The sequence below is a fragment of the Vicugna pacos genome, chromosome 12, assembly GCF_048564905.1.
Source record: "Vicugna pacos chromosome 12, VicPac4, whole genome shotgun sequence".
NCBI classification, from domain to species: Eukaryota; Metazoa; Chordata; class Mammalia; order Artiodactyla; family Camelidae; genus Vicugna; species Vicugna pacos.
In genome coordinates, this window is record NC_132998.1 from 24,185,618 (window position 1) to 24,257,706 (window position 72,089).

The 72,089-nt window shown below is 41.5% G+C and overlaps 1 protein-coding gene and 1 long non-coding RNA gene across 7 annotated transcripts in view; both read left to right on the forward strand.

The window, feature by feature from the left end:
- Positions 1-13,214: 13,214 nt before the first annotated feature.
- On the forward strand, positions 13,215-47,487 carry DYRK2 (dual specificity tyrosine phosphorylation regulated kinase 2). Of its 5 annotated transcripts, XM_072973036.1 has the most exons (6): positions 13,215-13,349; positions 15,004-15,056; positions 32,144-32,241; positions 34,083-34,283; positions 34,843-34,991; positions 41,913-47,487. In XM_072973036.1, the coding sequence occupies exons 4-6, from the start codon at positions 34,235-34,237 to the stop codon at positions 43,518-43,520; spliced, it is 1,806 nt and encodes a 601-aa protein (XP_072829137.1). In that variant the 5' UTR covers positions 13,215-13,349; positions 15,004-15,056; positions 32,144-32,241; positions 34,083-34,234; the 3' UTR covers positions 43,521-47,487. The 5 variants fall into 5 exon arrangements, with proteins under 5 accessions (XP_072829137.1, XP_072829139.1, XP_072829138.1 ...); XM_072973038.1 differs by lacking the exons at positions 34,083-34,283; positions 34,843-34,991; XM_072973037.1 differs by lacking the exons at positions 32,144-32,241; positions 34,083-34,283; positions 34,843-34,991.
- A 13,733-nt stretch (positions 47,488-61,220) lies between these two features.
- Positions 61,221-72,089, forward strand: part of LOC140700162 (uncharacterized) — a 14,981-nt gene continuing 4,112 nt past the window's right edge. Inside the window, exons 1-4 of one of the 2 annotated variants that reach the window (XR_012078435.1) lie at positions 61,221-61,307; positions 61,516-61,566; positions 62,365-62,450; positions 64,723-64,834. This is a non-coding gene — a long non-coding RNA (uncharacterized lncRNA). Of the gene's footprint in view, positions 61,308-61,515; positions 61,567-62,364; positions 63,229-64,722; positions 64,835-72,089 lie in introns of those variants that run through there. The other variant, XR_012078434.1, reaches the window with a different exon arrangement.

Genomic DNA, 72,089 nt, shown 5'->3' on the forward strand with positions numbered 1-72,089 from the left:
TCTGTCATTTAAGCCACCCAGTCTACCGTATTTTGCAGCCTGAGCAGGCTAATACATCCAGCACAGGGAAGATATATACTATTGCCAGGAAAGAATGCTCATAAATCCTTGAACCTTAATGTAGTGGGATGTTCCCCCTTATAAAACTTATAAAAACGTAACTTATGCTTGTATTTTTTGTTTGTTTGTTGTTATGATTTGTTTTTCACTCCTTAGTCACCCTTGAAAAGTAGGTCACCATTGGCAGGAGCATGGCTTTATTCTCACAAAGAGGGTGAAGAATACAGACCCTCTGGGAGCAGTCAAGATCTAATGTCAAGGACAGGAAGGAGACCTTTACTACTAGGGGTGGCTGGGATGCAGAGAGTCAACAAAGCCTACGTGTGGATGAAGGTTTGAAAACGAGTAGCTTCCCAGGCTCACTCTTGATATTCAAAACCCAAAGAAGATAAATGGGATGCTAGTTGGGGGTCTTCAAATGCTGGGCTATTAGGCCTCTTGTGACAGCCCTCTTGGAGCAGGTGGTACCCTGGAGACTAGTTTAAAATAAAACTGTGAACCTGGAGGCTCAAGTGAGGAGACTCCTTGCCTAAGGTTGGCCCGCTGAAGGGACTTAGCCTCATTAAACAATCCAATGTGGTAGAACCAGCTTCCTCAAAGGCATGAATCCCCATTCCTATCCACCACCAGGGACCTGGGCCAGAAATATTCCTTCTTGGCCTTTAGATTTTATGGGACAACTTTTCTTTAGCAACACCAGGTGTTGGAGAGAATGACAGCTGTGAATGACCAAGCTCTGCTTGGGTATGGAAATCAGACTGAACTGGTCTATTAGACTGTATGCCCTCACAGTTCTTAGATATTGAAAGGGAAGGAGTAGCCTCAAAGTAAAAGACCAAACTTCCTGCTTCTCTGGCATGGAAATAAGCTCAAGTTTATTTTAAAATTTAATTTAGAACATAAAATAAATGTATTACCCCTGAAGTGGACAAGTCTGACGGACTCCCAGGCATGCCTCTCATAGTGTTTGCATATTAGTTGGAAGGAGATGCTCTTGGAGAGACTGGAGGCCAAGTAGATGGTGATTCAGAAAGGAATTCACTGTCTGTGGGTTACTCTTCATGGGAATTGATGAAGAATTTCCTTCCCAAATTGTTAACATGCTGTTGAATTATAAAACTAAATGAGACTGAAAATTACAAACTCGTTTCTATATTTCATCTTTTTGGCAATGCTCTCTTAATTCCTCCCTCAAACTACCTTCCCAGGTAAAATAAATGGGAGAACTATGTAAGATCTGATGCTGCAAAAGCATAGAGTTATAATTTTGGTCTCCATTTGTGAATATCTGTGAAGATGAAATAGCTAATGAGAGCAAATGAAGTCAGGTTGATGCCCCGGTGAGTAGGCAGGTATAAGCTCTGGACATCAATGGACTATATTAACGTACCTAATTAAGTTTTAAAAAATGAAAATCAACTATGTTTTCTGGTATTAAATGATTTGAACTAGAATTAACTTTTTTTTTCACTTTCATGAGCACAGTATTACTTCCAGATTTGACAACATTTTCAAATGAAAAAGGAGTGGGTTTTAATCACAACGTCTATTAAGCTCTTTATCTCGGCATCTCTTCACTTTTCCTTCATTCCACATATAAACCCCACCTCCACTCTCAACCATGTATAATAAAAAGTTTTTAAATTAAACTCATTAGCACTCTGGTACTGCTCTTAAAGATCCTTTTTTAAAAAAGGGTATACAGACTTGAATTATTATATTATGAAGAATCATATAAGACCCCAAAATACACATTTCTTATGCTTTCAAAGTTAATCTTCTTCCTCCAGGTTTTAAACCTATGCACGTACTATGTAAAAAAAAAATGAAACAAAGCTAACCCTAATTATATTAAAATAGTTAGGAAAACAAAATAGTGAGTACTTGGTTGACTTTATTATTACTTTTGATTTTCCACACTTTGAATAAGATGTGTAAGAAAAATATCCTTAGACTTGCACTCTGAATATTTTGGTGCAATCCATCCTGTTCCACAAATATGAAGAGTATGTATAATTTGTCTTGCCGTGGCACTAATATAAAAAAAATTGTGTCAAAACTATTGTGGGCTTGACTATTCACAGACATTTAAGGTAGCTGCAAATCAGCAGGTTCATCAACCTCAATCTGCTGTTTCTATTCAAAAACAAACTCTAGCTCTTGTCTAGGATTTATAAATTGGCCATTTTGGCTTTTCTTGTGAAATGGCTCACATTCGCACATTGAAATCTCAGTTCGTATCTGTTGTTGGCAAGGAAAATGGCAACACTGGGCTTTGCTGTGAAAAGGTAGATGATCAATTAAAATTAGGAGTAAGCAAAGGAATCCCCAAAAGGCAAAACTTTCTGTCCCTTCTGAAATCCATATTTTCCAGTATGATTCAGCCTTGTTTTTGTGGCTGGCGAAGTGTTTTGCAGTTATAGATTTGGGCTCAGTAACCATGTTTTAGTTCAGAAAGGCCAACTGCATGTAGTTAATTGTTGGACTGTTTACATCAGTCTCATTTCTAACTGGAAAAGGGCCCTGGAAAATGTTTTCAGCATCCAATGGAGACAAATTTTTAATGTGGAACATTTAGAATGAAATGTTGTTTTCCAGTATGTCTGTTGTTTTAAAATATTTTCTATGCTGAAACGTACTTAGTCTATCACCATGAATGACAAAGCATCCTAATCCTCCTCTTAGATATTGGAAATTCCTGGTGGACTTTGATGTATCAGTATGTGTGTTTGATAATTAGGCTGCAGTTTACTCCAGGTACTACATTTTGCATACATCTTCCTCAGTAATGATCCCTGATCAATCACATTGTTACTCTGTCTTTCCCACTGGGTGGCAAGCTCCTTGAGATCAGGTGCTGTGGTGTTTTTTATTTTAATTTTTTGATTGAAGTGCAGTTGATTTACAATGTTAGCTTCAGGTGTACAGCAAAGTGATTCAGTTATACATACACATACATATATATTCTTTTCAGATTCTTTTCTATTATATTATTACAAGAAACTGAATACAGTTCCCTGTGCTATACAGTAGGTCCCTGTCGTCCACCTATTATAGATATATAGTAATGTGTGTCTGTTAATCCCCAATGCCTAATTTATCCCTCCTTGCCCTTTCCCCTTTGGTAACCATAATTTTTCTATGTCCATGAGTCTGTTTTTAATTTGTAAATAGAATCTGTATTTTTTTTAGATTCCACATATAAGTGATATCATATGATATTTGTCTTTCTCTGCCTGACTTACTTCACTCAATATGATGATCTCCAGGTCCATACATGTTGCTACAAATGACATTATTTTATTCTTTTTATGGCTGAGTAATATTCCATTGTATATATGTACCACATCTTCTATCCCATATACCTCTTAAGACAACCCTATTATTGTAGGCTCACATTTGCTTCTCTTTAAACATTCATTGCATACTTGCTAGGTGTAAGGCACAGGGCCAATGCTTTTAATTTGGCTCCTTCATATCTATAGAACAACCTAGTGGCATAGGTATATTACTGTCCTCACTTTTAGGTGAGGAAATGAAGGCATAGAGAAGAAAGATGATGATGGAAAAGTGGGAGAGCCAGGCTTCAAGCCCAGGCAGCCCGACTTCTGGAACTCTGCTCCCACTTTTGCCAATCTTGCTTTACAGAGATCCCACATCAACCTTTCATACCTGTAGATAAACCACATTACCTCTCTATTTATAAGCTTCATTTTGTTCCATTCAGTGTAAAATTTTAAGCTATGTCTGTAAACTTGGTCTTACTTTCTGGCTTAAATTAGGTTGGATCAGGAGTTTTCAAAGTCTTTAGAAAACTTAAGTTTACTTGGTAAACTTAAGCATTGTATGACTAAGTTATTTGATCCAACATACATTTACCAAATGCCTGCTAAATCCCACACACTCTGCCACACAAAGGTAAATTAAATGTGCCCCTGACCTTTAAGAGAACACCATTGTTGGGCACTAGGAAAAAGGTTAAAGCTGAAGTTAAGTGAATCCCACCAGAGAAAAGGAATGACAACAATTTGGCCAAAGAAATGCCAACCCCAAGGTTTTCTATGTACCACTGTGCTCATGGTGCTAATTTTTTTTTCTCTTTCTACTTGACTGAGAGGAGAAGGAAGACTAAAGGTGTAGAGGTAAGTGATTGAGAGCAGAGAATTTAGGGCAAGGAGAGTCTTTCCTTGGGTCCTTAATAGGACCCAGGTTAGAACACTGTTCTAAAGATAATAAAAGAAACTAGTGTCAACACGCCTTCAAAAATGTGCCACTGTTGGTGTCTTTGATTCACAGGGAAACAAAAACTAGAAAACAGCATTCCTAGTCTTGTGTTCCAATCATGTTTGCATGAAAAAAAAGGTGACTTTTTACACCTGAGTTTTCCAATATTGTAGCCACTAGCCATATGGCCATTTAATTTCAAGTTTTAAGTTATATAAAATTAACAACTCAGTGTCTCCATCACATTATCAACACTTCAAGTGCTCAATGGCCACCATATTGGAGAGCACAGATTATACTGCATTCCCACTATCACAACAAGAGTTCTGTTGGACGACCCTGCTTTACATCAATCACTTCCTAGATTTCTTGATTTGAAGAACAAGATGGCTCTGACTTCTTCACTGCCCATTTGTGTGTGTGAGTCTTGTAAATGAGTTACTGGGATTAATGTTTCCTTTGACTGTGAGTTCTGGTGTTATCTTACGGAAAAGTGAGCAGAACATCTCTGGAAGCACTAATGCTGCCATTATCTCCCCCATGCTGTAGTTACCAAGGAGAAGACAATATTATATCACAATGGCCCTAATAATGACCCTCCTATCCAAGTCCCCAGCCAACAGAAATCCTAGATCTTATGTCCACCCTCGCTGTGTTAAGGTGGTTTGCAGGTCCAGCCTGACAGTCACTAAAGGTACCACTCTTGACGCTGCTTCCATTTTACTTGTTTCAACAGCCCCAGACATTGAATGAACCATTGATAATTCCTCTTTGATGTCAGAGATAGGGAAATTATTCAATTATTAGAACCACTGGGAGAATGAATGAAGATGTCCATAAACCTGGGTGACTGAAATATATTCTGAAGAAGATTTGTGGCATCTTCTGTTCTCATTAAAGTTCACCTTTAGTTTCAACTCACAAGTGATTCTGTCTGGCACTCACAAGCAATACTATTCCTTGGCAGACACACATATCAGCATTTCCTCAGCAAAATCTGTAAATATTCACACCAAGTATGACAGATAAAGATTACAAGTAACCATCTTCAGATCAGGACTTTCCACCAAATGTATCAAGAAAAAGTCAGGTTTTATTACCAAATAACTTTCCAAAAAACCTTGGTTTTCAGATCTGGTTGGATTTTGGAATTGCAGAGAAGGGACTGCATACCAGTAGCTCATTCTTATTTCTCCTTAAATCATCCTCTAAGAAGCCTTCTCTGACTACCTATAGTAGGTGAGGACTACGGTTAAAAAGTTCCCCAGGAAAACCTACACTTTTCTTTCATAGATGATCACAGTGCAAAGTCTCTGAAGCAGAAAATCTGTCTCCTTTGTTTCCTGCTGTACCGTATCCTGAGTTACCAAGTTCAATGCTGGCAGACAGTGGGCAATCAATAAACACTTGGTGAATGGATGAGGTAGTGAGTGGGTGACAGATGATTCCTGTTGAGCTCTTAAAGTGGCCTCTTCCCTCCGGTATCTATCTACACAAAATTATCTGTGGCGAGGTCTACTGTGTATTTATTGGTGTCCATTTCCTCCAGCTCATTGACACACAGCCAGTCTACATTTTCCAGCCTCTCTTGCAGTTAGCTTTGACTCTGTGACTTTCTTGCTGAGGAAATGCGAACAGAAGGTATAAATGTTCCCTCCATATCCGCCTCCTAGAATTCCATTGTGACCAACCACGTGGTCCCCTCCTTCTTCCCCTGGCCAAACACAGAGGCTCCAGTAAAGAACAAGGAGGCTCTAGAGGATGGCAGAGCCACACGCTGGAAATGACCCTATAGGACCATGTATCCATTTGCTAGAGCTGCCATAGCAGAGTGCCACAAACTGGGTGGCTTCAACAGCAGAAATTTGTCTTAGTTTGAGATGCTGCAAGCCTGTGATCAAGGTGTTGGCAGAGTGAACACCTTCTGGGGGCAGTGAGGGAAGGCTCTGTTCTATAACTCTCTTTTGGCTTGTAGATGGCCTTCTCCCTGTATGTGCGTCTGTCTGATTTTATAAAGACACTGGTCCAATTGGATTAGAGGCCCACCCTACTCATCTTAACTAATTACATTTGCAACAGCTCTATTTCCGAATAAGATCATGTTTGGAGGCTTTAGGACCTCAACATAGGATTTTTCTTCAACCTGTAATAGGCCACATGGAAGGCCACCTACCAAAGAGGGACATCATTCAGTTGATGTTGTATAAGATACTTTTGTGTCAGTTTTAGGGTTTGCTGTTACAGTAGCTAGTGTCTCTTACCATAGCTAAGACACAAACCCATCATACTAAACTTGGTCTTGAGAGTAACAAAGATAATAATCTACCTATATATAATACTTCTTGGAAATGTAAAAAAAAAGAAAAAAAAGAAAAAAGCAAACTTCAAATTGTCCCTCAGTCTTTAGACTTGTTTCTGTCTGGATTTCCCAACATCTAAGTGCACCATCGGACTGGTCATTTTCTGGAAAGGGTCACTCTCAGTCATGTGATGGCAAGAGAATTAGTCTTGACCTGGGAGGACCCAGGCTTCAGTTCTGCCTCTGCCCCTAAAAAAACAGCATGTTTTCCTTTAAGCCACTGTTTAGTCATTTTCAGAAAGAAAATAATACTTCCCTTCAGAGATTGCTGGATTAATCAAATTAAATTAATCTTCACAATTAGCACAGAGCCTGGCATGGAAGAATTGTGTCACATGGCTTAAAAAAAACCCAAACAAAGAGGCAGATTTCTTATCTGGGAACTGTGCTTTCCCCCTTTGACAGTGGCATTCAATGGCTGAGGTTCACAGGGCTCGGCAACTGTACTAGTAAAATAAACCCGGGGCAGACATCTGAAGGGGTGGCCTGTAGAAGAAGGCATATAAGAATTCTAACTCGGTGAGAAGAACTTCCTACCACTCAGGCCTTTCCAAAGCTAGGCTACATTTTAAGGTAGTGAGCTTTCCGTTTCTGAATGTGTTCCAGACGACAGGACCACTTGGCAGAGGGATTGTGGAGGTCTTTGGAAGGAGTAGCTGGAATAGATTTATAACATGCATATTTCATGACTGTAAGATTGGCAGGGCCTATTAATAGAGGATTAGATATAAAACAGGTACATTCTCATGGAGCACAGAGAGACAAAATTTTGCATGAAAATACACTCAGGGGAAAAACCCTAGTCGGGTGAGGTGTGGCGGGGGAGGGCAGGGCAGCGTGGATGATGGAATCATGGGAGAGAGGAGGAAGCAATGAAGTGGAAGAAAGAGGAGAGGGGAGTTTGTAAACTAAGAGTATACTTCCCTTGTGACATTTTTTTCAGAGAACTTGCCGTACACCATCCTCGGAAAGGGCAGAATACTTCTCAAAACCCATTTTCCTGGTCATTGCCCTGTTCACGTGCTTTGTGATCTCCAATGATCTCTCCATCAAAATCAAGCTCACAGCTCAATATTCTAGGGGAGATCCTACCTGGGCATCTACCCAGGCCACACTCAGCACGAGAGCACCACTCACCAGAACCTGGCGGAACCCCTCTGCACGCAGGGGCCAGACTAACGGGGGCGAGACTGTCCCCAGCAGCGCAGTTCTGAGCAACCGGAGAGCAGGTTTCTGGCGGCAGACTTGCCGGACACAGCGTGGGGATTGCCACCTCCAACACTGACAGGTGGCTTCAAAGGGGGATGCTTTGGAAAACTTCGTGGTCAGTTCCACATATCATAGCTTACGTTCTTCCTCCCTCTCCTACTAGCTAAGAGATAAGCCTCTCCGGCTTCCGTGCTCATCCCCGCCATGCTTAGGGCTTCCTTTCCCCCGCGCATCCTCCCGCTGCTCTCTTTTCCCTCATCAGTTTTCTCTCTGTACCATATGGAACCTCTCTACCACGGCAAATACACTGCCTACCTCCAGCTCCATAGTCCGATGGAAACCCAGCCATCTCCGTGGACCCAACACGTCTCTTGGAATTGTTCATTCTCACCCCAGGGGAGGTGGTCGGGGCTCCAAGTACTCCCTCAGGGCCATTCTAAGATCGTTGCTCCTCTGCAGTAGCATAAGAAACCTTGCTCCTGGGAAGCCTTCTGCCATCTGGATCTGCTTTCAGCTACATGCTTAATTGCTCCAAATGGCAGAAAGGACTAATTTTAGCATTTCTGTCATTTACCAAGTCATACATTTTGCAGCATGAGTTAATCCCACTTAATCTAGGTTGGTATCCTTGCTCGGCCTCTTACTTGCTATTGGACCTTTGGAAAGTTATTTAATCTTTCAGAGCCTCAATATATTTATTTAGGAAATGGGGATAAAAATGCCTATCAAAGGGTGCTATGAATTGAATGACATGATATATAGGAAATCATCATAATAGGCCTTAAAATATGGATTGAATCTGAATAGGAACATCTTCAATCGTGTAAATATAATTCACCCTATGGTAATTCAGAGTTACTTCTAGCTATTTTCTTGATATTAAAACCTATTTGGTAAAACTAATGTGTATGAAACAGTAATGATAGGTACTTGTCATTATAAATTTGTTAAAACCATAGGATGTACAAAGAGTGGCTCCTAAAGTGAACTGTAGACTTGAATTCATAGTAATGTATCAATATTGGCTCATCAATTGTAACAAACGTATCACACCATGCAAAATGTTAATAATACAGGAGACCAGGAGAGGAGGGAAGGGAATATACGGGAATGCTGCATGTTCCACTTAATTTGTCTGTAAACCTAAAATTGCTCAAAATGCAAGTCTATTAATTAAAAAAAAAGACTTGTGTGGAGGTTTGGTTATGTGTTGAGAATTGCTAGCTGGTGATGGGGACATGGGGTTCATTATACATCTTTATCTCTAAGTTTTCCACAATAGTAGTTTTTAAAAACATATTTGTTCAAACAGTTTCTTAACATGTCCAACTATCAGGTATTCCCCTTAATTCATCTAAATTTTACTAATGGTCTATTGATCATCAAACTCAGTGTTAGACATAGTGGGAGGTTCAAGAACAGTTGAAGACATGATGGACTCCTCCTTCAGGAAGTTTAAATCTTGTTGCAGAGGCAAGAGGACTACTTGTGAAATGAGTGAGTCACACCAGAAAACATAGTAGAGATCTTAAACCCATGGCACAGAATGTAAGTTCTATGAGAAATCTGAAGAAAATGGAATAAAAGTTCATTCAATAAATCTGAAAGTTTCTAATCCCACTCCTGGGCATATATACAGATAGAACTCTAATTTGAAAAGATACCATTCACCCCAGTGTTCATAGCAGCACACTTTACAGTAGCTAAGACATGGAAGCAACCTAAATGTCCATCGACAGATTACTGGATAAAGAAGATGTGTGTGTGTGTGTGTGTGTGTGTGTGTGTGTGTGTGTGTGTGTGTGTGTGTTGGAATACTACTCAGTCATAAAAAAGAATGAAATAATGCCATTTGCCACAACTTGAATGGACCTAGAGATTATATAACTCATATAAGTGAAGTTAGAGAAAGTTAGACTATATAATTTATATAAGTGAAGTCACAGAATTTAGATTATATAACTTACAGAAGTGAGTTAGATAGAGAAAGACAAACATCACAGGATATCGTTTGTATGTGAAACCTAAAAAAAATGACACAAATGAACTTATTTACAAAACAGAACAGCCTCACAGACATAGAAAACAAACTTATGGTTACCAAAGAGGAAGGGGCAGGGAGGGATAAATTAGGATTTTGGGATTAGCAAATATAAACTACTGTATGTAAAACAGATAAACAACAAGGACCTACTGTATAGCACAGGGAACTATATTCAATATCTTGTAATAGCTTATGATGAAAGAGAATATGAAAAAAATATATGTATGACTGAATCACTATACTGTACACCAGAAACTAACCGAACATTGTGAATCAACTACAATAAAAAAAAATCTGAAAGTTTCTAAACATCTGAATGTCAGGAGTTCTGCCAGGAGAGATTTATAGGCTTTTCTGACTGACTTTGTGGCACAGGAAGTCACATTCTGTTCAACCTGGTTTGTTGTTGCTGCTGTATTAATCCCTAAGTAAAGGGCTGGAGGCTGTTTTCTGAGCACAGCACAGGGCCAAGCACTGGGTTATCGACGAAATGGTCATTCAGGCGGTTGCTGGCCTTAGACTATTAGTGTGCGCTCTGTGAAGAGTTCAGATAAGGAGAGCAGTTTTGTTTTAGACCAGCTTAAAATAAAAAATATGCCTATGTGTATATGTTTTTTAGATTTATTTTGGCCTTGGTAAAAATCGTTGAGCCCTTGCAGAGTACTTCTAGTGAATTTTGCCTTATTAGAGAATGAAATGATGGTTCTGCATAAGATTTTAATGTCAAGTCTCACCAAATTTATATATGAAGTGATTTATCAAAAAAAAAAAGAAATAGAAGATTGTATATTTAGATTTTCATAGAGAAGCTCGGAAATTATAACTCCTTGGGAACCAGGAACATTTGAGACTCTCTGCGGAAGACTATTTGTTATTCTAAAATTAGATCTCAAAATCAAATTTCCTGAAACACAAAGTCAAGGGAGTTATAAATTTCAAGTTTTGGCGGCTTGGGCAACACACAGGTATCTGCAATGGCTTTTAATCTAGATCCTGGAAAGGAGAGTGGGGGTTTAGATCTAAGTAATCTTTCTTTTTTTAGCTGGCGTAGTCTTTCAAATAGTAAATAAACTTTTGAGGAGGCAGAAGAATCTCTCTGCTCTGGAATTGCTTTTTCTGACTTCTTAGGGGAGCTTGTAAGTCACTCCCTGTGTTCCCAACTGCTGCTGATTCCTAGAAATTTCCCAGGTTTTAAGAAACAAACCCAAGGAACTACAGCTTTTATCTGGAGAAGAGAAAGAAAGGTCTTTGTGAGCACACTTCACTCACTGCCACATAGATGGAATAGCAGTCATGTGACAGAACACGAGGTGCCTCCACCCATTCCTTTATCCCTGCAACCACTCTGTCAAGGAGCTACCAGTGTCTTCAGAGGAAGAAAGTGAGGGTCAGTTTGTGATGTGCCTAAGGACACACAGCTAGTATGTGGCTAAGGGTTTGAATCTAGATCTGCCTGGCTTCCATAGCCTTCGCTTCCTATCATGATGCTTTTATAGTTTTAGTTGGTTGACTCTGGGGTGACACACCAAGCCAAGGAGAAAAGGTTCTTATTCTCTGAAGCTGTTCAAATTATTATGGGAAAGACCATCAGTATATAAAACAAAGGAGTCACCTCTTCTTAGGAGAATTTGAGGGCCAGCCTCTCCTGGACTAAAATATCCCCCTTTCTTCCAATCTACAAAACTGCTATTTATGTATATTATTGGAGATTCCACCATTATCTATTCAATCCTTTGTTAGATATTTCTTTCTCTTGGTTCTTCTTTTTAAAAGGAAAACACACCCAAGAAAGAGATGGCATATTCATGCTTAACACCACGGTCTTAATAGTCAGTTAGTTATATTTCTTTTCCCTTTTCAGACAAGATCAGAGTCTCCAAAGCTACTAGACAAGGAAGGATACAGTCCCAGGGTGAGACCCCATAGAGCATAAGGCAGCTGGGAAATTCGTAACAGAAGAGGTTAGTAAACTAGTTCTGATGTTTAAACAGAAGTTATTTGTCCATTGACAAAGGTTTTCACACTTTGAGAAAAAATGCTTCATTTTTGCTCAGGCTTCCATTGAAATAACAGTGCAATGAAATTTTGTCCTAGAGTCCCAGCGGGTGATCGCTGGTTATCAGCTCATGCAGGTAAGCTCAGAAGGGAAAGGACTGCATGTGCAGTGAGCCCGACTGCATGTGAGCCCAACTGCACAGACCCCGTGCTAGGGGCTGACGGACCTCGTCACATTTAGCCTTCACAGTTACTCTGAAAGACAGGTTATTAGACCCATTTTGCAGGTATTATTCATAGGAGCCACAATTTTAAAAAGATGCAAAAGCCAATTATTCCTCAATTACAGATCATTTTATAGTCAAAGACAAAACCAATAAACCTGTTTTCAAGTCCTGTGTTTGCCATTAACAAGTTGTGTACCTTTAGCTAGGCAGCTTACTTTAACTCTCAGTTTTCTAATCCACTATAAAAAAGAGGCTATTAATGACTTAACCTAACACCCAGAGCTTTCAGATGAAGTAGCTAGTCCAGTTTTTTTGGGGTAAGGACTCATCACAGGTCCCTAGAGGAGGAGGCCAGGAAGAAGGAGGTGGATTGTCAATCCTTAGAAGAAACCCTGGGTCTATCTCACAATTTTGCTCAAGGCCAGCTCTTCCCTCTAAATATCTTCTGTACTCATACTCAGCATTGTGGCTCTTTATTCAGCTTTGAACTGTCAGATTTTCTATAAAATGGCCATAAATGACAAGATTAAAAAAAATCTAAAGGCTTACAGTCATTTTTATATTATTTATATATAAGGGACACACATAGTTTAGAGATCATAATACTGAGAATGCATCTCCAGATCAGCCGGAGGGAACATCACCTCGATACAAGCAGAACATCTGTGAACAGGAGTCAAAGCCATTCATGTCAGTAGACTGAGTAACTTGATTCCACTGAGTTTCTTGACTCCTTACCAAGTAAAAAGTGGACAGAAACAGAGGAGATAACCAAAAGAGATCTGTTGCAAGATGAACATCTGAACAGTAGACAGAGGACACGCAATAGTAGATGAGATTTAGCAGTAATATTGAGACTAGCTCCTCCAATCCTAAAAGTTTAAGGTTTAAAGCTCCAGTCTTCTCCTCCACATCTTTCCTGTGCCTAAATGGAGAAGTACATTTTTCTGGAATACTTCCATAATAGTTTCTGTTGGCAAGCTGCTCTCCAGAGGAGATCAAGGTGGCCACACTGACAGGAAGTTGCCCCCTTGAATCCAGGCCTAGGAATTCTAAAAGGCAGTTAAGAATGTGAGCAGGTAACTAGGCAGCCGCGGTCCCCGTGTCAGCCGGGGCTGCGGTCCTGATGCCGCCCTGGGGCTCAAGGATCGGCTTTCAGACTTACCCACGGGGCAGCTGGCTCCTATTCCACTAAGTCTATTGTGGCCTGACTCAAGAGAAATCTAGGAAAGTAAGTGATTTCCAGGCTAAGTAAGGAATTTAGCAGAAAGACGATTCTCCCACTTCCCGTCTTCCCCCTACTTTTGGGTGTTATACTGGTGAGATCCCAGAGTCTTTCCACGACTTAGGAGTGCCCTGAAATGTACAGGGTCTTGCAGGAGCTGGTGTGGGGTTCCTACCATAGTCTTCATTGCTTGAATGAAGGAGTCTGTCTCTGTGACCATTTGGTAGGAAAACCTAATGTCCCACCCAACTAAACTGAAGACTGGAAGAAACAACAAATTTGTACCAAGGGTTCCAACTCCTGGGAGACGGCGTGCCAACGAAATATTTAAAAGCACCAAAAGGGTGAAGAATGGTGAGAACCCATCTCTGGGGGAAGGAACTGCTCACCCAGGTGACCTTGGTGAGCACTTTAGGAAATTGCCTTTCCCGGGAACTGGGCATAAGTCTCAGAAGTGTTAGTGTGGCTTTGTTTCAAGAGAACATTCAGAATCCCCACCATTATAGTCACCAGGCTTTGAAGCTGGAGGGAAAACACCCTTTGTCTGAATAGTGATTTGAATACCCATATGCTTAACTTGTCTCTGAGGGAGGCCTGGGGCAACTGGGGCCACCAAGGTGTAGAAAACTAAGCCAGTTGTGCAGTGGGAACTCCCGAAAGAAGGAAGAACTGCCTCACAATGGAATGGCGCTCTAAAAATGCTGATTTTCCAAAGTTTCAAGAGCAAACACATAATTGGGGGGGGGGGAGCTTGTGTTCTTAAAAGAATCAATACCTGTTTTTACTAGTAACAAAATTAAATGGCTTGCCTTTGAAAAACTAACAAGCCTCCTTCACCACAAAAAGGGGCTGTGATTCCTTTATTTCTATCAAGCCTGACATTAAGGGAGGAGATGGTTGAACAAAATTAGCAGATGTGGAAAACCAAGCTGGAAGATGATGTCCTTTTACCTGTGACATCTAGGTAGAAGATTTTAAACAAGTTCATCATGAGCTGCATATTTGCATTTGTTTTCTTCCATGTTTCCTAGTACAAGGACATTTTTAGGTATATAAAGTTTAGATTCTTACACAAACACTCCTTTTCCTTGCTTTTATATGAAATTATTCACGTGAAATATTTATCCCGTGTGTCTCTGGCAGTTCTTTCTAAGGTTTGGCCTATTTTAAGAATCTCTATAAAGCTAGTTTCATTAATAATTTGGTAAATATTAAAATACCCTACAGTTAGCTCTAAACAGACTATCACTAACTCATTTTACTCAGATTGATAGCAAGCTAATAGTTTGACATCTAGAAAATTTATAATAGTCTTCAGTTAAGGTGTTCTGGTCTACCCTATATGCTTGTATTCATTTTATACCATTGACTAGGTAAGATTTTACTTTTCTTTTTATTTCTTAGCTATACCCTGAATATTTTTATTTGATTTAAAAATAAGCTTGAAAGTTTATATGCAAAAATATTAAATAGATTTATATTAAAATATATAATTTTAGTAGAACAGAAAAGCTTTAGCAGTATTATACATGGTTATTATAAATACTGTGTACAAAAAAAATAAGAAAAATAACCCCCATGACATCACCATTTAAAGATAACCACTATTAACAGTTCCACGTTTATCCACTGAGTTTTTATTTCTATCATATAATCGTAGGTGCTGAGACCATGTGTCTGAACCTTGTTTCATTCTGTATCAAACTTACCATTGTAAGTATTTTCCTATATCAATTTTTCATAAAATATTTAAAGTTGCATAACATTTCTTAATATGGGTTTAAATATTTTATTTAACCCTCCTTTCATTGTGATATATATAATATCTCTCTAATATTGCAATTAAAAATTTTTTGCATTATTTCCTAAACAAACTTTCCCAGGAGTAAGAGGATAAGGCCAAAAGATTTGATCTTTTTTCAGATTTATAATCCACACTATCACATGACTTTCTGTTCACCAGCAGTGTGAGAATGTCTGTGTTCTCATTCCCAACCCGTTTGAGAGTGTGTTTCACTAAATTCCTATATCCTCACCCAAATATTCTAATATTCTCTTTTTCTTTTCTCCTTGAAATTCATTTTTAGTACTTCATTTAAGTACCAAATTGCTTTGCATTTCTTTGGTTGCTGATGCAGTTAAACGTTTTTTTTGGTCAGATTTATTATTCATTTATAGCCATCTTCAGTAAATTTTCCCGAACTCACTTTTGAAACACCCTTTTATGTAGCTTTTCCTTTTGGCTGATGTCAAAGTATTTCTAGGACCAGCTCCAATAAATGTATACGTTCTCTTTTGATGTGGTAAAAACTGACAAGCCCCCAGAAGTGACGGTTTCTCTAATGTTGGTGTTGTTCCAAAGGTCCACACAGAGCGCTCGATTCAATGATGCTGTAACATCCTGCAGGACGATGACCTAGCTGTAATTACAGATTCTTCTTCTGCACCAATAATCTTGTGCCCCCTTGTTATGAGAACTCTTACCACTGCTTATTTTGAAATAATATTTTAAAATCAGAATTAAAATTGCATGTTTCTGTATTCCATCTTAAGAGAAGGTCCTAAAAATCAACTTAGCCATGAAGTTGGGAAAAATCCAAGCCACAGGTCATAATGTTCCTGTTGCCCAAGATAACTTGGCTGAGAGATGCTGGAGGAGACAGATATATAGGAGGAGACTTTCCTTTGGCACAGAATTGGTGGCACAAGAAAATGAAAGAGGAAACTATCAATTTAAAAAGGCCATTTTCTTATTTACTGAAATAGAGCTCATCTCCCAAACAGGGCTTCTACATACAAAACGGAAACCAAAGTATGTCACTCCTCCACCCAGGATCACCCTGGCTCTCCATTTCACTGGAATAGAATGTAGGTCCCACCCACCCCGAGCCCACCTCTGCCATCTCCCCTTTCCTCTCTGTCCCTCTCATTCACTCTGCTCCAATGCTCCTGGCCTCTGGGCTGTTCCCGGAACAAGCTGAGCAAACTCCTCCTTCGAATCCACCTTCACATCAGCTCTGCCTGCGTGTTCTTCCCCTCGAGGTTTTCGGGACAAATGCTTGCTTACTCTTTCTAATATTTGCTCAAATGTCACCCTCTCCATGAGAGCTATCCAACCTCCTTACTTAACATTGCAACCTGGATCCTGTCCTCCCATATCTGAACCCCCTTGCCCTGCTCTACCTTTTCCCCCATAATAATGATCACCTAACATCATATCTAATTACTTGTCATGTGTATTGTCTAACCTCCTGTTAGAATGTAAGTTCCAGCAGGGATCCTCATTTTGTTCACCAACATATATCCAAAGGACTGAGAACAGTACTGGCAAATTGACATTCAAGTGTATTTGTGGAATGAATTTAAAACTTTAAAAAGGAAAATACAGATGGAGAGTGTGCCATGGATGGCATCTGACTGGGTGGCTAGAAGAAGTATATGATCTGAGTCATATGTCAACTCTTTGATAATGTAGATCAGTACTGTTGATTCACTGTTAGACAAACATTTATCAGTCACAGGTGATGTGTCAGCACTGTGCTAGACCCAGGGATACAAGGGGGAGAAAATGTCACCTCCATCCTCACTGAATGTGAAGACTAGCAGCACATAGGAGGCATCCAACCCAGTCTTACAAGGCGAGTGGGGGGTGGTTAGGAAAGACAGAGTGGCACGCTGAGATCTGGGGCAGGAGGAGGCTGGAGGAAGGGCATGAAGAAAGTGTGCAGAAGGCTTTTCAGATGAAGGAAGTAGCACGTTCAAAGGTCTGGCACGACGTGGCCTTGCTTACCCTCAACTCCATGTGCCGGAATTTGGACTTTACTCTGAGAGCAGTGCGGAGTCATGGAAACACTGAAACAGTGTCTAATATGACCAGATTCACATCTTAGAAAGCACACTGTCCTCTGATTCTCAAGGTGTGTTACACAAACATTTTAATGAATGCTTACTATAATCAAAATGCTCTTTCTTTGTGCTTTGGGGGAAATTAGAATAGTATGTCTAGGAAAAGAAATTAAAATTATATTGGTAAACTACGTCTTAAGACTAAGAACGAGAGGTATTAAAAAACGTGGAGTTTTCCAAAGTTCACCACAATATGTTTGTGTTGGAAAAAATAGAAAAATCTTTTGAAATTTAATGAATTACTTACTTTTCTTTTAATTAGTTTTTTCTAAATTATTAAATAAATTCAGTTTTCTTTCTTTCTTAAAATTATAAACTAAAAACAAGTTAAAAAAACTGAGAAGGAACATATTTACAACTTACGATGCTAGAAAACTTTGTTGTGGCTTCAGAAATGGGCAGCAGAAGCAGGCTGATATGCATTCTCGAAAGCACGTTTGATACATGAGACTAGAATTTACAAAGAGGCAGTGATATTCTTTGTAAGCTGCTGGCCCTTTCTGCCTGGGGAGGACAACCATGCTGTCATTGGTCATAAGGTGTAAAGAGCCACCCTGTGCTACACTGTCATGTATCCAATGGTGACCTAGGAGACCCTACAGTGACCTCAATTAAAAAAAAAAAATCTCTGGGCAGAATATCCTTCCATGACCTTATTCCACCTTTCTGACGCTAAATGATCTGTAGTCATTTCTGGGATTTCATCAGGGAGTTGGGATTGTGGGGAGGTGAAAAGCGTTTCCAGAAGAGTTTATGTTGCTTAAAGTTAGAATGTTACATTCTTGATTGGGTGTATCTGTTCAACGTTTGTCAAATTCAAAACAGTGCTATGGATTCTGCAAGAGGGAGATTGTATCGTGTACCTCCCTCAGAACATTCTTATGAATAAGAAATTTTCTGGGTAAGACTTTATAGATAATTATTTGAGCTCTGTTTTTGTATTTTTGGCATGTTTTCCAGCACCACCAAGTAATTCTCTGGTTCTAGGCAGACACTTACTGGGTGTCCTACAAGTTTAACTCAGTTCTGACACCGTCTACCTGGAGATAGTGTTCGATCCCACAGGTTAAGAGTTTACTCTTCAGTCCTTCTCCCCCCCCCCGACCCCCACCTTCTCAGAGGTCAGTGGGTGGGGCTAAAAGTTCCAACCCTCTCAGTCACTTGGTCTTTCTGGTGACTAGTCCCTTTCTGAGACTAGAAGACCAAATTTAAGCCACTTAGCATAAACTCAGGTGCACTCCAAAGGGAATCCTTATAAATAGCAAAAGACACTCCTCTCTCTCAGGAATTCTGAAGATTTTAGGAGATCTGCCAAAAACCAGGGACAAAGACCAAATATACTTTTTATTATACCACTGTATTATTCCCCTTTTATATAGCAATAGATAAAAGTGCGGGTTCCAGAGCCAGACCACCTGGGTCCAAACCAGGTGCTGCAACTAACTAGGTTTGTGATCTTAGACCAAGGTACTGAACCTCTTTTTGCCTTAGTCTCCCATCTATAAAACGGAGATAAGAGTGATGGAGTTCAGGACATGCTCCACAAAATATGTCACCTTGGCAAATTAGATACCTTTAACTTGAAGAAATTTTAAAAACAACAGAAGCAGGAAGGTCACTCTGATCTCCCCACCCTCAGCCCTTCTTCCCTGAAACAGGTTGTAAAACTCCCATGTGAGAGATGCCCTCCCTGGACCAGGAGGAAGGAAGGCATTCTTATCACCAGAGACACGGGATCTGGGACCAAAAAAAATCTGTACAAACAAACCTTGTTAAACTTAGACCTGTGCTTCCCAGTTACTTCTTCACCACATATGACCCCAAGCCCCAGCCCCTTTGTCTTGTCAATTCTTCACAGATTTATTGTTTCTTTGTCTAAAAAGTATAAAAGCTTCCTGCTTTGGTCACGTCTTCAGATCTTCATTTTCTTGTGAAGGCTTCCAGGTACAATGTAAAAATATGACCAAATATATATGCTTTTCTCCTATTAATCTGTCTTTGTCAGTTAAACTTTAAACCAAGGCAGGGACCCGAAGGGGACAACTTCTTCCTTCTGTACAACAGTCCTCACCTCACAGCATTGCAGTTAGTTGATACACACAAGCCCTGGGAATAGCGCCTGTACAGGGTGAGAGCTTCGCAAAGATCAGCTATTACATCTACCAAGTCTTACGTGTGCTTTGAAGAAAAGTCAGCATTAAAGAATTCCCTGAAATAGGTGACTATCAATTCCAGAATTAATGATCACATTGGAAATCGTTCACATCCCATTTTAACTTATTTAATGGCATTGTTCATTGTCTAATGAACAATGATCACAACCATGTCTTAAGTTACCCCTAGCGAATCAACAGTTAACAGAAACTTTAAGGTGGCCAAACTGTGTTCATTTCATGTTGTAGTCATTTCGACTTTCCTGTTGAGTTTTGTTTTTGTCTTTTCCCAGCAGTTACATTTTTTCGAGTTCAGAAGCAGCGTGCTGCATTACATAATCTAGGCCTAAGAGTTGTAACATCTTCACCCACATTAAGGTATTAGAACTGCTAAAAGGTAAACTGAAGCCTATGACAAAATTTTAAGAGTTGATGTGAGCAGAAATCAGTTTGAATTAGGCAGTGCCAAAGTGGAAGTGGCTAGGAGCCCTCCACTGACAGGAGCTAGGGAAAGACTTTTTATAGAGAAGATGCAGACATTTTGCTGGACAGCAAGGACATTATTTGATTGGCTACAGCTTAAGCCTTTGCCTTATTTAAATTAAAAAAAAAAACAAAAACAAACTAGTTGCCTGTCATGGTTAGTCGTCCTTGGGTTTCGAGATTTTAACCCTGATGGATGGACCAGTTAAGGTTTTGGTTTCCTTACATATGGATGCTACCAGGGCATTAGAGTCACCACAGTGTAATGGCCTCCTTGTTTAATTAATTTAACAAAAAAATGCAGTAGTCAACAATGTCACTGAATTAACAGAGTGGAACTGAGACCCAGAAACGTGCCCCACAGCTACCACAGCCTAAGCATGCCTCCCCAAAGGGCCTTATTTAAGAAGCACTGGAATCCTCAGTGCAGCTGTCAAGAGCCAGGAGAGTCACCATAATATCAAAACTGCATCTTTTATTCCTAAGTATGACTTAACTCAAAAGGATAAATTTTCCTTTCTTCAGAAGTTAAGTTTCCACCTATTTGGAATTCAGCAGGAGGGATTAACTTTGATAAACCAGGAACTGCTGGTCATGTCCAGAAAATGTAAGAAATAAATCTTTATTTTGGCTTCTATTCTTTTAAGGATCACACAAATATACTCATGATTGGAAACCTGCATTCTTCTTTGCAGACTTTAGTGCCAAAAATAGAAAAATTTAACTTGATGGCATTTCTACCTAATTCATTCATCAAATATTTAGTAAGGAAGTATTATGTCGCAGGCACTATCCTCAATAGTGAAAAACAGCAATGGAAAAGTCCCTGCCCTCATAAAGCATTTGCTGTGGAGTGGACACATTGTAGAGTGTATATATTGCACAGTGTATACATAATGGAGTGTATACATCGTGGAAGGAGACTAAGAGAAAACAAGTGAGTGAGATATATTATGTGATAAAGAGAAAACTCTTTAGAAAGGTCAGGGAAGGCCTCACTATGAAGGCAACACTTAGCAAAGACCTAAAGGAGATGAGGGCTTTCTAGGGGAAAAACATTCTAGGCAAAGGACCTAAGAGACACAAAAGTTCTGAGGTGTGGGATGCATCGTGTTTGAGGAACAGCAATAGGGCCAGTCTGGTTGGAGCAAAGTGAGCAAGGCAAATAGATGAAATGTTAAGTGTAAAAGTGAGAGAGAAATCAAGAATGACTCCAAGGTTTTCAGCCTGAGCCACTGAAAGCCTGGAGTAGCCATGGGCTAAACAGGTTTGGAGAGATGGAATTAGACATGCAATATTAGACACGCTAAGTTCGAGAAACCTGTTTATTAACTATCTAAGCACCAATGTGGGATAAGCAGTTGGCTTTACCATCCTTCTGTGTCCTGAATGTAGTCCTTACAGCTAAGTGCTTCTATAGTACTGAGATATAGTTGAATTGCTACTTGATATAAACATGTTTATGAACTTCTATAGAAAATTCAGCACCTCAACACTGCTTTCAGAGGAAGTAAAATACTAACAGGAAGAATATAATTTGAATACTTTTAATGAATAGAAAGAGTCCCAAATAGAGCTGACTCTGCCTGCAGCAGCTACAACACGCGCTGAAAGGCAAAACATAGCAGGCTTAACTGCAGTTTGATCTCCAGTAGGCAGTGGTTTTTAGGGTCTCCACACTCTTTAGTACTAAGTATAAAATGGTTTTTACTTTCAAGCACACAGAAAAACACTGTTTCCTGTGCCAGATATGTATTTTTGCACAGAACTAGTTTAAAAGGTCTCAGCATGAATGCCCAAATCGTAATTGACCTCTGTCAGGGCTGTCGGTAGCTTCAAGAGATGGAGAGGAAGAAATGAAAAGGAAATGTAGAGAGAAATCTGGGGCAACAGGGAATGGCAGTGAGGAAATTTCGGGAAACACAAAACTTAGAGTAGAATTTGGAAACGCAGATGCCCCCTGGAGAGAGGCAGGTAGTGCACCCGGGTAGAGCCACCCTCGTGCACCCAGGCGCATGCGCACCATGCACAATAACAGGAAGTGGTGGGGACTGCGGTGATCCATCAGCTGGGCACAGGTTTCCTCCGAGAGGGAGAGGGGCGTTGGGGGGGTTCTTCGTTGCCATAGAAGGCTGGGAGCACAGCAGTCAGAGCTTGCGTGATTTCCAGAAAACCCAGATATCTAGATATTTATGTGAACTCTCTAGATTTTTAAATGTTAGCGTTTAGTTCACATTTCCAAGCAGTAGGATGTAAGCCCAACAAAACGTGTCTGCAAGCTGTTTCTGGTCTTTAGCCCCCCGCACTCCACAACTTCTGACATTGCCATTTACATACACATAGTTTTAATTATTGAGTAAACTGAGCCCTTAAAGTCCAACATAGTTTCTCCTACACAGGAGAAACCGTTCTTTTTTGTGTATGACTTGGAGTTTCTGTTTCCATGTGAAGTTTTAATATTCGAATGCAAAAGAGTAAAAATAAGGTAATGATAAAGAATTCCCTTCCTTTTCGGGATTTTTAAGAATGAAAGTTATTGGCTTTTATTATTATCCCTGCATAAATCTTCTCAAAGTCTACATTAAATTAAGTATGATGCAGAGGAAGGCTGTCATGCCCTGCTGCACACCAAACAGGTTGAAATTTCTTCAAGGTTCTCCTGGAATATTTTTTTAAGGATGTTCAGCGTCAGAAATCATATAGACTGATGGCAATGGACTGATTCTGACTAGAACAAACAAGGGGAAGGAGAGATTCTCATTATGATTAAGGCCAGGCTTCATAGTCTCTCCTATAACTCATTTTATCCATCATTCTATATAGAAATGTCCATTAAAAAGCAAGCTTACTGGATAAGCAAATAGCTTTGGGGAAATGTGTCAATTCCATTTGTGTTCAGATCCTCATGGCCTCTAAGCTAGGGTAACCTAAGGAGACAATTGGAACATTGTTGGGGGGCTGTGATTTGAGAAAGACCTGGGAAGAGTTCTATCTTCCAGGAAACTTTCCTAAGAGACTCTTGCTATGGTGGTTTCATCTCTACTCATATAAACAGACTGGGGATGGGGGTGGGGGTGTCTTCATTTTTTCCCCCTAAAATAATTGAGAAAGCATATATCCCCAGAGTGGGATAATGTCTTAAAACTCCTACCAGATAACTCCTTATGTGAGAGAGTGACTTAAAAAAATTAACCAACAAGGACAGGGAGCTGAGACAGCAAGAGCATGGAATAAGGACAGAGGCTCCAGAAGTCTGGAAAGGAGATGGACTGGTGGTGTAAAGGTGTCACTTAATTCTGCCTAGTGCTAGCTCCAACTCCCAGGAGAGGGAGGATGCAAATGGAGACTTCCAATCACTTCTCATAGGGTCCCACCAGTGACAAGTCAAAATGTTCTCAGGGTTTTGGGGAGTTTTTTTTTAAAGTAGCTATGGCTTCACAAGAAAATAGGAACAACTTAGAATTTAGAGAGGAAAGACCATTTTAGTTAACTTCACCCCACCCCCATTTTGTAGATAATGCCAGATCCCTTCAGGAAAATGTTTAATGACTAGAGAAAAGATGTGTGGAGAGCAATGGAGGGAAAAGCGAGGTTGGAAGAGCTTGGTTCAAGAGGAAATGTCGACTGTGTCTTGGTCACTTACCTATAAATTGAGTAGGTGTTACTTTGCAAACTTTGGAGAGATTTGCTGGCATAGGGTAGGAAGGGGTAAGCTTGAGGTCAGTGGCTGCTGGTGAAAATGTGACCTGTCTCACAAATAAGGAAGTTCTCTGCTGTGGGCTCTGGTGCAGATGCCAGCTAGCCATGTGTCTGCTCAGTGATTTCTTTGGCACTTTGTAAAACCCTGTAGGATTTCAGGATATTAGTGCTTCCCCCTGACTTACTCTTCATAAATGGTCCTTTTAGACACCCTTTGCTACCAGTTAGCTGCATGTGAAACTCCTTTTATTAAAAGAGGGAAGGGGAGGTGCCTTTCTTTTTCATTGCCTTATCAGGTTAGAGATTTTTCTTTTCTTTTTTTTATTTGGACCATTGTATTCTTTTATTCTTGTTAAATAACTGTCGGTTAGGGATGTTTAGTCATCTAATGGGATCTAACTGTGTTCTCAACCCACAACAGCTTTAGATACAGGGGTGCTTACAGCCAAAGATTATGTTGACTTTTTATTTCTCAAGGAGGAAGACCTCACCAAATAACGCATGGTAAATGCTTTTTTGTTTCAAAGATCTGAAATAGACAGGAGTTTCTTGGTGTTGGATAATCTTTCTCTACTCGGTTAGATTATTAAATCAACGTTTCCATTTACAAATAGGATACTCCTTGAGTGAATTACATCAGAAATGGGTAATTCTACACCAGTTCACCTAATTGATACAGAATTTCTTTGCATAAATCCCTTGGGTCTGCCTTCATCTTTTCCCAGATGTTGTCGTAATAGCTCAGTAGTTAGAGGAAGCAATTCTGTTCAAACGAGATAGACACACAAGGCAAGGCAAAATATGGGCTGAGCTGGGAAACAGCATCATGGAAACAGACCTACAGCAAAAGAGGAAGAAGCCCTCCTGGGTTCTGCTTGGGTTGAGCTTGCTGATGGCAGGACTTCTATGGAGGGGATTTCTGTGCTTTCCCACTGCGTAGCCACCAAGGGGCGTGCAGAAGGACCAGCATGGAAGTGAAGGTGTCACTGTTAGGTTAGATGGAGCTGCGTGGGCATCCTCCATGCCCCAAAGCAGGATGCAATCTGTGAAATTTATGCCTTCTCCCTCTGAATCCGTTCTGGGTGGGTAAGAGTGAACTTTGGCATCGGATTTCCCTGAATCTAAATCTGCTCACTGCCTGTTACTAACAAGTCCCTGAACCACTTGAAGCCTCCATTTCTTTGTCTCTAAAAACACAGGATAATAAGATACCTGCTTCATGGGGTTGTGTGAGGATTTAAGGAGACGGTTCAGGCAAAACAACCCAGAGCTTGACACACAGCACCAGGATAAAGCAATCGAGGAATTCTTGTCTCTAAAGTACATACTATGTGAAATGTTTGGTGGCTTCCTTGCTCACTGTGGATTAGGCAAAGAGGAAAGATAACAGGGCGTTGGTAGAAGAGGAGAGAGAAGGGGAATCAGAGGACTGGACTGGAACAACCCCAGTGAGAGGGGGAACGCAGATAGTTCTAAATGGTAAGAGGCAGACAAGCAGAAAGAAGCTTTCGATTAAGATAAGCCCCAAGCATAGCTGTGTGTATTGTAAGAAAATCATTCAATTCCGGCATTCTGGTTCCACCATTGCGTTTTGCTTTCTCACATTTAGCTCCAGCTCAGCCTTACGCCATACATGTCATCATGTCCATCTTCCTTAGAAACGTTTCTATAAAGGTTCGCCCCACTTCTAACTCTTGCGCTCTTCCCAAACCCACTTGTTTACTCTTCGTTCTTACTGGACCTCCGTTACGACTTACTTCTCTTTTGCTGTTCTTTGAAAGCATCGCTCTCTCTAGCCTGCCAGCCACCTTATTTTTTGTCCCTTCCAGATCATGAGAAAACTTTTCTGTCTCCAAAAGGCAATCCTCTTTTGGCTGACCACTTAAAAAAACCCCTCTTACTCTCTTCTTTATATCTTTTATTATCTGCACTCCAGTAGTTCATTATTTCTTGGCTAATTTTTATTATTGACGCCAGCTGGAGATGCTGAGCGAAGGCCACTCAACTGCACATGTGCTACATGCTTACCCGCCTTTAGCTTTTCTGTAGTTCAGAAGCTTCATTAGAGAACACTGCTGGGTGAATGGTGGGCCTGTCCCTTTTCATCTGGTGAGAGACCACTAACACGCACAACGTGTTGTTTGGAATGATACTTAAAGTGGCTTTTCTTCACACAAACATATTTTGGAAGTGTTAAAAATTGTCCAGGACTATTTAACAACAATTACCCAAGTTATCCAATCACTAAAAATGATTTCTTTCTCTTGCTTTTGCCAAGCTAGCTGAAGACAAAAGTGGGTTCTCGGCTTAGACGATCCACTGACTGTTTATCCTTTCTTCATGAGACAGGGCATTGTCAGCTCAGACTCTAACCTAAGTAGGAGTGTAGATATGTGTAAATGTTTGATTTAATGGAAAGCAGTTCCCCATGGGATGAGGTTGGCGGAGTGGAGCCACTTCTACTGCTGTAGGCTCCCCCCTTTTTCCCATTAGCTTGAGGCAAAAGGGCTGACCTGCCACACAATAGGATAAAAGGGAAATAACTTACTTGTCTTTGGACATTTTGTGACTCTGACAAAGTTAATGCTTTGATTCTGGTCTTTAATATAGACCAGACTCAAATTGTTCTCAGGGAAGCCATGATTAGAATTTGTCCCCTAAAGTCCTAACACATCAAAACTTACCCATATGTGGCATGTGCTTTTAGGAGTAGCTATCCCTTCATCTCTGAAACAGTGGAGATTTTATAATTCAGTTTGAGGGAAAAAGGAAAATTTGTTAGCAATCTACAGACCTGGGTTCCGACCCTAATCCTTCCTCCCACATGGTTCCTAGTCCTGTGGCTTGGGGCAGGCCACTTTGCTCTTGTCATCTCACTGTTCTTATCTATTACAGAGGCTTGTTTGGGTTATAGGTTACTGAGGATAACTAGAGAGCTGACTGACCATATGAACATGAGCGGCTTCTCCAAAGATTTCATTTTGTGCATGAAATGTTATTGACAGTAATAATGAGATCGAGGTCACCATGACAGTGATCCAGTCAAATCTCTACCTGGTGCTGAAAGCAGCAACCACACAGACTCGAGAGCCAGGGTACTTGGCCTTGTCACGTCTTAGCTGTGTGACCTTAGGCAAGTTAGTTAACCACGCTGTTGCTAAACCAGGTTTGTTTTGCCTGATGTACAGCAAACCAACAGCCAAAACACTGAAACGCCAAGGTCTGCAGCCAAGCAAGGAGAGCCCCAGACTGCCTTCCTTCCCACCTTCCCCTTTCCACCCCATCTTCCCGCTTGCTTTCCTGCCTGCCATCACCCAGGCAAGGGGCTGGGGTATTTATAGGATGAGGAATGACGCAGCAGGGCGGTCTGAGGCGTGGGGAGCATGGGGAGCATGGGGAGTGTGGGGAGCGTGGGGAAAGGTGATTGGAAAAAGGTGCAGTAATCATGGTTCTGCGCAGGTGCAACTAAGCTCCAGGCCTCTGCACGTTCAAACACGGAGGTGCTCAGCACCATCTGGGGGTGGAGTTCTCAGCCCTGTGATGCCAAAAGTCACCGAGGGGACCCTCGCACATGCCCAGTTGGAGGGTTGATAGTCCTAGCCAGTTCTAACCAGCTCAGCTCCAACTAGACAAAGCTGACTCCAAGTTCCTGGAAAACAACTTGGGCAAACATCTTACTATTCAGGCTACATGCTGCTTAAAATGACCTTGATTAGTGAAGGCAGGCGAAATAGATTTGACTAATAATTAACTACCCACAATTTCATTTCTATGTTTAAGTTTTTCATCTCTAAAATGGGACTAAAAACGTTACCTACCATGCAAGGTGGTTGTGAGAATTACATTAGTTCACGTGGCTAAGTTCTTAGAACACTACCTGGACATAGTGTTTGTATATAAGTATTAGCTATTATTTTGAGGGTAGCTAAGGAATTAGCATTAATTTCTCTTTGAGAGGGTCCCTCAGCCTTAGACACGTGGCTGCATTCTTTCCATCTAACCCAGATCCAGAAAGCCCTCAGAACCAGAGTCAGTCTAGCATCTTGGGGTTTCCCTGATGAGCAGGGCTATAATGACCCAGACTCTCCTGAACTTCCCCTATTTCAGACCTATATCCAAGGGAGACCAAAAGTAGTATCCCAGGACTTGGTTTAGGGAGACCTGGAGTTAGAGGGTCCAAAGATGCGGGAACAGGCCATACTTCCTTGACATATGGGACCTTAACGCCCAGGGCTACCGAGTAAACTGGGGCACGGATCATTCCATATTTCTTGTTGGTGTGCCTGAGTGTCCTTCTCCTCCAGCGCTCTCTATCTCTTTAAAAGCAAGATAATAAAAGGAAAGGGTGGGGGAGAGGGCTTGGCTTCAGTTTTTTAATGCCATGTACTCCTTAGTTGGAATTTAAACATTCTGTACCCAGCAACAGCCAAAAGCCAGTCTATCAATCCTCTTCATGGATGAGACATCAGTTTATAAAACTAGACTCTAAAAAATAAACAAAACAAAACAAAACAAAACAACAAAAAACTGGACTCCAGAGCACACTATTTATTCCTGACTTATCAGACTTCATTTTCTCCTTGAGTGATTGATAAATCCTATCTACATATCACTGAGAAAGAATGTGATGATGAGAGAATCTTTTTGGGTTCCAAGCTCTCCTGACCAGTTATTTCTTAGTTATGCCTCACTTTTAGCAGGTCATTTTAATGAGCTTTATTGCAAAATGCTTAGATAAGCAGCTTTAGGAACTGTGTGTGCTTCTGAAACCCAAAGGTGGGTTTCTGACATGTGATATACGTATCGCTGTTACTTGTTATTCTCCTTGCACTGGAATACAAGATCCATGGGGCAAGGACTTTGCTTTGTTCCACATGGCAAGCTTCTACTATGTGCCTGACGTATATTCTAGGCATTTGATAATTAATTACATACACGCATATATAGTTATCCTGCACTATTCAAAAACACAAGATTCCTATGAAACCTTTCATAAGCCAAAAAGGCTTAAAGTGAAGAAGAAATTACCTTAGGACACGTCTCGCTAACGAATGCACAAAATAAATTGAGATAAAGCAGAGATGCTCACTGACAAGTTCAAAGCTATGGGGGCTTGATGCTAAGATGCAGTTCCCGGGGAAAGAGCTTGGTGGTGCCACTCTCGCTGCTCCAAGTGTGTGCTGACTCTCTAAGGATTCGCTGCAAAACAAAGGCTGAATACTATTTTTGCTTTTTGCCTTTTTTCGGAAAAAGTGAAAATCCTCTTTGGATTTCTTGCAGTTAGCGAAAACAGGTATTTGTGTAGGTCTTCTGTAAAAACGAAGTGGAGCTGAGTCCCTTTTTATTGTTTATAAGTCTGAATGTGGATGTTTGCCTTTAGACCATTCTTGGCTAAAATTAATTCTGTTCCATTTAGTATGTTTTTATTGAGTCTGTGCTAAGGCAAACCAGGAGCAGTGCCCAGTGCCGTCCTCACAACTCATGGAACAGACCTCTCCTTCCCACTGGCTCCTTCCTAGCTCCTCGATGGCACTCCTTTTGGTTAGTGTCACCAAAGATGCCAAGACCTGGAACACCATATAGCATTTCCCTCCTCTTCCCTGATTTGCAGAATTGCACTATTGTTTCTCCTACAGCAAACATCCTAGTAAGAGCTGCTCTGGGAGTTGCTGTACTACTTTTACTCATTCATTCCTCACCAGGTGCGGGGCCCAGCATGATTCCTGGTGCCCTGGAATTAGCCTGTTTCTGGCTGGTTGCTCCCAGTACAATTTGGTGGGCCTGTCTCCTGGCAGCTGACTCCACTAGCAAGCATTCTGAGTTGAGTCGGTGGCATGGGAGACCTTGGCCTGGAGGCCCTACCTGTGATGGCACTCCTACCCCTTTGAAGCTCGCAGACACACTGGGCCCGACTCTGCTGGCATTTGTGCTGGTGGTATCAAAGGTAGGGATTGTAGAGGTCCCACTGGGCTCTTTATCACAGCACTCCCCACATCCAGGATACAGCTTTCTCTTTTCTCTGCTTATTGCTTTTTACAATTAACTCTATCCTTAGCGTGCAGTTGGAAAAAGCAGATGAACTATCCCCAAGAAATGCTGGACAACATCCTCAGCCTTTCCAGAGACCTAGCTCACCTTAGGAGACAAATGCCCTCTCACCATCCAGGATTCAGGAAACGGGCTCTGGAAGTACCCTGACCAAAACACCACCAACCTGTCCAGACACTTCAGATCACCAGCTCTCTAGTGCTATCGAAATTTCTTCTTGATTTCCACACCAGCAGTGGCCACAGAGGCAAATGCAGATACCCAGTGGCCATTTGGTTATGATGTCCATGCTCCTTACAACTGAGGAGTTTACAGTCCTGGACTTCAGACTATATAGTTTTGTTCCTTTTATTCCCACTTTATCCCTCCACCCCGCTCTCTCCCTCCTTGGTAACCATAAATTTGTTTTCTATGTCTGTAAGTCTGTTTCTGTTTTGTAAATAGGGTCACGTCATTTTTTAAGATTCCACATATAAGTGATATCATATGGTATTTTCTTTCTCTTTCTGGCTTACTTCACTTAAAATGACAATCTCCAGTTCCATCCACGTTGCTGCAAATGGCATTATTTTATTCTTTTTTATGGCTGAGTAGTATTCCATTGTATAAATATATCATAACTTCTTTATCCAATCATCTGTTGATCCTTCTAAGGGGAGTTAGACTCAACTTACCCACAGGTCTGTGTTACCCCAAGTGAGATAATTCCTTAGTAATTTCTCTAGTGGCCTTAAAAGACCTTGGACCTTGGTTTCACATTTCCACAGTTGGTGAAGTTACAGATATTTCTTACTCTGACTTTATCATCCATATTCCCTGCCTGCCACTTCAAGCTTCCTTTATTCTGAGTCGCTTACAGTTCTGCCAGAGTACACTAAGCTTTCTTGTACCTTGGTTTCTCTGCACGTCCTATTCTTCTGCCTAGAATGTCCCAGCCTGGCTGGTCTTAACTGGCAAATGCCCAAGCATCTTTAACATTACTGCACCTTTGGGGCCAGTCACCACTTAGGTAGAGCTCATCGCTCTCTCCTGTGTACCACCCACATGCCTTGATCTCGGCCCCATCACATCAGTAAATGTCTTGTCTCCCCTACTAGATTGTGATTTTTAATAACATGACCAGAGCCAGGGATTATTTATTTAAATGTGGAGCTCCAGTACAAATAATGTCAAAAATATGTTAAGTGCTTATTGTCTACTGCTTAAATGAATAAAAGAGTGAGGTCCTAATGGGTTGCCAGACTGAAGCCTCGCCCATGACATCTGATAACTCATCATATCCCATAGGCCCAGCACATACTAGATTCTTTGTAAATGTTTCTGGGATAAAGAGATTAAATGAGTGAATGCATCTTGAAACCAAACATTTTCTTGTTCATTTCCAATTTTCACTGTGATCAGTACTTTCTCCAAATGAAAAATCAACTTCCTTCCACAAGACTCCATTTTGAGTTCCCCAAAGTTCCTTTCTAAGTCTGCCACATCCTGCCTACCTACTTGTTGTTTGAATCTGGACTTTATAAACACTCAGAACAGACGAAGTTTTCACAACAGGCAAGAACCAAAGAGCAGACTCTCACTGAACGGAGCTCCTGATGAGGTTACTATTAACATCAACACAACTCTGGTTCGGTTATGAGTTGTGATGATTAAACATGAGAATACTTGTAAAAGGGTTTTGTATAGAGAGATTAATGTAGTATAATTAATAATGTTGCAATAGAATAATAAAATTTGAGGGTAGTAACTCCTAGAATTTACCCAGTTCATTCTCCTTAAAAGCTCAGGGAGTGCATTTGTAAATCTTTCTATTTGACATTAATACAGATTGAGGTCATCAATATTTAACAGAATGAGAGAAATCCAAGCAACTGTAAATACCAATTTAGAGGTTAGCAAGAATATAATTTTGAAAGGCACACCATTTATAATTAAAATAGCTAAGACTATTAGGCTAATTGCAAATTTTCCTTAAGATAAGAAACAAAAAAATATAAAATGAAATTCTACTTGTCATGTCATAAAACAATATACTAGGAAAAGTTCTCTAAACATGTATTTTTTTCTTTAATTAAAGTGAATGATTCTTTGTGTCCCTTTGTAAAAAAAAAGCCAGTGCTCCTTTTCCTCATGTTTAATGTGGAAATTAATATTACTCATTTGGATTTCACAATCTCTGCTTTCCACTAGTTAGCATTTTCCTCATTCATGAAGGAGTAGTATATTTAGCTTCTATTGAAGTATTGAAAGAATAAGTGAAAAGCAGTGTCAAGTTATCTTAAAATTGCATTTTTTCGCTTTGCGTTTTTCCTTTGAACATCAGTTGTATGGAAAGTTCATTAAGAAGAGGAAAAGAGTAAGAAAATAATTTTTTGAAAGGAAGGAAGGAAAAGAGTAATGAGGTTTCTTAAAAAGCCGAGGTGGTATAACGGAGAGCACAGGAAGATTAGACTGAGTCAGAAAATGAGTTCTAGGTTCAGCTCTGCTACTTTGTAATCCCTCTTCTTTTAGTTAATTCTGAACACTGACTACGCTTCCCCAAGTGAATTGGAATGTGACAGTCTCTGAGGACACGCAAAGAGGAATATCTCCTGCTGGAACCAGATCAGGTCACCACTCTTCTTTATGAAGGCTTATTATTGGATTGATTATTTCACTGTGGTTCTACTTTATTAGGAAAAAGCTCCAAGAGGATTTTTTAGAGGGATTTTCACTGGGCACAGTTCTACTCTTTGCCACCTGTTCCCTCTGCCATTGCCTCTATCTTGATGCCCTTGTAAGAGCCCTGGAGACTGAGAGGGTCCCACTGTAATTGGAAACACTCATTTTGGGATACATGTGCAAAGCTGAAGGTGATCTTGCTGGGAGGTTGCTATGACAATTTGCAAACAGTAGAGGCCATGGGACTCCCCGCAGGAGGTTGGCCTGTTAGGATATGAATCTGCACTAGCTCAGGCCTCACACTTAGTCCTGCCAGGGGCTCGCAGCTACACAGCACAGATCATAATGGACCCAGGTCCCCAAGAGAATTTCAGAACCTGGGCACAACTCAAGAAGAAAGTGCATGGCAAGCTTTCAGTTCCATCATCTGGGATTATCTGGCTTTCCCGAAATCCTCTCCTATTGAAGTGACAAAACCTGTGACCTCTGGACACAGGCATGTGCCACATAAGGCAGGACACGGGTGTGAGATGGGCAAGCAGTCTTTCAGTCTGCAAGGAAAACAGAGCCCATATATGGCAAATTAAAAGGACAGGGAAACTCTCCACGTGTCTTGGATGGGAAGGGAAAAGAGACTTATGTCTGGAAACCAGACGAATTAAAGGTGTTGCTCAGGAAGGTGTGTCTCACCCAGTGGCCGCACAGGCGAAAGGCTCGGTGTTGTAAGGAAATGGGAGGTGTCTCTGATGTTTATTTTTGCCTAGCAACCCACAGCCAACTGCTTCCCCGGGAAGCCGTCCACAAGCGCCTCTCTGCCTCCCCTTGTCCTAGAGCCTGGAAAGCGGTCACTTCGTGTCAGTAAATAGGGGAGGGAGTGTGTGTGTGGTGGAGGTGCAGGTAGGAAGGGCAGCCCCCTCCTTGGCCCGCACTTGGGATAACCAGTCTAAGGCGTGGCCCTCCATCCGGCTTGATTTACCTTACTGAGGTGACCCTCGCACAACTAAGTTATTTACACGAACAGTTGGGAAGAGGGGGGTGCTTAAACCCCTGGGACCGGGAAGGTGGGGCAGTATTGTTTGTGAGCAGCCATTAGGTTTGAAAAGCTGAAAATGCATTTGTGTCTGGGGACGCCCTTGGAAGGGGAGGGAGGGGTCTCTGCAGCGATTTCGGTGGAGGTGGGAGGTAAGAGGGAAGCAGTGGTAGGTAGGCTAGGGGTCCTGCAGGGGCTGGCGAGGCCGGGGAGGGGAGAAGGTCGTGGGCTGGGGAGCTGAGGGGAGCGGTGCAGATGGCTGGAGGGGGAGGCGGAGCGCGAGCTGCAGAGTTTTCCGGGGAGTGGAGGGGTGGCTCTGCAGATGACTAGGGGGCGGGGGAGGGACTCCGGTGGGTGGCTGGGTGGCTGGGTGGGGGAGGGGTGTGTGCCAGAGTGTGCGGCGCGGCTGGGGGAGCCCGGGGGCGGGGCCTGCCCAGGGGCGGAGGGAGTGGGGGCGGGGCTGTCCTCCCCGGGCGCGCGGGCGCCAGGCGAGTGAGCGCGGGGGCGCGCGTGCGCGGGTCGGGGAGGAGGCTCCCGAGCTAGTCGGCAGTGGCGGTGCAGCCAGCTCCCCCGCGCCCTATGTGAGGGAATCGGGGAGGCCCGCGGCGCGCCAGGGAGGGCGAGGCATGTGCACGGGCCGGGGGGTGCTGCAGCCGCCCGAGGAAGAGGAGGACGGCGGCGGCGGCGAGGAGAGCGGGGGGCTCGCGGCGGCGGGCCCGGGCCGAAGGGATGCAGCGGACTGTGTGTGTCTGGCTGTAGCTGACGCGAGGCGGCGAGGAGGCGCCGGAGATCCGCGAGAGGGGCGACCGGGAGGTGGCGGCGGTGGCGGCCGCGAGAAGTAGCAGCAGGACAGGCGGCGGCGGCGGCGGCGAAGACGGCAGCCCTGAGATGCCTTTTCCTCTCCAGCGGCCATGTTAACCAGGAAACCTTCGGCCGCCGCTCCCGCCGCCTACCCGACCGGTAAGGAGGCTCGGGCCCCGCACCGCCCCGGGCGCCCGCCCCCGCCAGCGTCCCGGTCCAGCCCTCGTGGCGCGGGCGCCCGCTGCCAGTGGGACCTCGAACAAAGTCTGCGCCAAGACTGGGCGCCGCGGGGTCCTCGGGCTGACGGCGCGCCCTGGCCTCGGCTCTGCTCATTGTTGCACGCGGGCCCGGAGCTCCTCCGAGCGCAGCCAGCGGGGCGGGGACTGTCCCGGGCCTCCCCCACCCGGCGCTCAGCAAGGCGGCGGCGCCTGGGTCGGCAGTCCAGCCCTTCTCCCGGCTTGGGCCGCCAACCCTGGCCCTGCCCAGCTCCCCTGCAGGGTCGTGAACTCGTTCGCGCGCTGGGGCCCGACTTAACTTTGCAGCCGCCAGAGCCCCGCCCGCGGGTGCGCGCCGGGGATCCGCGTCCCGGGCCTCCTGGCTCACCCCCCGGGAGAGCGGGCTTCACAGCCCAGAGGGGTGGGGTGGGGCGGGGCCACGGGGTCCGGGTGACTTTCTCCCCCTTGACCCTCTTTTGTCTCCTCCCGCGCGTGGCTGCCAGGCCGAGGAGGGGACAGCGCCGTTCGTCAGCTCCAGGCTTCCCCAGGGCTCGGTGCGGGGGCCCCCCGGAGCGGAGTGGGGACCGGCCCGCCCTCCCCCATCGCCCTGCCGCCTCTCCGAGCCAGCAACGCTGCCGCCGCAGCCCACACGGTGAGACCCAGCCTACGGGCGGCGTGGGGAGAGGGAGGCGGGAGGGGTTTGGGGCTCCGACACCCGAACTTGTGCGGTTCTGCCGCCTGGAGAGGAGAGGGTAGTCGAAACGCGAGTGTCTCCACGCCCCTGGCCAGTGGCCTCTCTGGGACGCCGCCCTCTGGAACTTGGGCGAGCCCAAAGCTGCAGCCACAAAGAATGATTCGTGGCGTGGGCCCCTCACTTCCCCTCCGGAGCCCGCCCACCCCTGCGCTCTTCTTCCTCGGAACTTCCTCCTGGCCGCTTTCCTCCTCTCTTCCTCCTTTTTTTCGTCCTTGCTTCCCAGAGCGCCTTTCCCTGACCCGGTAAACATCCCTCCCCCTCCGCCGCCGCCGCCGCCACCACCACCACCACCACCACACGTTGGGTAGTGGGTATTTATAGAAACAGATATGTCTTAGGGGACAGCCAGGCCGTCCTGCCCGGAAAATCGATCCCCCAAAGAGCTTCCCAGGCCTGGCTCCAGCCAGCAGGGAGCAGCGCCAATTGTCCCCCGCGTGTGGAAGCATGTTTTATGAGTGCTACAGGTTTGAGCACAGCAGAAATTGTAATTAACGTTAACGAAAATAAGAGCCCCAGCAGCAGTCACAACAAACTACCCCTGTAGGATTCTGCAGTTGGAAATTATTCAAAAGGAAAGGGCCAGCTTTGCTTGGGAGGGAGGTGGGAAGGGCAGAGCACCTGACAGGTGCTGTGGTCCCTCAGAGGGCCTAGAGGGCGAGGAGAGCCCAGCGCAGCGCTGGTGGCTGCCGAGATTGGTAAGCTGGACTTGACTTCAGCATGTACCTCTTTTCAGCTCCCAGAGGTCGTCCTTGGACAGAGGCTGACAGCCTAGCGGAGGTGTGCCCTGGAGGAGGTGATGGTTTCCCAGGTCTTATTTACCATTGGCTCTTTCAGAGGAACGGCTTAAGATGGTTCTGTGTGAGGGGTGTTTGCTAGGGATATGGCTTTGTTTGCCAAGTGAAAGTTGAGTTCTTGTAGAACAGGCCATTTCTAGCCTACAGGGGAACGGCTCTGAGGGTCATGAGTTATGAGGAAACTTGTTTATCAGGGGAGGATTTGTGAGAGGATGGCTAGATTGGAATATTTTCTCTTAGACCTGGACATCTGTGTACAGCTCCACAAGAGTGTTTTCTTGTATTTTCTCTTTCTTTCTCTTTTTGTCTCTCCTGACACATCTAAATACAGGGGCTGAGAATTCGCTACAAAGAAGTTAACCAATCTGTTGGACTGTGGTTGATGGAAGAGAATCTGTCAATAGGCTGTTGATTCTGTGTAATAGAGTTGAATGTCTCTCTCACAGTGACGTTTTAGTTGAGGAATTGCCGATGGTTTTAGTGTTTCAGTTTGGTTTGGAATCATGTGACAATTTGGAAAATACAACATCCAGTATTTTTCCATGTGGGAATGTAATCATGCGACTTGGTGTTGACCTGAGAAAGACAGACTACTTGGTTTGCATCTGGATCCTAGTTTTCTAAGGGGGGTTTTACTTGATCAGAACCTCTTTACAATTGAAATATGTAATGGGATGATAGAAAACGAATGATGTCTTCTGGAGGAGCAGCCCATCGTGGACCAGAAATGAAAAGATGAGTGGGTGCTTCTCAGGACTTCTAGAGATGGTGCTTATATTTGGCTGTGACATCTACCTGATTTACCTGTTTAACTTACCTAAACTTTAGTACACTGTTGATTATTAGAGGCTTGGTTTTGAAAGTGTGAATTTGGGTTTCAGTAGTTGTTTAGTTTTGATTTTATTTCCACAGCACTGCAGACTTCCTAGAATAAGCGACTAAAAGGACCACAGGGTTTACCTGGTGCTACTCTTTCATTTTACAGATGAGAAAAGAGTCGGACAAGTTAACTGGTTTGGTCAAGATTCCTGAGCCAGTTCCTATCAAGGCTGGAATTAGAGCCCCAGCCCTCGGGAATCCAGCTTGAACATACTGCTTGACACTGCTAATTCTAGAAAATTGTATTAGTTTTGTTATAAATGCAAGAACCTTTGCAGATCCATATTCCCATATGTCTTTCAGGTTTTTGTAAATTTTTAGTTTTTAATTCCATAGCAGTTAACAAATAGGGAGAGCTGTTTTCGGATGAGTTGGGGGAAAGGGCATTAAGGAGAGGAAAATAATCTTGTCCTAAGTTTTTTGCCCATATTTTCCCTTGTAAACGATGTAGTCAACAGATATATGACTATAAGGATTATAAACTTTGGAATTTATCTAATGCATTGCTCTTTTGTTCCCTATCTCCATGAGGATATTGTACACTTAACATTCTGTTAATTTCTGTTTGTCCTAAGACAGTACTCAATAACTATTTGATTCCCATTAGTTTTTTTCTTTTAAGTTCTGAAATACTAGTATTATATTACTTTCATAACTGTTTTAATGTTTAAAGCACTCTCCAGTTACCAGTTTTACCTTTATAAAATAGTTGGGATTAAAGAAGAATGAATATTCCCATTTAGAAAACAGTAATGTTTGGGAGAAGAAAAAGTAGACATTTCACTCAGGGCCACAAACACTGTGTCAGTGCATTTGAGGAGGAGCTAAAACTCCAATCTTTTTGGACTCAGTTCTAGTCCCATAACACTGTACAGCATTTGTAAAATGATTTCAGAGAAATTTTAAAATGCCCAGAAATATTAGCACAATGAAGTATCTGCTTTTTCCCCTTTTATTATTGGAAGAGATTAAAATGATCAAATTGGCTAGACTATTGTTCTTAACATAATTTTTAATGCTAAAATATTTTATGGTCAAAGAGGGCTTTTGGAGGTCTCGCTGCTTTGACCCATACATTATAGTATCTAACAGCTGGCACTCATTCAGAGTGTATTTTTAAATTTGACAGGCACTGTGCTGGGTAGGCACTGGCAAATAGAAAAAGTGAGTGAGAGGTTTTAAACATCCTTAAGTTTCTGGTGTACTTCCAGCATATGTATTCTGGAAATGTTTTGGTCTTTCTAGGGTCCCCACCCCCGCCACTTTTATACGTCAGTTAGTTGTGCTTCTGAGCCGGGTTGTGATTGTAGAGTCTTGCAGTCCTTCAGGCCTTAAATCCTCCTTTACTTGAGCCTCTCTAAGGAATCTCCTTAACGTCTGGAAAGTTTTTAAGATTCTACATGTCATTTAGGTGTTCAGTTGATCTGTTCTGCTATAGGTACTCTTTAATGAGCTATCATTTGCCTCCCAAGTTCTGCTGATGCACTGTAAGCCAAACATCTTGTGACTTGGGTCCCCAGGGACAAGTCCCAATTCCCTGGGTGTTAACTTCATGTTTTATTATGAAGGTCCAAAGGTAGTTCTCTAGAATAACTCAGAGGGGTGAGAGTTAACAAGGAGTGACTGGCATGCGTTCTTCCATTCAGCAGATATTTACAGAGTGCTTACTGTATGTTTGGGTTTGTGTCAGTAGGGACTTGAAAAGATAAGAGATGACCCCACCCTGGAATTGCTCACAGCCAAGTGGGTACATCAGGTGTGAAAACAGGTGAAGATGAACATGGTATTTGAATATATCAGTGCTCCATAAGCACAGTGGAAGGGACAGGGAGGTGAGTACTGAACTGGACATTGAAGGTTGAGTAGGAGTTTACCATGTGGACTTGGTGAGGAAGGAGATTCTAAGCAGTGTTTGGAAAGGACGATAATTCTAGCTCCCCTTTACTCAGTACTGTACTAAGGACTTTATACCTTTTACCTTTATTAATCCTCCTAATAGCCCTAACGAGGTAGCTGTGTTACTTTCTTTTTACAGATACGGACACTGAGGTTCAGAGAGATTAAGTAAATTGCCCAAGGTCACACAGTAAGTGATAGAGCTGGGGTTCATTTCCCATGTGTCTAACTGAAAATCCCTGGACTCCTAACCATTATGAAACATGACCTCAACAAAAGCAGAGGAGCATCAAAGAGCGTGGTGTCTCCATGGGTCCTGGGGAATCCAGTTTACTATTCTCAGAGAACATGATGGTGGTAGATGGTTCTGGAAGGACTCAGGTCATACAGGCTTTCCATTTTAGAACCTCATATTCTTGCCTGTAAGTTCTTGCATTGTCTGTGGGAATGGGGTGCCTTTGTGGTCCTTGAGCAAAAGCCAGGGTCCCAGAGTGACACTTCAGTGGTAACTCCAAAAGTACAGTGGAAAGAAGAGGTTTGAGGAATTCAAGACTTGGAAGCAAGGGGACATGTGAGGAGGCTGCTCCAGTTGTGGCAGTGAGAGGCCGCAGGAGTGCAAGGTGAGGCAGGGTGGATGGAGAAGAGTTAGGTGGAGAGAAACGATGGGGCCTGACGGTGACTTATGAAGGCCCAGGAGACCTGGAGATGGATTGAATGACTCTGCAGAGGAGAAGCCTTTTGTTGACCAGTAATTGAGGGTTATGGGAGGAGGAGATGGGTTTGGTAGAAAAAATTGTTAGTTGAGTTTGAGTTGCTTGTGGGAAAGGCAGCTGATCTATGGTTGGAGACAGGGGGTCTTGCGCTCGGGAGACATGGATTGGGCGGGTCTGAGCTAGAGGTGCGGATGTGGCAGATGTCAACCCCAGGGGGGTGGTTGCTGGAGCCCTGGCTGTAGTCATGGTCAACCAGAGAAAGCTATGGGAGTGAGAAGCCACGGGGCAGTGGAGGCTTGAACCCTGGGAAACCCTAGAAGCTTCCTTAGTTGCTGCCGTGGAGGAGACCAAGAGAAGGTTGTTGGAAAGACAGGAGGTGATCCAGTTAATTGGTAGACTCTTTGGTTGTGGTCACTCGGCTTTTGTGATGGTATTTGAAATTATACAGAACGTTAAAATTGCAATTGCAGAAAACTGAAGACAGCTTCTGAAGCTCAAAATATTTTGCTTGACCTTTTTTTTAGGAGTTCCTAAAGCCCCAAGGTTAATTTGTTCCCAGTGAAGCCTCATGCTTTTTGTAGCACAAGTACTGGTAATGTTGGTTTTCCTTCTGAAATCGCTCCTGCTACCCTGAAGAGAGTGGTGCTGTTAGGGGACATAGATTTCTAATTTCAGATCCTTTTATTCTTTGGTGCTTGAAAGACCGCATTGGGGAGGAGGAGAGGTGCAGAGAGTGAGGCTTAGGAACAAAAAGCAACAGACAAGCCGCTACAATGTGTCTGCATACTCGAGACTTTCCTAATTCATTTTTATGAACTGCTCTGCTTTTGGCATAGAATGAGGATAAAATAACCTGTCCAGCTACTCTGACAGAAGATAAGTTCTCTTAGCACGGAATATCGTCTAGGAGTTTAATAAAAGGGTTCAACTAGAAGTCTTCCAGAAATCTGTCTGTGAAATGAAATCCCTGTCTACGAAACCACACTTCAGACAGGCCCAAGTACTTTGCTAAATTCTACTTTGTTTTAGAAGATTGTGGAGAGAAGGCTTATTTCTCACATAGTCCCTGTGCGTGCTGTGCTTCAGTTAAAGGAAATTTGAAGGTCTTGGTCTGCTGGTAAGAAGGACTTGGAATTTCATTTTATAATCATGGTAGTCCCAAACCACTCCCTGAATTACGATATTAGATATAGAGAGCACTTCTACACTCCTGGTGATATGTAAAGCCCAAGAGGTAGGATTTAGAAGGAGATAACGGGAAAAATACTGATGGCAGAGGACTGCTGCTGATTGTCAGCTCCTAAGGGGTAGGGGCTCGGCCACACGTGTGGCTAGACCTCAGCTAGACTAGCTGAATGAGTGAGACGGATTGTGAGTGGCAAGGTGATCTTTAAGGTTTCATATAAAAATCACCTAGTGGGATGCTTTGAAGACTTGTGAGTGATTGTCTCAGGTTGGCAAGAATTCCTAACTGGGAGGGGATTGTGGCTGCTGGTCCTTTCCCACCCCTCACCTCTTGGAAATAGTAACGCTTGAACAAAATCCCAAGTAGATTCTCAGTACAAAGGCTGGGTCCCCTTGGCTTACACCATCAGTTCTGTCCAGACAGGAATGTTGGGGAGGCATGTGTGCCTAAAATAGAAGTCGCTACTTTGTATTCCTTGTTGGAAAGCTGAGTATCCCAGCAGCCTGAGGAATACATGTCTTGAGAGAGCCAAGCCATTGACCAAAGGAGAGGCCCAAAAGAGGGCTGCGGTTGGTTTGCTGGGCTGAATGGCCTTAAATGGTCATCACAGTCAGTGAGGCCCAGAAACTTAAAAATAGGTTAGGGGTTTACAAGATACTACAGTGCATATCTACATGGGAATCTTTCAAGCCTAAAAGTACAATGTTCTTTGCTTCTGTATCATGCACTTTCCCAGGTGTAATTAGTTTGATTTCCAAGTAGTGGAGAAGACAGAGAATGAAGATAGTAATGTTCTCAGAATAGAACTAAATATTGGAGAAAGAGTTGTGAACAAGACTGACACGGCCCCTGCCCTCAGGGTAATAAAGAAGCTAGTAAATGAAGTGTGAGCAGTGCTAGGGTCTGGGGGAGGGAGAGCCGGTATAGCGCCTAGAGTGGAACATCAGAGTGGAACATCAGTGATACACCAGGCCCTGTGCTAAATGTTAGATACAGAATGATGAACAAGCGACACGGTCTCTGCGTACACCGAGCACTTACTCTAGGGACCCTGAAAATCTCTGGAGCAAACTTTGTTAGGTGTAGCATTTGTGGGGTCCTATCTGGATCCCAAATTTCATAGCCCTCCCCAGATCCCTAAGGTTGTTTTCCTTGATCTTGTCTGAGGCTGTCAGCATCATATCCTTGCTCCCTGGCAAGGTGTTCCTGTGGTGCCTGTGTGTACAACGCTCTCCACTGAATAAATCTGATTCTGATTGTAAGGAGGGGTGGTGGGCACCAACTTATAAAATATCCCTTTTGAACAGACAGACCTCTTCCATTCTCTTGATGTTTCCTTTATGAATTCCAGATTGGCGGCAGTAAGCACACAATGAATGATCACCTACACGTTGGGAGCCACAGCCACGGACAGATCCAGGTTCAGCAGCTGTTTGAGGATAACAGTAACAAGCGGACAGTGCTCACGACACAACCAAATGGGCTTACGTCAGTGGGCAAGACGGGCTTGCCAGTGGTGCCTGAGCGGCAGCTGGAGAGCATCCATAGACGGCAGGGGAGCTCCACCTCTCTGAAGTCCCTGGAAGGCATGGGGAAGGTGAAAGCCACTCCCCTGACACCTGAGCAAGCGATGAAGCAATATATGCAAAAACTGACCAGCTTTGAGCACCATGAGATTTTCAGCTACCCTGAAATCTATTTCTTGGGTCCAAATGCAAAGAAGCGCCAGGGCATGACCGGCGGGCCCAACAACGGTGGCTACGATGATGACCAGGGATCCTACGTGCAGGTGCCCCATGATCACGTGGCTTACAGGTACGAGGTCCTCAAGGTCATTGGGAAGGGGAGCTTTGGGCAGGTGGTCAAGGCCTACGACCACAAAGTCCACCAGCACGTGGCCCTGAAGATGGTGCGGAATGAGAAGCGTTTCCACCGGCAGGCGGCCGAGGAGATCCGCATCCTGGAGCACCTGCGGAAGCAGGACAAGGACAACACCATGAATGTCATCCACATGCTGGAGAACTTCACCTTCCGCAACCACATCTGCATGACGTTCGAGCTGCTGAGCATGAACCTCTACGAGCTCATCAAGAAGAACAAGTTCCAGGGCTTCAGCCTGCCTTTGGTCCGCAAGTTCGCCCACTCCATCCTGCAGTGCCTGGACGCTTTGCACAAAAACAGGATAATTCACTGTGACCTGAAGCCTGAGAACATTCTATTAAAGCAGCAGGGCAGAAGCGGGATTAAAGTGATTGATTTTGGCTCCAGTTGTTACGAGCATCAGCGCGTCTACACGTACATCCAGTCCCGTTTTTACCGGGCCCCGGAAGTGATCCTTGGCGCCCGGTATGGCATGCCCATCGATATGTGGAGCCTGGGCTGCATCCTAGCGGAGCTCCTGACCGGTTACCCACTCCTGCCTGGGGAGGATGAAGGGGACCAGCTGGCCTGTATGATTGAACTGCTGGGCATGCCCTCCCAGAAACTGCTGGATGCATCCAAACGAGCCAAAAATTTTGTGAGCTCCAAGGGTTATCCCCGTTACTGCACTGTCACGACCCTCTCAGACGGCTCCGTGGTGCTCAACGGAGGCCGTTCCCGGAGGGGCAAACTGAGGGGCCCGCCAGAGAGCAGAGAGTGGGGGAATGCACTGAAGGGGTGTGACGACCCCCTTTTCCTTGACTTCTTGAAACAGTGTTTAGAATGGGATCCTGCGGTTCGCATGACCCCCGGCCAGGCCCTGCGGCACCCCTGGCTGAGGAGGCGGCTGCCAAAGCCTCCGACGGGGGAGAAGACGGCAGTGAAAAGGATCACCGAGAGCACTGGTGCTATCACATCCATTTCCAAGTTACCTCCACCTTCCAGCTCAGCTTCCAAACTGAGGACTAATTTGGCACAGATGACAGATGCCAATGGGAATATTCAGCAGAGGACAGTGTTGCCAAAACTCGTTAGCTGAGCTGAGTCCCCCGATGCTGGTAGTTCTGAAAGATACGACGTTGCTGAGCCTTACTGGGTTGAAAAGGAGTAGCTCAGACCTGTTTTTATTTGCTCAATAACTCGACTCATTTGTATCTTTTCGGCACTTATTTTAATGTAAGAAAGTTGTTCGTTTTGTTTTTATAAAATACATGGGGACAATGCTTTAAGTTTTTATACTTTCTGAAACTGTTTTTGTGTTCTAAAAGTACGATGAGCCTTACTGTATTTAGTGTGGCAGTAATAAACGTCAGTGGCAGGCCATTGATTACGTCGTGACTGCCGCGCATCTACAGGTTGGTGTCGAAGACATTCACTCTGTTTTCATGGGTCATAGTGTGTTCTCCCCAAGGTGATTGCCTCCCAAGGCCCCCCTTCTTGCTGCAGGTTCACGTGCAGGTGCAGCCTGTCCTGCTTCCCTTTTCCATGAGTCACCTGGGTGGTAGTGATTGTGGGAGGAGGAGAGGCAGGACAAAAATGAGAGCTTAAGAGAAACTGCACCTTACAGATTTTTTTTCCCTAAAATTAGCGCTCAAAGAAAGACAAAATAAAATCCCCAAGTGGAAATGCCCTGTTACCCTTCTGATATTCTAAAGTCCGGCCAAGCAGACCTGGTGGATACATGGAAACGTGTGTGTTCCTCCAAATTTTCTAATGTGATCAGCGAGCTGTTTCGCAAAGAAGACTCATATTGCAGAATTGGTTTTGCACCTAAATTTAGAAATGTATTCCATGAACTGTTCCTTCTCTTTGCTTTTCCCCTCACTGTTCCTCTTTCAACACCCATCTGTTGCTTACATTTAGGGTTTTTTTTTCTTTCAAATACATATCCCAGACTGTTAATACAGAGAGAGACATTTTAGCTGTGATTATGACCATCGTTTCATATTCCAATTTAAAAAAGAACAGCAGCCTAGCTCCTTAAGGTAGGGATTTCCATAGTTCCAAAGAAGGTTTAGCAGATTAGAGTGAGTTCACACTTTTCAGGTGCCGCGGGAAGGTTCTCTTAGCCTGGGAAAGCATCAACTCTTTAAAAAAAACAGAGGGGTTGAAAATCCTCATCGTGAACAGGAGTCGTGCTTGTTCAGCAAGGCCAACTTTAACAACAAATTCGAAGGAGGGAAAATTCAACCTCAAGTTAAATGGTTTGACTTATTCTTTGCATCATTAGAAGAACCACAGAAATTGCATTCCTGTGTTTTGTTTTACTTTCGTTTGGATTGCACTGATTGTTTTTGTGGGAATGACACTTTACCTGGAAAAGTAACAGAGTTAGGTAAAAGAATATTTTCTCTTCTGAGTAATACTTATTTTCACAGTGAAAATTTCAGTATTTTATCACTAATGTATGAGCAGTGATATATATCAATTTGAAGGCACGTGGAAAAAATTTTTTAGTATGTGCAATTTAATATAGAAAGATTTCTGCCTGTTTGGACAATAGGTTTTGGGTAGTATAAATTAGGATAAACACTCTTTTATATGCACAGATGTTGTATTGCCTGTAAATTGATTTACAAGTTCTTAAAGCATGGTCCCCAGTGAGGCCAAGAAAGTTTCCGGTTAAGTTCTTTTAATACTAATCCTCCAGTTTCTCTTACTTTAAAGAAAAAAAAAAGTAGTTTTGAACGAAACACTTTACTTATCTTGAGGCTTTGTCAGTTGATGGTGGAGAAAAATGCTCAGGAAATATTACAGATATTTGCCAAAAAAAAAGTAGTAAGATTAGTTTATTAAGATAGTGATGTTGATACTTGCTTTACTATTTAAGGGTGTCACTGATAAACTGATTTGTACTTCTGTATTTAGAAATTATAGCTTCTTTTCCCTAGTCAAATTCTTTAGCTTGTTGTACACATTTCTGTGTAATCTGTGGAAGTGCAATAATATGGCAGTAAGTTGCATTTTAAATGATGCTCACGTGATGATACCCCCAATCAGTGGCTTACAGAATTTTAAAGATTGCGTATTTATTATTAAAATGTTGGCTTAAAGGCATAAGAAGTGTAAGACTCAGTGTGGTGGTTTTGTAAAACCACGAGCCTCTCAATGACAGCGCCTTTAAGTCATTAAAAGAAACAAAACGTAAAGGCTGTTTTCCCCTTGCGATGCTCCTCTTCTGTATCCACTCTAGAGATTTTTCGTTTTTAGTTTTAACTACATGAACCTGAGCCTGCCGTTAATATGAATTTCCCTATAAAATTATTATACATGTGAAAATTTATAAATGGATTAATCCTGCTTGTCTCCTCCCCCACCACACAAACCTGGTTCTTAAGATGCCTACAGTGCATTTGTGACTAATCTTATTCACAAATGTAACCGGAAACTTTTAAGCCAAACTATAATGTGCAGTGCTGTGGGGCTCCCCCCACACCGCACCCCCTAAATACAGTGAAATTTCCTTTGTTCACAAGAGCCGCCACGTTCAGTGTTTAGTGATAGAGCTGCGTTTTAAAAATTCTAGCTTAATTATAATGTCAACAAAAAAGAAAAATGTTGCATCGTTGTGATTTTTAAATCATAAATAAATGAAGGGCTCTGATAGGCTACTAGGAGTTGGCTTGGAAACAGTCCTTGGTCTCACAGGTCACCGTTGTCTAGGGATGTCTGAGCTGTTTTCAGATTTAGGAATAGCACAGTGTCGTCTTGTCTTTGGTCGCGGTCTCATCTGGCTCCGTTTCTTGCACCCCCAGAGTGTGCATTACCACTTCAGTGTATGGCTACAACAGTGGAACAACAGTGATGCAAGACAGTGTAGATTAACAGTAGAGGAGAAATTGTGCCCTTAGTGTTAACAATGTGCCTTTTGTTCTGAATGCCATGTTGTAGGGCGTGCATTTTTTGGCCTCTTTTAACTCTTTGAATACTAGGCAGTAAGGATGGAACCCATCTCTGCAAAGATACATCTGTCTTAAACATCCAGTTACTTACAGGCCTTAATAGAAACCTTAAGGCGTGAATTATCATCAGGCACCGGAAAAGGTAACCACTGGTTAGTTACACAGGGAATTCCTGTGTTTAAGGGGTTAAGGATGGTCTTTGTTGTATCTTAACATCAGACTGATTTTTTAAACAATTTTTTTTTGTTATGCTAACACTAGGCAAAAATCAACTGTATTTGTAAAAATTTACCTCAAACCATTTAATTTTATAGTCTGATTAATCCCAGGGCATTTGGTATGAACCAAAGTGCATTCCTTTTATATGTGCCTGGCTCTAGTAAGGATGGCCAGGGATTTTTACAATTTGGGTGCAAGGCACTTAAGCCACTTTTAAACTTAATGGGTGGTTTGGAGTCATGTGGAAGGACTCCATCCGAATGTTAGGAAACACTAGGCATCAGTAGCATTGGGCCATATTGGAATCTTCAAAGTATGAATTATTTTAAAGAGTGTTCATTTTTGTAATTTTTTTCATCAAGAATATTATGGTAAGCAGAAGACTTTTTAAAAAATAAAACTGATTTGGTTGGTAAAGGTTTTAATATTGCCCAACATAATGCTGTGGTAGCATTTAAAAAAAAGTATTTGTGAACTCTTGTTTCTTAGGGGCTTGTACATCTCTCTGCTATGGACATAGATAAAATTCATTGTACTTATACTCAGCTCAACTGCTACAGTAATGTCTAGGCAGTGGCTTGGGTTTTTATCGAGCAACAACTTAGACACGTGACTGTAATATGCTGCAACTGTGTGTACTGAAAATATGTGAAAATGGTTGAATGTGGACTGTGTATATATGTATGTAAAATTTTCTGTGAGATGCTGCTGTCGCCACTTAACATGGAATATGTTCTAGTGGATTTTAATCCTAGTGGCCAGTTCTATGATACTGTATGTATTGTACAGCTGATGACAGGAGTAAGACTGTTCAGTGAATATTTGTTAAATTTTATTGTCGTGGCCAGAGATAATTTCAGAATAAAATTTTAATGTCCTACCTTACTTTTCTCCCCTTTTCTAACTATAATTTTACTCCTGATCTATTTCTGGTATTATTCTTGGCCTGGTAGCCTGGAGAGAGTTTAGAAAACAAGTATTTTCAGCAATCACTTTGTTTTTATTAGTTTATTATAAATGTACAAGTTCCAAGTGAGCAAGTTTTAGTAGGCGACTCTTGCTTTTCTCGGTATATTCTATTTTTTACCTTTAGTATTTCTGTGTGAGTTTTCCTGTGTAGAGTCTCTGCTGTGTTCTCTATAATGTAGCTTTGCATCATGCTAGAACTTTACATCTTTTCTTTTTTTAACCTTCAAGGTGATAGTTAAGCTGTGGCAGCAGAGCCTATAAATTATTTCCCACCAGTCTTCATTCTTTCTTCTACATGGGTTCTGGTAAATCATTCCTCTGTGCTCTCACCAGCTCCCCCATGTGCTTTTTACGCTTGGGCTTTTGCAGTTTTTGTACTTGGTGGTCTCTGTGGGTTACACTTTGGGGGTTTCGGTGGCTCTTGTCATGGCTGGGTCAGAAAAGCAAGCCTGTGAACTGCAGCTAGCTCACGACGTGTCAGGTTCAGTTAATACGAAGCCAGGAGTTTACTCACAGATGGCAGCGAGCAGGTGCTCTGGTGATTTGTCAGACATCGCAGGGACATTATGGCGACAAATATTTTCCTCTTGTGGAAAGAACTACCTCACATTTTTATTTACACCCCTCCTGCCACCAACAGCCGAAGAATTACTTGGTGTGGCTTCCTGCAGCAGAAGTGGGATTTGCTAAAACAAGGGCACACCGTGGGAGGTCCCAATCGCAGACATGGGCTTAGCCCGTCCTATGCCAGAGACTGCCAGAATTGCTTCTCTTGCTTCTCTTGCTCCTCAGAGTTCTTACACAGTGAAAAAAATACCAACCAACCAACTAAGAAACCCAATATATTTAGATATAAATTTTTAAGAGGTGTGCACCATGTATAAAATTGAAAGCTGATGCAAAAGCAGCAATTTAATTTTAAAATAGATTGTCCAGGTTTGACTTACTCAGAGCAGATTAAATGTTCCCACTCATTCTGTCACCCAGACTTTTCAAAGCACTTTCTTAAAATTGATTTATGCTATATTCCACTTGAATTTCTGTCTCTTTTCCCTTTTGGAGTCAACAACTACACAAATATTCTTGGAACTTCAAAGTTGCCTTCAAACTAGCACTGGGGGCTATTCCCAGCTGGCATTGGTACTGGTCTTTTAGAGAAAGGGAAATAAGTTTGATAATTTTCTGCTTTGGAAAAGAGCATTGAGAGAGATTTGAAGAAAGGGTATTTGTGGCTTTGTTTTGAATTACACTGTGTTTTTTCCTTTGGGCCATTAGGCAAATAAACACTTGTCATTAATGATGCTTAACACCATCCAAAATGAAGAATGGCCAGTGTGTTACACGTACATAAGAAAATTGCGTCTTACTGCAAAGGATTTGTTTATTTGGTTTGACTTTGACTTGTTTTGCTGTGGTCACATCCTTAATATCTGTGCTTCATTTCATATATATAGGGGGAGGGGACATAATTGCCACACCTTTGTATCTCAAGGAAGTTTACTGAGCAAACTAATGAATTAATATTCATTCCTCTGAAGAAAGCTGACATTTTAGAAGTATTAAGCAGTCATCCATAATAAGGAGCAGCAGGATATATTATAACTATCATGTGTCCCAGAGCATTGCTTCTTATGAAGAAAGCTTCCCAGACCTCATGGTATTGTATGAACATCAGTTCAACCTTACACATCCCTGTGAGCTGTAATTACCTTCATTTGATATTTGAGGAAACTGAAGTGACTTGCTCCAAAGTGACTTTGCAAAAACAGTTTGGGCCTCAGGTTGCAATCAGATAAAGAATCTTGGTCTTGGACAGTAAAGGAAAATACCTAATTGTCCATCAGGACCAAAAATTTATAAAGGGGAGAAAATTTGAGCTAACAGTGGGCATTGCTATTATTTGAATAAATTGTGTATTATTTTCCAGGAATGTTTTTTAAAAGAGGAGAAACTACAAAACAAAAACAAAAAACTGAGGATTAGAGCATCTTAATCTCTTTAGGTGCCTCTAATAACTAAAATGCATTGTGTACATAGCCCTCAGTTAATTTAAGAAAGAGGAACTTCTTATATTGCCATCTGTGGGGAGGTTAATTAATTATAGTAGTTTTATTTTTTTTGTTCTTGAAATAATGCTTTTTACATTTGAATGTATGAAAACATTTTTGATTCTACTAATTCTCAGGGATTTAAAGTTAAATTTTACTGACTGTAGCAACAGGTAAATTTCTTAAATTCAGATTTACTCAGGTTTCCTCTCCTTTGCTTCCATATTTAAGAAAACAGACTGCCTGCTAGGGAAATACATAAAATTAAAATTCCAAATATAATTTTAAAATACCAAATTGTAAATAAACCAATTTTAAAAACAAAAATACTGTGTCTTTCCTTGCTTGTTATCCCAAATTATTTTTCCCTCCTAAGTTTGAGGAGTTTTAAATACCTAGACTATTTCTTCACTTGAAAAAATGAAGTGTGTTATTTGCAGAACAAAAACCCATGAGCAGGCTTGGGTCATTTAAGTAAGAGCTTACTGAATTGCTTTCAGTTGTTTGGTGGCAAATGTGATCAGTGTACAAACAATTTCTGTAGACTTACAGGAAATAAGTATGTGTGTAAGTTTGGGCTAACTTGTCATCCTTTTATCTGAAGAGTGATATCAAACCTAATTTCCCCTTTCCCTAGAATTCAATTCATTGAAATTTTGGCTTGAGTAGACTGAAATTATAAAAAACAAAACAAAACAAACAAACAAACCAACCCAGACACCCATCTTATTAACATCTACTGCAGATGGCATTAATTTGTCAAACATTTATTAAATGCCTACTACATGCCAGGTATTATTTAGGCACTAATTACATATCTTGGTGAACAAAACAGACATAGTTCCTGTCTTTGCAGTTTTTAGACTGGTTGGGAAGGCAAGGTGTTACACAAGTAATTATATGAACAAATACATAACAGCAAATATAATAAGCACTATAAAGGAAAAGCATGTGGTGCTGAGTGTGTGTTGTGAAAGGGGGAGGTTGTGTTGTCTCATCTGATTCCCGAATGGCTTCCTTAGGAAATCAATAGCTTTTTGAGCTAAGGAAGGAGAGCACAGACAGAAACACTGAGTTAAGGAAGCAAGGTATGTGTGAGCAATTAAGGGAAGGTCCCTGTGGCTGAAACTCACAGGAACCTACAAGTATGAGAGAACTTGGCTGTGACAATGGGGCCCCAGACCATGCTAAGCCTTGGAGGTGCTATTAAAGATAAGGAAGAAAACACACCACAAGCAGATGGGCTGTTTTTTTTGTTTTTAAATTTATTTAATGGAGGTGCTGGGGATTGAACTCAGAACTGTGCACATACTAAGCTGGCACTCTACCCCTAAGCAATACATTCCCCTGCCTGCCTTTACTAGATCGTGCTGAGAAGGGTGAGAGTAGACTAAGACCAATCAGAAGTTTTTGCAAGAGATGGCAGATTAGACCAGAAGGCAGGAATGGAGATTTAAAAACAGGGAGGATTGAGTGAGGGAGGGTATAGCTCAGTAGTAGAGTGACCATCTAGCATGCATGAGGTCCTGGGTTCAATCCCCAGTATCTCCATTAAAAAATAAACCTCATCACCTCCTGCCACAAAACAAAAGACAAAAATAAGATAAAAATTAAAAACAGGAAGGATTGGAGGGTTTTTAGGATGCATAATATTAATGTAGAAATAATAGTAGTGTTTCTTTGTGCATTAAAAAGTAGCTGTTGCAAGTGAGACCTAATTAAACTTACAAGCTTCTGCACAGCAAAGAAAACTATAAGTAAAACAAAACAACAACCTACGGAATGGGAGAAAAGTTTTGCAAATGATGAAAATGGCAAAGGCTTGATCTCCAGAATATATAAGCAGCCCATACGACATAATAAGAAAAAAACAAACAACCCAATTCAAAAATGGGCAGAAGACCTAAACAAGCAATTCTCTAAGGAAGACATACAAATGATCAATAGGCACATGAAAAAATGCTCAATATCACTAATTATCAGAGAAATGCAAATCAAAACTATGATGAAATATCACCTCACACCAGTCAGAATGGCCATCATTCAAAAGTCCACAGGTGACAAATGTTGGAGAGGCTGTGGAGAAAAGGGAACCTTCCTACACTGCTGATGGGAATGCAGATTGGTGCAGCCACTGTGGAAAACAGTATGGAGATTCCTCAAAAGACTAGGAATAGACTTACCATATGACCCAGTTATCCCACCCCTGGGCATATATCCAGAAGGAACCCTACTTCAGAAAGACACCTGCACCGCAATGTTCATAGCAGTACTGTCTACAATAGCCAAGACATGGAAACAGCCAGAATGTCCATCAACAGATGACTGGATAAAGAAGTGGTGGTATATTTATACAAGGGAATACCATTCAGCCATAAAAACGACAACATAATGCCATTTGCAGCAACATGGATGTCCTTGGAGAATGTCATTCTAAGTGAAGTAAGCCAGAAAGAAAAATACCATATGAGATCGCCTATAATGTGGAATTTAAAAAAAAAAAAAAAAGAACATAAATACAAAATAGAAGCAGACTCATAGACATAGAATACAAACTTGTGGTTGCCAAAGGGGTGGGGGTGGGAAGGGACAGACTGGGAGTTCAAAATTTATAGATACTGACGGGTATATACAGAATAGAAAAACAATATTATATTGTATAGCACAGGGAAATATATACAAGATCTTGTGGGAGCTCACAGCGGAAAAAAAATGTGACAATGAATATACATATTTTCATGTATAACTGAAAAATTGTGCTCTACACTGGAATCTGTAAAATGACTAACTCAATAAAAAAAGTTAAAAAAAAAAAGAAGCTGTTGCTAGTTTAGTGTCTGATTTGCTACACTGCAGCAAAAGGAATTACAGTATCTGATTTGTTGGAGAAAAGAGGGTGAAAATTAGTGCCTTTGGTTACAGAGTTATTATAAAGTACTAGTAAGCTATTTATCTTTTGCTGAAATTTGAAGCCTTTGAGTAAAATCTCATTTATTAATTAAATTAAATTTTTTCAGGAAATTTTACATTTAAAAGAGTTTGTACAAAAGAAAAAAAAAAGATGGGAAAAAGGGATTGTAGAAGTCAAGTAAGCCAACCTCTCCTTTCCCCAAAGATAGCTATCCTTTTGGTTGGGTTTTCCTCCCTCCCTCCCTCCTTTCACAGAAATTAAACATTTACTCTATGGGGCATTTGGATACACCAAAGCAAAAAAATAAAAGAGAAGGGAAGGAGCTAGGTCCCTGACTTTGAGGACTTTATATTAATTGGGAAGACAAGATTAGATAGGAGACATTAAGCAATTTTAGCACAATAGTAGACAAAATTCTGAGCGTGGAAAGATTATTTATGCTGCTGCTGGATAAGAAAAACTTCAGGGAGGGGGGTCTCTCCAGCCAGATCTTGATGGAATTCCGACTGGTAAAGAAAAGGAGCATTCTAGAAGAGAATTACTCTAATTGAGGCATGTCATGTGTCATTCATTCATCTGGTCATTCAGTATGTATTGAGCACTTGTGTATATAATTTTTGGCCTAATGCAAGGAGTAGGCAGAGACTGGGGTTTTCCAGAGTAAGGAAATGGAGGATAATTCCTTTGGAAAGGTGAAGACTTTTGCCTTGTGGTTTCCTCAAACATGCCACATTCTCAACTCACAACCACTGCAAAGTGCTCTCTGTCAAGAATGCCTTCCCAACCTCTGCCTCTTCCTGTGGGCCTCAGCTCAGACCAGAGAGCATTTCCTCTACGAAGCTCCTTTACCTGAGGTTGGGCAAGGTGGCCCTCATGAAAAGCTAACACTGGCAGTCTTAGCATCTGGGAGGAATTCGTGCTAACTAGAGGTGAGTGGGACTGAAGTGAGGGGAAGAGTGCAATCCTTTCCTCTGCTTTCCTCCCACTTTCCCTCTGGGCATTCACTGCAAACCAAACCTAGAGGTGTCTGGAGGTAACATTTTAGTAGGGGAGGTGGACGTTAAACAGATAATCACGAAAATGTCAGGTATAAAATGTGAGAAGCACCATGAGGGAAAAGAATCTAGGTGTTGTGAGAAAGCCCCTTATTAATGGACTAGGGGGTCAGCAAAGGCCCCTCTGGCGTAGTGATGTTTGTGGGGTGTGCCGTTCCGAAGGAGGAGGGCGGCTCAGAAGCCCAGGCCATGACAGAAGGCCTGTGTGCCTGGAATCTGGTGAGCCAAGGGGAGAACCGCGGAGAAGAGGAGGACGGCGCAGGAGGAGGAGGGGAGGATGGCGCAGGTGGAGGACGGAAGGAGAGCAAGGCCAGCCCGTGGAGAAGGCCACACAGACCACGCTGAGGAGCTGGGAATTCCTTCTCGCTGCACCAGGAAGCCACTGAACCGTTTAAAGCAAGTTTTTAAACAGTCACTGTAGCTTCCTGGGGAGGACAGCGGAGGGGAGCCAAGTGGAGACGGTGAGACTTCATGAGACCGTGAAGTCCTCACCACCTGAGAGAAGGCAGGCAGAGAGTGACAGGATTAAGCGTGGCCCCAGACCACGGGTTCTGCTTCCGGAAGTGAGGTGAGGTGGGGGTGAAAGACCACTCAGGCTTCTGAAGGCACCGTTCGTGTTATTTTATAACTAGAGCACAGACTGAAAAAAAATAAATTTTTTTTAATGTGACTATCTAAAAATTACAAATAAGTCAAAGGGTTTTAGCTGATAATTTTTTTCCATTCTTTTACATTGAAGTATAGTTGATTTATAACATTTCAGGTGTACAGCAAAGTGATTCAGATGCATATATATATTCAGATATATATATATATATATAAATATATATATATATATATTCCTTTACAGATTCTTTTCCACTAGAGGTTACTATAGGATATTGAATGTATTTCCCTGCGCTATACAGTAGGCCCTTGTTGGTTATCTAGTTAGCTGACAAATTTGAGAAGACTACTTGCTTATAAAACCTCAAGGTTCACAGATTCAATGTAAATAATCTATTGAAGAGTTTTAAATCACTAAGAAAAATACACTCATAAACCTGTGAAATAAATGGACAAATGACATGTTTAAAAATTTTATGATAAATATAAATCGATAAAAAAAATTTTTAAATTGTGAATCAAAGTAATGTAAATTAAAGCAATGAGTTGTTTTTCTTTCTTGACCCATAAAGTATCAACAATTAGGTAAACAAGAATCCTCCATGCTAGCAAGGGTGTGGGGGGACCCCAAACACTCATTTGCTGCTGCTGGGGTGCAATCAGCAGAACCTTTCTGGAGGGTAACTTGGAAGTCTGCACCAGGAGCTTCAGAAAATCTCACTTGCTTTTTACCTGACAATTCTACTTCCAGGGATACAGCTCAGAATAATCTGTGATGTAAACAAAGATTTATGTACAAGGATAATCACAATAGTAGCACAAACTCAGGAATAAAGTTTGTATCCATCAAAGTTGCTTAATAAATTATAATAAATTTATGTTTTCAAGGACAAAATGTTCACATTGTAATATTAAACAAAAAATTCCCCCCTCCAAAAATAAAATAGGACCCCAAGCCGAATGCCCTCCCTTCCAAAAGAGGCAGAGGCAGAGAGCACAGGAAAAACTATTAGAGGGGAATAGACCAATGTGTTAACAAGGATCTGATTTTCATTTTCATTCTCTTTTGATATTTTAATCAATTTTCACAATGAGCATTCACATTTTAATACTTTTTAAAAGTATTAAAGAAGAAAAATACTTGTAAAGGAAGGAAAAACACAAAAACCAAAGAAGATTGCCACGGACCAGGCGAGCAGAGTGCTTTAATAAGGGGGAGGAAGTTCACTTCCTGTCTCATGGACCCATCCCTGGACCATTTCCGCTCCTACTGCTTGCTGTGCTCTTCCTCACCTCCAGTTTCCACTACCTGGAATGTGGTTCTCCTCCTATTCGCCCCCAGCTAATTCCTGCTGTCTTCAGGTCTCCAGAGGCCAGTGCTTCCTCTGCCCTCCCTGTGCCCGCCCCACCTAGGCTAGCTGAGCTGCCCCTGCTGTGGTCTCCCTCCGTAACTGCCAGACCTGCTTTTGTGGACCTTGAACTTCACTGTTGGGACTGGTTGGATTGTTAGCCTTCCTGTTCCATGAGGGTAAGGGACTGTCTTTCTTGCTAACCATGGTATCCCCAGTGACTGGTATAGCGTTTGGGGCAAAATGGGGCCTTCATCCAAATTCTTGAGCGTGTAAATGAAGCGCTTGGAGAGGGTCAAAGAGACATGTGCAAAAGAAGCCATCAGCGCCACTTTAGAAAGGCTTCAGGAGAGTGAAGGAAGAGGAGTGTTTTACCAAGTGGCTAAGGAGGAAACTAGTGAGGAAGTGGGGTGGTGGGTGCAGATCCACTCCCAAAGGATGGCAGTGAACGTGTGTAGACAGAGACAAAGATGATTAGGAAAGGTGGATAAAGTGAGAATTTTTCCTAAGCAGGCAAAGTAAATCAAACTGTGGCAAAACTCTCCAATGATATCTCATCACACTGATAGAATGGGCAGTTTCCTCGACATTCCTTCCAACCCTACATGATCTGGTTCTCCTCTCTTTCCAGGCTCATTTGATTCCATTCTCCCTGGCTCGGTGTGCTCCAGCCACATCTATCTTCTGTGTGTTCCCTGGATGTCTCAATCTCATTCCTGCCTTAGGACCTTTGCACTTCCTGCTCCCTCCACTGAAATACTGCTCCCCTCTTTGTGTGGTGATTGACTCATCTTATCATTTATTACTTAGATCTGACTCCACCTGCTCAGATAGCACTTCCCTGACTACCCTACCAAGGCCCATTCTCCCACCCCCCAGTCCCACCTCATCATATTAGCCTGTTTTATTTTCTTTAAAGCACTTATCAGTATCTTGTTTATGTGTTTAATGATTGTTTATTGTCTGTCTCCCTCATTAAGTGTAACTTACACTGGAATAGAGATCATGCTGGTTCTTGCTATCTCTGTATTTCCTGTTGCCTTAAATGGTGCTTGGCACACAATAGGTGCTCCTCAAATACTTGCTGTAGAGAGTGAGGTCTGTGTATGTTTGGAGGAAGTAAGGAAGAAGATGGTAGAGAGGGAGAAATTAGAAATGTTATATGCCAGGGAGGCAAATGAGTAGAATTTCTAAAGCCAACCTAGAATGCTTGATAGTGGTTACCTAGAATCCTGTCTTGGGACTGTGATGTTTCCTCTGGATTCATAGGAAATAATGCTGTGATTGATTAGCAATGTCTGCCATGGGCGTAGGAAAGATTTAGTGGTGAAACAGATTTTTCTGTATTCCAGTGTGCATTGCCTCAGTTCTTATCTTGACACATGGACATTGTGTTTAGGATATGGCTGAGACTAGATCTTAGTTAATGTATAGGTGTTTGGTTTTCCTTTTGTCCTTAGGAATCAACATAACATGAAGAGCATAAATCCTTTTTATATCAGTACAGCTTATAAATTTATTTTTCAGTAAGACATCTGTATGTATGTGTGTGTTGGGTGGGATGGGAGAAGGACAAGAAAGTGTATCCTTGCTGCCTTTCTTTTAGGCTTTCATTGTTGGATCTTTTGGGTGATATCAGAATGGTAGCTAATTCTGGGTAAAAATTTATTACCAAGCCTCTGGCCAGTAGTAAAGTGGTCTAGTTGAGCTGACACAGTAGGAGGAAGCTGCAGCTGAGTTATTTTTGTTCTTCAGATACTTGCTGTCTCCTTTTAGGCTTGGAACCTACAGATTTCTTACTCCCTGAGCTAATTATTTCCTCTGGAGAGCAGGAAGGCCTTTTATCAAGATGGCCACATCCCCGTGTGTCCTGACACACAAATGATGAATAATGGGCCTGATTAACCCAGTGACCTTTGTGAAGGGGAGTCTGCACGTGTGACTCTGGCTCTGGGAGTCAGCTTCTCCCTGGACTTTTCAGAGGCATATTCCTTTATAACAAATAGTGTCCTGAGCTCATTTCTTACCTTTTTCATGCATCATGCTATCTGGAAATGTGGATTTTAAAACCCAGTACAGGGTGCTTGCCCCACAGGTCCTTTGCCAGGATCTGCTCAGCACGCACCATTTAATGGTATTCAGCTTAACCTCCAGGCACCGGCAAGTTGTCACAGTGTTGCCACCGTCACAGCCCCAGGGTTTAGAGGGCCCGACACCTATGCCCCTTCCACTGTTTACTTGGAGTACCTGCTTACACTGATCCTTCCCTGAACCAGTGCCAGAGAGAAAGGAGAGCTGGTTCTTGGTTTGGAAGGGGCCCAAGCATCAATTACAACCAGTTTGGGGAAAAAAGGCCAAACACCCACTGTCCCACTCTGGTGTCATTCCTCCTCCTCCTGGCCCTATCTTTGATTAGTTTGCCACTGCTGCCTCACTTGACCTCAGGAGCATATCCTTAAGGTAGGGCTGCAATTCAAAGGACAGCCCCATGGCACGCAGAATAATGGCTCAAACAAAGGTGTCTATGTCCTGATTCACAGAGCCTGGGAGTATGTCGGATGACATGAGCTTATGGATTGAATTGTGTCCTCCACCAAAATTCATATGTTGCACCTTGAGATACTGTGATATAATAAGAAATATATACTTGGTCTTAGCCTGCAGTTTCTTACACAAGAGCTTCTAGGGCCCTTGGGACCCCCATAGTGATAAGGGTGTCTTGTTGTATGCTAATGAGATGACTGGTGACTGGGGGCCCCTAGGTAGTGTCTGGATAAGGGCTGGTCACTGAAAAGCCCAAGGCCTGAACTTTCAGCCCTAACCCCGGACCTCAGGGGAGGGGACAAGGGCTGGGGAGTGAGTTAGTACACTGTCATGCCTACATGTGACAAAGCCTCCATAAAAATCTGTGAACTCTAGGATTCAGAGAGCTTCTGGGTTGGTGAATGCCTTCATACACAAGGAGGCTGGTGCACCCTAACTGCCCAGGAACAGAAGCATCTGTGCTTGGGAGCCTTCTAGACCTCATCCTATGTGCCTTTTCATCTGGCTGAATATTTGTATCTTTTATATCCTTTATAATCAAATGGTAAACTTAGGTGAAGTGTTTCTCCGAGTTCTGTGAGCCTTTATAGCAAATTACTGAACCTGGTGGCGGGGAAGGGTGGGAACCTGCAATTTATAGCTGGAATGGTCAGGAGTACAGGCAACAACCTGGGACTTATGACTGGTGTCTGAAGTGGGAGAAGTCTTACAGGACTGAGCAATGCAGTCTGTACCAACTCCCGGGGTTAGTGCTGTAGGACACCCAGTTGGTGTCTGGAGAGTTGAAGAATGGTTGTTGATAAGGAAAAAAACCCCACACTTTCGGTGTCAGAAGTATTGTAAGGAGAGGAACAATTTTCTTTATTAAGTCCTAACTCTCAATGTGACTGTATTTGGAGACAGTGCTCTTGAGGAAGAAACGAAGATGAAATGAAGATGAAACGAAGTTATAAGGGTGGGGCCCTAATCCCATGGGAATAGTGTCTTTTTAAGAAGAGAAAGAGCCCTCCCCTCCCCTCTCCACTTGTGCACATGGAGGAAAGGGCATGTGAGGACTCAGTGAGAAGGCAGCTCATGCAAACCAAGGAGAGAGACCTCACCAGACTCTAACTCTGCTGGCACCTTGATCTTGGACTTGCAGCCTTAAACTTCCAGAACCAGGAAAAAAATTTAATGTCTGTTGCTTAAGCCACCCAGTCTGTCGTGTTTTGTTACAGTGGCCAGGGCATATTTATACACATGACAAAGGAGGATTACAGTTGCAGATGGAATTAAGGATGTTAAACAATTGCTCTTGAGATGGGGAGATTATAATGGATTCTCCAGGTAGGCCCACTGTAATCACAAGGGTCCTTAAAAACGGGAGAAGAAGAAGACTAGAGAAGAGAGTCAGAGGGAGACATAGTTATGGTCTACTTATTCAGAGGGATGCAAGGGACTTGAAGATGGAGGAAGGGGGCCTCTAGAAGCTGGAAAAGGCAGAGACATACATTCTTTCTTAGAGCTTCCAGAAAGTAATGCAGTCTTGCTGACACTTTGATTTTAGCCCAATGAGACTCATGTCGAACTTTTAATCTGCAGAACTATATCTAAGATTATACACTTGTATTGTGTTAAGCCATGAAATTTACAGTAATTTGTTGCCACACCAAGAAAAGATTGATATAATTATTATGCTGACATAACATCTGTAACACTTTAAAAATAACATTTTGGATATATGCATATATTTGGAATTATTTCCTCCTGAAATAAAACCTGATGTGGAGAACAATAAAATGACAAAGAGTATTCTATCTAGAACCCAAAAAAGCTACTGCCAGGAGAACCCCAGGTAAATGGAACCAAAGAGCATACACCTTGTTCTTCCATTTTCCTTTTTTTTTTTTGGCCAAAACTAAAACTCACAATAAGCAAAAATATTAAAGGACTTTGTATTTAATTGTAATTCACTATTTAAATAGGGCAAAATTTAAGGAAACATAATATCTGCCTGCAAATTTACTTTTGAATAACAGTTAATTCTCTCCTTTATCAGTTGTTACTTTTGAGTATGTATGCATGTGTATATGTTGTGTGTGTGATTTTTCAGGGATCAGTTGTGGTTTCAGGGTGCCTGGCTACCTGAAGGCAGCTTCCCATTACTGCATTTTGAAGGATGGCTTCACCATTCTTTCTGGTTTTCTATTCTCTTGTCAGTAGTGTGTTTTCATTAGTTCTTTAAACAACAACAACAATAAAACAATAAAACAACAACCCTTGAATCTACGTTAATCTCTGAAAAGGCCAACTTTCTAAGTGTGTGTGGTTCCTAACATTTTATCATCTTTGGGAAAATAAAAAAAAAAAAAGGAAGAAAAAGCAAGCCCTCCTAGTCATGTGGACACACATTCTCCTTCTCTCAATAATCGGAAGGAAGTGATGGTCTTCCTCCAGTCCCTCTATTCTTTGACCCACTGCACCGTTTTTGGTTTGTGTTAATTGCTTGTGTTCACTCTTTCCACATCTTCCTTAATACCTCTAGCTCTTCTGCAGCTTTAGATAATGCTTTTAGAATTCTCTTTTTCACAGAAAATGCATTTTGAAGAATCTTAAAAGAAAATATCAATATTTAAAATTGAGACAAGATGATTATGTGCTTGTAGGCAGACATAAATATTGTGGTTCTGCTCTCTTGAGTATTTTTAAGCAGTGCTGGAAGTTTGGCAGTGGTTAGGACTGGTTTCTAGCTGCAAACAGTTTCAATGATAACATCCTGAAATGCCTTTACCCATATATAAAGGGTAGCAAAAACCAATGATCCAATTGAGAATATGCTTTCCCCTAATTTTCACATCTCACTTATTTCAATATTGAGACAGAATCTGGATGAAGTATTTAAGATTTTCTTATGGTTTGGAGTTGTTTAAATGTTGATACATATATTTCCAAACATTGACCTCATTGGAGAGTCAGTGTATTTGGTTAAAAATTAAACAAGGTTTATAAGCTTATTTAAAAAAATCATATGACAGCCAAGTTAAAAAAAGAATACTGTGCACAGAGCTACTTGGCTTATTCTCATTCTTTTGTGACATCACTGTCTTTTGTGACATCAGGTGGATGATTTCATTTTATCTTTCTATATAGATATAATGGGCAAATGAGCATGTTGCTGAGAATTAATTGTATGAATATTTAAATTCTTGCTCTCTGACATCAGACATTCATGGAAGCCACATGGGTATTCAAAATATTTATATCTTCATCCTATTGTGGTTTTGCATTATTCATCCACTAAATATTTAAGGTTCACCATGGCATCTCAGTGCCTAAGATAGGGATAAAAGTTAATGCTAATAGTTTCCAATAATTAAGAACATTAATTATGTGCTGGGCACTGATCCCCACAGTCTTACGATGTAGGTTCAATTGTTATCCCAATTTTACAGATGGGGAAGCCAAACCACAGAGGAAGTAGCTCACTCAAGGCGTCATATCTGGTAAGTGGTACAGCTGGAACTTGAACCCAGGCTTCTTATTCCAGATTGTGTGTTTTTAACTATCAGTTGCTGAGTGAGTGACTGAGTAAGGCATTAAGGATTCCCAAATATCTCAAAGCAGAATGAAAACTAGCCTGGAAAATGAAACTTTCTGGCCTTTTAGGAGGACTCCATATTCTTTATCTGGTTTCTCCTATTCAAAAAACACACCCAGCATCACTCCGCTACACTGATGTGGAAGGACTTCTGCACACAGCCCTGGAAATTGGGACAACTGAGTCATCCTAGCACTGCAGACCTGCCACAGGAGATGCTAGGAGGAATACTGGATGTTTGTAATGTGGTTAAGGCACCCGAAAGACTTGGACAAAATGCAGATTCTTATTACATATAATGATGATTGCTTTAAAAATGTTATTGCCTTTTGGAAATCTTGGCTATCGATATACTGTGTTCTTGGCCTAGCTCTGAGTTTGTCAAACAGGTACAAGAGCAGATGTGATTGCTAAGAATGTAGGGATGACCTCTATGTAAAATTTATAAGCCTGTAACACACAGCGCTGAGGCTTTTGATCAAGGTCTTTGAAAGTATCACATGCATGCACTTCAAGTGAAAGATCATTTTAATTATTTTATAGTCATTCTTCACACAAAGGATCTTTGTAATTGGAAACTCTTTAATGAGCTTTGATTTATAACCCTGTTTTTAATTTGAAACTTTTTTATTGTGATCCCAGTGATTATCAAGATAAGGACTATGGTTATCAAGCATGAGATTCTAAGTCCATCTATCCCCAGGTGCGACGAGAGAGGAGGGCATAGGAAGCAGTGTTTGGGGGCTGCACGGACACCACTGTATTTCTTCCTCAAGACATCCCTGGAAGGTGCCTGTATTTATTTGATCGATGAGAAAGACTAATGTTTAGAAAGTTTACACAACTCCACACCTGGTAAAAGCTAGAACCAAGAGCCATTTCCTGGTCTGTGTTTTCTCACAGTTGTTACTACAACTCCCCTGCACTGACAAACCAGCCTGGGAGGGCAGTGGAGGCTTCCCGGAGGAGGCGGTGTTTGAGCTGAGCCCTGAAACCTGAGTAGGAGGACTCCAGGTGGATGAGGACAGGAAGGGCATTTCAGGCAAAGGAAAGGAAGTGTGGAATAGTACGGTGTGCACAGAGGACTAAAAATAGCTGCCCAGGGCAAGAGCACAGCATGTTTTATGAGGCTTGTAAGAGAGCCAGTTGTAAAGGTAGGTGATCTCAAAGGGCCACCAATGCCAGGTGCTGCCACACACCTGTAGAACCTGGAATGCCTCCTCCCCAAAGTCCCACTGACCAGAGAAAGTAACTGTTGTTTGATCAGAGGAAGCAAGAGTGGGATAACAAATACATTTTTTCCTGAGATGACTTCTGAGCTTCCTGCCAATATTTCAGCCCTGATTCCTCATAGTCAACATTCCACAAATGTTACCGACATAGTCCACTTGGCTCAGAGAATGGAAAAGATGCTAAAGAATGGAAAAGATTCTTGCTTTCTAGAGGCTGGTGGCATCCTTTCATGTGCATTGGAATCTATCTTCCTTAACCAACGTTGTAGAAAAAATGGCGCTTTAATAAATTTAAATATGAAAACAAATGTAATACATCTGAATAAATAAGACTCCATGAAAATAGAATCTTTTCTTCTTTTCTAATGGAGGCACTGGGGATTGAATCCAGGACCTCGTGTATGCTAAGCATGCACTCTGCCAGTGAGCTATACCCTCCCCCCAACTCCATGAAAATAGAGACTGCAGATCTTTCTGGTATATTATTGAACCACTAATACCTAGCATGTAGTAGTTTCCTAAATAACTCTTTAACAAGCAAACAAATAGACAGATTTTGAAAACTTCTTTCTACAAGAGTCCTGTAAAATGTTTTGGTCTTTCAAATCATCTGATTTATAAATCTGTCTGTATATATTAATATACTCATAAAACTTCTTTTCTTTTATAGTTTTAAAATGTGCTCCTCAAGGAACTGGGGGCAGGGGAGATTTCTAGGAAGGTACACATATCAGAAAAATATCCATGTTAGCTGAGAATTGTACCATGTAATTTTGTCAGACAATATTTTATTTAGATTTTTAAACTGCTATCAAGGGATGTCACCACAGCTGTGATGTTTTAGATTGGTATAATGCTTGTCTTTATCTTTTTTTTAAATTGATTTTTGAGTTATATATATTTTAATTAGTAGTGATTTTACAACAATCTTAGGCTTTTAGAAAAAGTGTTCATTTTTGCTAGTGAGAAATGTGTTGGAGTTTTGAAGTTGTATTTCAAATAGTTGAAGAAAAAATATAGTGAGTTCAGTTGCATGATTCAATCAACTTAGGAATAATTTAGCCCAAATATCTTCCTTAGTACATAGTACCATTCTTTACAAAATGACTAAAATTAAGAGTTTTAAAGTGACATTTATTTAAGTGATACAACAATCGTCTACAAGTTAGATGCTGTGCTAGAGAGCCTGGAAATTCTCGGATGGAAATTCCCCTTGCTATCTTTCCATCATTTTATGGTTCTAAATATGTCACCCATTATATAGAGTCTTTCCAAAGCAGGTGTTGGTGGTACATGTCAAGGGCAGGGAAATAACTGGACAATGTGGATGTGTGTTGTGGTAGGAAGGACTGGATTACTATGAAATAGCTTCTAGCTTTACTACCCTAGGTGTTGCATTGAATTCCTTTAGAGAGATGGAGGAAGTTCAAAAGAAAATGATCAGAATGATAGGAAGACTAGAAATTCAAAGAGGCATGGTTAGTAGAACTAGAAACAGTTGACCTGGGGAGGATAAGAGAACATAAAACTAATTTAGGCCAGCCCTAAGTGGAAGCCATTAGGAGTTTTTGCCTAAAAATAAGGAATAAATAATAAAGACGTCCAAAGATACAGTGGGAATTCTTGTTCATGATGGCAGACAGAGCACGTACATACATCCCTTTCCTGCCCCCAAGCCCCACAGACATGTCAGTAAAGAGGAACAAAGAATGAATTCAAGACAGTCCTGGGCGCAGAGCAAGGGACATCCTGGTACTAGAGATGTAGACACAGTTCTTAAAAGTAAAAAATACTTGGAATTGTATTAAGAGATTCAATCACATTCACAGGAGAAGGCTGCAGTAGGGGCCCCAGCTATTTTTCCTGGCAGCAGACCCACAGAGAGGCTCAAAACTCGGAGTATGAGAGGAAAGTTGGACAGAAGTCAACCGTGGAATAACTGTGAGTCAGAGCCCACATTCCCCTTCCCTGTGTCACATGCTCAGACTAAAACCAGAGGATTAATTTTTAAAATAATTGAGAAGAGTCTGCACGGGATATAGCCCTAGAAGGGGATCATCAGCCTGCTCTGAAGAAAATTCTCTTCATTTTGACTGGGAGGTGGGAGAGTTGGGGAGGGGCATCATACTCCTTCTCTTGCCCCTCAAGGTCTAAAGCAAAGTCTGCCAGTCAAAAGGCCTAACCATGTGGATGGAAGGCAAGACCAACTGCGGCAAAGAGAGCTCTCTGCATTACACAAGCTGGTCTGCCTCAGTTATAACCATGAATTGATAGCCAAAGATCATAAAAATCTTGGAAAAAATAAGGACAGAAAGGCAAGTGGAAATCAATGAAGTCATCCTGGAGGAAACAGATAATTCAGGAAATAGAACCTATCTTTAAAGTAATTTTATTTTGTTTCCTCACAGAAGAAAATTAAAAAAAAAAAAGCATTTGCAAACCAAAAAACAGGCTGCTAAGGAAAAGATCAAAAAACAAAAAAGTGTGCTTAAAATGAGAAAAGTAATTGTGGAAGTTAAAAATTCAATGGAAGAAAGAATGGGAGAAATGTCTCTGAATGGAGAAGAAAATGTTAAAGGGATGGAAAATATGGGAGAAAAATAACAAGATCAGAGAACAGTCCAAAAGTTTTATCATCTGAAAGGATGTTTAGAATGAGAAAATGCACAAAACAGAGAAGAACAAGGCAGAATTTCTAAGTATGAAGAAACAGGACTTCAGATTATAAGAGCCTAGAGAATGCAGAAGTTAATGAGTGAACAAACCCACCCCAAGACATGTTCCTGTGACATTTTAGACACTGGGAATAGAGGGAAGCTTCTAAAAGCTAAAAGAATAGGTCACTCAGAAAGAAATTGACCTGGAGATTGTCATACTAAGTGAAGTAAGCCAGAAAGAGAAAGAAAAATACCACATGATTATCACTCACATGTGGAATCTAAAATAAGGATGCAAATGAACATATTTACAAAACAGAGACAGACACAGAAAACAAACTTATGGTTACGAGGTGGGAGGGGGAAGAGGGAGGGATAAATTGGGAGTTTGGGATTCGTAGATACTAACTACTGTATATAAAATAGATAAACAACAAAGTCCTACTGTAGAGCACAGGGAACTATATTCAATATCTTGTAATGGCCTATAACAAACAAGAATATGAAAAGGAATATATTATATATATGTATATATATGTATAAACATATTATATATATACATATATATATCAGTGAATCACTATGCTGCACAACAGAAATTGACACAACATTGTAAATTGACTATACGTCAAAGAAAAAAAAAATGGGAATCCAGTTGACGTTGGAGAGAACATCAGCAATTCTAGATAACAGGAAAAAAACTAAAAAACAAGCAGAGTGTCTGCAAAATGTTGAGGGAAAAATGTCTTTGAACCAAAAATTCTCTACCCAGCCAAACTACCAATCAAGAGTGAGACATATTCAAATATGCAAAAACACAGACCATTTACCACCCACAGACTATCTCTAAACTACTCAAGCAAAACAAAGAGAATCCAAGTACAAGGAAGTCCCAGGCTCCAAGAAACAGTAGCTCTAACCCAGGATTGTAGAGAAAAGTGATTCCAGGATGAGAACTTTGAGGCAGGCCTAGAGAGCCTTCCATCCAAACTAGAACCAGAAGTCAGAGGCTCTGTGAAGAATTTCTCTCCATAGAGCATGGATTTCATCTAACAAATACAATGATTAAGAAGTTGGGTGACCTTGTGACAAGGCCAAGGCACATTAGGTCATTATGACATTGTGCCTTTCTAACTCTTTCCAGACTCTAAAGTTACTTTCTACTTCCAATAGCCAAGATTTATTGACAAGAGTTACATTTCCTCTACAGGCTGAATTACTACAGGTAATATTCGATTCTGCAGTGAACGGTATTTCCAAACAAATATTATTGTGACTACTATTTTTTAGTTTTCAATTTAACAGTGAATTTATAGACAATGCATGAAAAAGTAACTAGTTACAGAACAAATGTAACAACAATAGTATTCTGGAATGGAGGTTTGAAGAGAAGGGGAGAGAGGTGGAGGAAAGGTGAAATTAGATTTATTCATCAAACATAAAGGGAATTAAGAGATACTGTATCTAAGAGGAAATACAGGTGTGTTTGATGTTTTTTCCCCCAGTTTTTGACAATTACAATAGATTTCATTTCTCTTGGATAAATATATAGGAATAGAATGGCTGGATCAGTGTTTATTCAAGTCCTTTGCCCGTTTTAAAATAATAAAATTTTTTTTGCTATTAAATTGTAGGAGTTCCTCATACATTTTGGGTATTAGCCCTTTATCAAATACATGATTTGCAAATATTTTCTCCCATTCTGTAACACTGCCTTTTCACTCTGTTGACTGTTTCCTTCGCTGTACAGAAAGCAGCTTTTTAGTTTCATGTAGTCCCATTTGTCTCTTTTTGATTTGTTGTTTATACTTTTAGTTTCATATCCAAGAAATCATTGCCAACACCAATGTCATGACGCTTTTCCCCTATGTTTTCCTTTAGGAAGGTTATAGTTTCAGGTTTTGTGTTTAAGGTTTTAATCCATTTTGAGTTGATTTCTGTGTATGGTATAAGATAAGGGTTCAATTTCATTCTTTCACATGTGCATATCCAGTCTTCCCAGCACCATTTGTTGTAGAGACTATCTTTTCCCCATTGTGTATTCTTGGCACTCTTGACTGCATTTGCATTGGCTTACTTCTGGGCTCTCTATTCTGTTTCATTGGTCTGTTTCTATGCCTGTACCATACTGTTTTAATATCTTTGTGATATATTATATTATATATTATAATATATTTAAAAATCAGAAAATGTGGTACTTCCAGCTTTGTTCTTTTTTTCAAGATTGCTTTGACTTTTTGGGGTCTTTTATGGTTTTTATAGTTTTTGGGGTCTTTTATAGTTTTTATAGTTTTCGGGGTCTTTTATGGTTTTTATAGTCTGTGTCTTTCAAAAAATGTTCTAGTTCATCTAAGTTGTTGATAATTTCAGCATGGAAGTGTTCATTATATACCCTTATTATCCCATTAATATTTAGAATCTGTAGTGATGTCACCTTTCTCATTCCTGATATTGGTAATGTGTGTCATCCCTAACCTGATCTTTCTAACTAGAGGCTTGTAATTTTTATTGATCTTTAATATCCAGCTTTTGGCTTCACTGATTTTCTCCATTGTTTTTCTGACTTATATTTGATTGAATTCCAATGTGGTCTTTACTATTTCTTTTCTTCTGCTTATTTTGGATTTATTTGCTCTTTTTTTCCCCCCTGGTTTCTTAAGAGGGGGCTAGATCATTGATTTGAAACATTTCTTTTCTTTTAATAAAGACATTTAGTGCTATAAATCCCTCCCACCCCATACAAATACTTTTTTAGCTGCATCCAACAAATTTTTATATGTTCTTTTTTTCACGTTCAATTAATTCAAATACTTTCTGCTTTCCCTTTTGACTTCTTTTATCCATAGGTTGTTAAGAAGTGTGTTATTTTGTTTGCAAGAATTTGTAAATTTTCCAGAAATCTTTCTATTATTGATTTCTAATTCAATTCAATTGTAGATAGACAGCATACTCTGTTGGACTTGAATTTATTTGCATTTATTAAGGCATGGTCTAACTTGGTTAATGTTACATGTACACTTGAAGAATGTGGGTACAGCTGTTGTTTGGTGATTCTATAAATTCTATAAATATCAAATACGTCATGTTGGTGGGTAGATTTGTTCAGGTCTTCTAGATCTTTACTGATTTTTCTCTCTTTATCGTTTCACAGATTATTGAGAGAGGGGTACTGATTTTTATTTTGGTTGTAGATTTGTCTATTTCTCTTTGCCGTTCTCTGAGTTTTTGTCTCCTGTATTTTGAATTGCTTTTGTTAGGTACACAAATATTTAGAATTGTTATGTACTCTTGATGACTTGACTTTTGGTCATTATGAAATGACCTTTGTCCCTGGTGCTATTCTTTGCTCTCATATTTTCTTTGTCTGACATCAGTCTAGTCACTTCAGCTTTGTTCTGATTAATCTTAGCATGTGTATTAGTGTGTTCAGGTTGCCATAACAAAATACCACGGCCTGGTGACTCAAACAACAGAAATTAATTTTTTCACAGTTCTGGAGACTGGAATTCCAAGACCAAGGTACCAGCAGGCTTGATGACTGGTGAGACCACTCTTTCTGACTTGCAGATGGCTGCCTTCTTGCTGTGCCCTCACATGGCCTTTTCTCTGTGTGCTTGGAGAAATCACATCTCTGGTGTCTCTCCCTCTTCTTACAAGGACACCAGTCTCATGGTATTAGGGCCCCACACTTATCGCCTCATTTAAGATTAATCACCTCCTTAAAGGCACCGTTTCCAAATACATTCACGTTGGGAGTTAGGGCTTTAACATAGGAATTTGGGGCAGGGGAAATGAGGGGGACAAATTTAGTCCATAACAGCATGGCGTATCTTTTCTATCCTTTTATGTTTAACTTGTTTCTTTGCATATAAAGTGCATTTCTTATAGGAAGGACATAGTTTGATTTTTCCTTTTTTTACCCAATCCTGACAATCTCATTTAGGATGTCTAAATAACAACATTTAATATGATTATTGATATGCTAAGGTTTAAATTTACCACCTTTCTATTTTCTATTTATTCCATCTATTATTTCTTCATTTCCCCCTTTTTTCTGCCTCCTTTTGGTTGACTAAATTATTTTCATGATTCCATTTTATCTCCTTTTGTTGGTTTATTAGCTATCACTCATTTAGAAGTGTGAGTGTGTATGTATTTTATACATATATAAGATAGTAGCTTTGGAGTTTACACCATACATCTTAACTTCTCACAGCCTACCTTCAAGAAATGTCCTTCAACTTCCCACATCATATTTGTTTACGTTCCATTTTGGACAGTTTCTATTGCTGTGTTTTCAGGTTCACTAATCTTTTCTTCCGAAATGTTTTACTTGCTATTAATCCTCCTCAGTGTAATCTTTCACCTCAAATATGTATTTTTAAAATTTTTTCATTTCTAGAAGTTTGGTATCTTTTCAGTATCTTCCATGTCTCTACTTAACTTTTTAAACATACAATATACAGCAATAATAGCTGTTTTAATATTCTTGTTGGCTACTTCTAACATCTGCCTCAGTTTGGGTTCAGCTTCAGTTGACAGTACTTTTTTCCTCATCATGGTTATATTTTTCTGCTTCTTTGATTTCCTGGTGATTTTTCTATTGTATACCAGACATTGGGTATTTTTCCCTATTAAGTGTTTTTATATTATTATTATTATTATTATTATTATTATTATTATTCCTATAAATATCCTTGAACTTTGTTTTGGGACGCAGCTAAGTTGCTTGGAAACGGGGTCATTCTTTCAGGTCATACCTTTAAGACTAGTTAGGCAAGACCACACAGCAGTATTTAGTTTAGGACTAACTTTACCCCACTACTGAGGCAAGACCTTTCTGAGCTCTCTACTCAAGGGTCCATGAGTTATGAAATTTTCCAGTCTGGCTGGTGGGCAAAGGCATTTTTGCCCAGCCACACGTGAGCACTCAACACTGTGCTCTTGAATCCTTTAGGATGGTTCTTTCCCTGGTTGTAGGTTGTTTCCTCGTGTGTGTGCTAACCAGCAGTCTGATGATTACTTGCAAGGAAACATTTGCAGATCTTGTCACCCTATCTTTATAGGAACTTGAGGGAATATTTTAAATTAGCTGATTAAAAGAGTTTTTCTTCACTGGGACTTGGCAGCTTGTTTATTACCTTTCCTAGCTATGAACTATCACTACCAACTTTCAGGGTCGGGCAGGAATGGGTGGGAAATTCCTGCAAAAAGCTTTAAATAACTAATTAGAAAAGTGGCCTTTTCTCCCTCAGAAATAGCACTCTTCTGCTTAGGGTGGTGATTTTTCTTTTCTCATGTTTGATTTGGTCATCTATCTTTTCTAATTTTTCTAGAATGATTACATTTAACTTATGTTTGGGGAGTATTTTTAAATAATCGTAACAAAATTACATACACACACACACCTTGCCAAAAGCATCATTTATATTACGTATTCCATTTTTCTGGCTGTCTGCCTCGGGGTCATGAGAAGGCATGGCCAAGATGTCATCAGCAGGACTGCCAAAGGCATGTACTCTCGTCAGCAGTAAGGCCCCGGGAGCAGGCTCACCCTGCTTCATCTACAGCACCATCATCTGCCTCTCTTCTCCAGCTGTCCCTGTACCACGTGTCTCCCTTCCTCTCCTCTACAGAGCGGTGAGACGCGCCCAACTCCAGTCCTTTGGAACAAGCCGTTCCAGTGTTCAGTCTTGTTTCTTGTGCCTCAACTCATCTCCAGATTTTCTTCTCAGAATCCCACAGACTTACTCCATCAGAGTTTGTTTTTCCCTTCCTGTTATTTGGACTGCCTGTTCCTACCTTATGCTGTGCTCTCCCCATAGTTGTCTCATTCTGATTAGCCCTGTGAGCCTTCGTGGGAACACCCCCTTGCTCCCCATCGATGGCTGTGCCACCTGCCTCCTCCACTTGTCTCCAGCTCAATTACTCTCCCCTCCAGCCTTTTCTCTTTTGTGTCTGGAGTCTATTACTACTGAAAGCTTTAACCTCATTTTCTTTTCTTATGAACTTTTTTTTTTTTTGTCCTCTGTGGATGTCTTGAAATGCCCTTGCTTCTTATTTCCTATGTTTACTGATATTAGGCGAAGCCAAGGAATCTGAGACAAGACAACTAGGCCTTTCCTCTATCAAAGCAACCTTCTGCTGGCATCTCTCCTTCATTTCCAATTATTTCCTCTCTTTGTCTTTTTCACATTCAAACTGTAATGCATATTTTCTGTTCTTCCTCTGGATCTTAGAACTGCTAGCACAGGACCTGACATGTAATATGTGTTCACTAAGTATTTGTTGAATAAAAACGAATGAATTAGTCAGTTTTGGTTATTATAACCTGAGCTGTTGATTCTTTGATCTTATTTTAGCTCCTGATAGCTGGTCCAGTTGATTCATCATTGTTTTATGGATATTTTTATCAAGTCTGCCTGACCTCAGGCCCCAGGCGGGCCCCACATTTCTCATTCTCTACAGAAGTGCTGTTTCATCTATGGCTTTTGCCTCTATAATAATGTTCCTTACCATGTGTGTCAATGTGATTTTTT

Bases quoted from the DNA above. Each gene is read 5' to 3' on its own strand.
- DYRK2 (XM_072973036.1), top strand. From the start codon at position 34,235: ATGTTAACCAGGAAACCTTCGGCCGCCGCTCCCGCCGCCTACCCGACC. The intron at 34,284-34,842 runs GTAAGGAGGCTC...CGTGGCTGCCAG, and splicing joins TCCCGCCGCCTACCCGACCG to GCCGAGGAGGGGACAGCGCC. The intron at 34,992-41,912 runs GTGAGACCCAGC...TATGAATTCCAG, and splicing joins CTGCCGCCGCAGCCCACACG to ATTGGCGGCAGTAAGCACAC.